General features: G+C 36.1%; 4 protein-coding genes and 1 pseudogene across 4 annotated transcripts; 1 reads left to right on the forward strand and 4 right to left on the reverse strand.

Annotated features, from left to right (window-relative positions):
- The first annotated feature begins 8,078 nt into the window (after positions 1–8,078).
- Positions 8,079–9,023, forward strand: LOC118855006 (olfactory receptor 4P4-like). Its single transcript, XM_036765151.1, has one exon. It carries the CDS (start codon positions 8,079–8,081, stop codon positions 9,021–9,023), a length of 945 nt encoding a protein of 314 aa, XP_036621046.1.
- A 12,098-nt stretch (positions 9,024–21,121) lies between these two features.
- On the reverse strand, positions 21,122–24,973 carry LOC118855007 (olfactory receptor 4P4-like). The gene is made up of 2 exons (XM_036765152.1): positions 24,948–24,973; positions 21,122–22,082 (listed from the first exon to the last, which is right to left on the reverse strand). The coding sequence occupies exons 1-2, from the start codon at positions 24,971–24,973 to the stop codon at positions 21,122–21,124; spliced, it is 987 nt and encodes a 328-aa protein (XP_036621047.1).
- A 3,711-nt stretch (positions 24,974–28,684) lies between these two features.
- On the reverse strand, positions 28,685–38,691 carry LOC118855009 (annotated as a pseudogene).
- A 947-nt stretch (positions 38,692–39,638) lies between these two features.
- Positions 39,639–40,553, reverse strand: LOC118855389 (olfactory receptor 4P4-like). Its single transcript, XM_036765481.1, has one exon. It carries the CDS (start codon positions 40,551–40,553, stop codon positions 39,639–39,641), a length of 915 nt encoding a protein of 304 aa, XP_036621376.1.
- Positions 40,554–69,408: 28,855 nt separating this feature from the next.
- On the reverse strand, positions 69,409–70,390 carry LOC118855010 (olfactory receptor 4P4-like). Its single transcript, XM_036765153.1, is given in 2 exon segments — positions 69,409–69,933; positions 69,935–70,390. Coding segments are annotated over 2 exon segments (981 nt in total).
- Positions 70,391–72,089: the final 1,699 nt, after the last annotated feature.

The following is a 72,089-nucleotide window of genomic DNA, read 5'->3' on the forward strand; positions in this document are numbered from 1 at the left end:
TGTGTGTACATATATACACATATATTTATATGTGTGTATATGTATGTATATATACACACATACATATACATGTATACATACACATATACAAATACATATACATACACACATATAAATATGTGTGTGTGTATATATATATTTATATATATGTATGTGTATATATATATATATATATATACATACATACATACATACATACATACATACATATATTCCCTTCAGCTACCCTCATACTGAGGTCTCATGAATTATACACATCATCTTTGCGTGTAGGAATGTAAACAAAACAATTCAACTTCAGGAAGTCCCTTGTGATTTCTCTTTCTTGTTTACCTTTTCATGCTTCTCTTTATTCTTGTGTTTGAAACTCAAATTTTCTGTTCAGCTCTGGTCGTTTCTCTGAGAGAGCTTGGAAATCCTCTATTTTATTGAAAATCCATACTTTGCCTCGTAGCCTTATACTCAGTTTTGCTGGGTAGGTGATTCTTGGTTTTAATCCTAGCTCCATTAACCTCAGGAATATTATAATCCAAGCCCTTCATTCCCTTAATATAGAAGCTGCTAGATCTTATGTTATCCTGATTGTGTTTCCACAACACTCAAATTGTTTCTTTCTGGCTGCTTGTAATATTTTCTCTTTGATCTGGGAGCTCTGGAATTTGGTGACAATATTCCCAGGAGATTTTTTTTGGGGGGGAATCTTTTTTTAGGAGGTAATCAGTGGATTCATTAAATTTGTATTTTACCCTCTGGCTCTAGAATATCTGGGCAGTTTTCCCTGATAATTTCTTAAAAGATGATATGTAGGCTCTTTTTTGATCATGGCTTTCAGGTAGTAAAATAATTTTTAAATTATCTCTCCTGGATCTATTTTCCAAGTCAGTGGCTTTTCCAATGAGATAATTCACATTTTCTTCCATTTTTTTGTTCCTTTTTTCTGTTTTATAATATCTTGATTTCTCATAAAGTCACTAGCTTCCACTTGCTCCAATCTAATTTTTAAGGTAGTATTTTCTTCAGTGGTCTTTTGGACCTCCTTTTTCCATTTGCCTATTTACTCCTTTCAAGGCATTCTTCTCTTCATTGGCTTTTTGGAGCTCTATTGCCATTTGAGTTAGTCTATTTTTAAGCTTTTATTTTCTTCACTATTTTTTGGGTCTCCTTTAGCCAGTTATTGACTTGTTTTTCATGATTTTCTTGCATCACTGTCTTTTCTCTTCCCAATATTTCCTCTAATTCTCTGACTTGCTTTTCCAAATTCTTTTTGAGCTCTTCCTTGGCCTAAGACCAGTTCATGTTTTTCTTGGAGACTTTTGATGTAGGCTCTTTGACTTTGTTGACTTCTTCTATCTCTATATTTTGGTCTTCCTTCTCACCAAAGAAAGATTCCAAAGTCTGAACCTAAATACGAGTCTGTTTTCGCTGCCTGTTTTGGGTCCCATCCAACTACTTGACCCTTAAGATTTTCATTGGGGTATGACTGCTTGTAGAGTAGAGAGAATTTTGTCCCAAGCTTGAGGGGCTGCGCTTTTCTTTTCAGAGTTGTTTCTATACAGAAAGCTCTCCCACCCCAATGTTCCTCCTCCCCCAAGAACCACCAACCCAGACTGTGACTGAGATCTAAGCAGTCTCTGCATTCCCACTCTGATCTGCCACTTAATTCCTCCCACCAGCGGACCTGGGGCTGGGAAACATCTGCAGCTGTAGCTCTGTAAGCAACCTCTGTAAGCACCACCTCTGCTGCCCTTGGGGTGTTGGCCAACCGTAAACTCCTTTCACTCTGTGTCTGCAGTTTAAACCCACTAACCTTCTCTGTTGCCTTCAGTGTTTGTGAGTTGAAAAGTGTCGTATCTGACGCAGCTCACTGATTCAGGGCTCTATGGCCTGTTCCACCTGCCTCCTGGGTCTGGTTGGTCCAGGCACGTCTTATGCTGGGCTCTGCTCCGCTCTGCTCTGATCCCAGCAAGGCGCGATAGACCTTACCTAGTGACCATACAGGCTATCCTGGGCTGCAGCCCTGCTTCCGTCTGCTATTTCGTGGGTTCTGCAGTTCTACAATTTGTTCAGAGCCAGTTTTGCAGGTGTTTGGAGGGTCATCAGGGAGAGCTTTAGTCAACTCCCTGCTTTCCAGCCACCATCTTGGCTCAGGCCCTCCCTCCACTCATTCTTTTCTATGAGTAGTTGTGATATATAGAATATTTGTTAGGAAGAAGAAGAAGAAGAAGAAGAAGAAGAAGAAGAAGAAGAAGAAGAAGAAGAAGAAGAAGAAGAAGAAGAAGAAGAAGAAGAAGAAGAAGAAGAAGAAGGAGAAGAAGAAGAAGAAGAAGAAGAAGAAGGAGAAGGAGAAGAAGAAGAAGAAGAAGAAGAAGAAGAAGAAGGAGGAGAAGGAGAAGGAGAAGGAGAAGAAGAAGAAGAAGAAGAAGAAGAAGAAGAAGAAGAAGAAGAAGAAGAAGAAGAAAGAAGAAAGAAGAAAGAAGAAAGAAGAAAGAAGAAAGAAGAAGAAAGAAGAAGAAGAAGCATTCCCAAACAATTGGACCTCCAGACTTTTGATATTAATTTCTCTTCTTTTCCGAAACAGGTCCTCATCTTCCTTTCTCTGTATTTCTGTCTCTATCTCTCTTTTGTGTTTCTCTCTTGATCTGTCTCTGTTTACCTGTTTGTCTCTTTCTGTCTCTGTCTTTGTGTGTTTGTTTCTGTGTCTCACTTTCAGTGTGTCTCTGTCTCTTTATCTCTCTCTTTTTCTATGTCTCTGTCTATCTCCCCTCATTCTTAAAAATTTTAGACAAAGACAGGTTTATACATTTTCAGATACACTTTCTGTTATGACTCTCCTGATGCAAAGACAAGAAGATCTGGTAGAAAATTAGAACAGGCAGGCAGGACCTGAAATTTGTGAATTTATTACCTGTGTTTCTAAAATTTCTGCTTTGCCACATAGCATCAGGATTTAACTGTCCACATGCCCTGGAGGGCATAAAGTTGGACTGGTGCTGTTTAATTGAAAAAAAAAAATTCTAAACTCTCTCTGGGAGATCATTTCTTCAGAATCACAAAGCCTTATAAATACTTCTGCTCATGTTAGAATCTGGTTAGATGTTCTATTTACTTTTTTCAAACTGATGCTTTAGAGAGTTGAATGTTACAGTCATTTTACTTTGCAATGCAGGAATGTTCCTCCTATTTTTCTGAGTTACAAATTTACAATATAAACATGTGTGTCAATCCTTAGCCACCTTTCCAGTGCTGGTGAAAGAATTACTCATTCTCACTTTCTCAGAAGCTGTGTGTACAAAGACTTGAATTATCCAATTCCTGTGGATAGCAAAGGCTTTCTCTTCTTGATGTGTACTAGTCTTGGTATGTCCATTTCTGGTTTACAAACACTTGCATTTAATCAAAGTTCTTATTAAAGTAAGGATCTGAAGGGTGTGTTTGACCATTGGTCGAAATGAGACCTGGCTACTGGTAAGGCTTCTTACTAATTAGTGTGTAGGGTAGTGAAATCTTAAGCTACAGATGTTAGGGTAGAGATATAAAAACTAGAATACAGACTAATTGTACATTAACTAATGTATTATATTTAATAGTTACTGGTCAGGAAATATGACTTGATCAATGGTCATTTATAATGTCTGGGCTAAGCAAAGTTATAATGACGTCTTCAAATCATCTTGATTAATGAAGGAGGGCTAGACAAAAGGGACTCATTTAAACATCACCCTGGAATCCTTTGGATTCATCATTCAACAGCAGTAAGTTTTCTAACACTTCACCTTACTACATTTTCTAGAAGAAACAAAATGTGTATCTGTATCTGTGTTTGTGTGTGTGTATAAATATTGTTGTTAATCTGGTGAACTGAATGAATATAAATGACAAAATTGACACTACTACTGGGTCTCATGGATGTTATAAGGATTCTATTTAATGACATAATTTATGTCTAAAAGGGAGACAGTCAGAAAATGTCTTTTGAGGATGATTCGTCCTTTATTGATTGCTATGCTAATTCTAATTTTGATTCTTTTATTATAGTTCCCAACTTTTTAATTTACTTCCTGAAATTTCCTTACACATTTTCAATCATTTCATTTCTCTCTAGCCATGAGGGGGATGCTTTTGTAAAAGGTGATATTTTGTAGTTTATAATTGCTAATTTTTCCAGCCTGGGCATAATTGGAAACTAAGTATATGTTCCAGAGATAGAACACCAATCAATGTTGTTCACTAATCAGGAGGTGTGGTTATGAAAAGGAAATCTGCTTGTGAACAATGGCAGGTGTATTTAAAATAAAGCACATTCTATTCTAATTATTTAAGTCACACTCCAAAAAAGTTAAAAGAATTGACAGAAACAAGAGATTTAGGATGATGATGATGATTGTTGTCATTGTCATTGGCATCATCATCGTCATCATCATGATCATCATCATCATTCCCATATTACAGGTGAGGATGTAGAGGCTGAGAGAAAATATGCATTTAATCCACAGTCACACAGCTAATTCTTATTCCCAACCATAACATCCCTTGCACACTGACAATTGCTTCTGTTCATAGGAATCATTTATCTCATGCATTCGTTTGTTTCGCTTTTCCATTTTATAAAAAAAAAAAAATGGAAGGTTAATGCACAAATAAATCTTCAAAATTAACTGATTCTGGACTTCTAAATTTACAGATAAGAAAATCAGAGACACAGAGGCAAGCGTTACTTGGCAAGCATCCCAAAGCCAGGAAGTGAAAGCATATAGCTTTGGCCCCAGGCATTTTTTTTAATTCCAAATTTGGAGTTGTTTCCGTTATCCCCTGCTGATTCTGGGACAATCATGATTGAAGATTTTAATTCACTTGACTAGAGTCCCACAGCTGGAAAGTCTCAGAACTAGAATTTGGAATCAAGCCAATTTCTAACTTTCATTCAAACTGTAATGCTTTTGCTCTTTTATCTATTGATATCTATTTATCTATTACCTATTAATCAGAAAGCTATTAAAAGAAAACTGCAAATCATATAATATACTACTTTATTTTCTACTTTCTTTCAGTTCTTCCTGAACTGCTTACTTACTTTGATATTTATCTATCCCCTCCTTCTCTTCGAAGCCTATGGTTTTGTATTGATGTGTGTATGTGTGTTTGTGTGTGCGTGTGTGTGCATGTGTGTGTGTGCACGCACGCTCACATGCGAGTGCTGTAAGGTGTTTTTGTGTGTATGTGTGTGTGTGTGTTCATGTGATTTTCCTACAGTGTCTGTCTTTGTGCAGTGTCTGTTTCATAGGCATTAATTATTTCCAAGAAATGTGTCACTGATTCCTACATGGAGAGGAGGGAGAAATAACAAAGTGCAAACGGATAAAGTTTGATTTTTGTTAAAATTTTTGGTAAACGATTCTGTCAATTGAAAAATTAGAACTTTGGTTTTGTAGGCATTTGTAATGTTCATTCAAAAATGCTCCTCTCCCTCTTAAAGTGAGAAGAATTGGCATGAGTCTTGGAATAACAAAAATGATTTCACATTTTTGGACCACTTTAGAGTTTATAAAGAAGTTACATGTAAACTTTCACTTAATCCTCACAAATGCTTTCTGTGGTATAAAAGATTCTGAAGACATAGTCTGAAGACTCCCAATGTAGGCACAACCTATAACTAATTTAATGTGATCATTAGCATCACCATCATCATCATCATCATCAAAATCATCATCACCATCATAATCATTGTCAACATTATTATTGTCAAAAAACCCTTGTCTTCTTTGTCATTAACATTTATGCCCCCAAACATAGGTTTACAAATAACCTTACATGCATTATCTCCTTTGATCCTCAAACTACATGAAGTGGTTTACATATTATTCTCCTTTTGAAGATGAAGGAACTGAAAATCAGAGAAATGAAGTGGTAGAACTCAAGAACAATATGAAATGAAGCTAGATCTTGGAGGATACTACAGAGACCATCTAGTCTGAGTCTCTCATTTTTGAGATGAGGAAACTGAGGTCAGAGAAGTTAAATACTAAGCCTAAAGTCACATAATAATGATAACTAATAGTTATTCAGATTTGTTGAAATTTGTCTTATCAGTGCAAAGAATTGCTGTTATGCGAAATATGTCCAATTTCAATCATACTGCAAAGCATAGCCACGCTTAAAACGTAGAAATAACTAAAGGTAGAATGGACAATTTGTGGAAGAACTGGCTTCTTGTTCTTTAGTGATCTTCAGACTAGAGCTGGAAGATTAATTATTACGGTTGTTGTGGGTCAGAGGTATCAAACACATGACCCATGGATGCCATGTGCCCTACAACTCACCTGACTGTAGCACAAACCAGATGAAAATATAATTGGGAAATATTTAACAAAATAAATAAAAAAATACAATAAAACATGACTAATAGTACATTTTAAACTAAGTCAGTATGCCACCCACATGGATGCTTATTGTGGATTAGTAGCCCTCATTTCAACTTGATTTTGACAACACTGTGGTAGGGTACATTCTGCTTTGGATATGTGTTGATATAGCCAGGTGGCACAATGGATAACATGTGGAACCTGGAGTCAAGAAGACCTGATTTCAAGTACAACTTCAGACACTTACTAGGTATGTGACATTGGGCAAGGCACTTCACCTTATTTGCCTCAATTTCCTCATCTGCAGAGTGAGCTCATGAAAGAAAGAGCAAAGCACTCCAATATGTTTGACAAGAAAATCCCAAATGAGATCATGAAAATTTAGACACAACTGAAACAACTTTACAACAACAAAAGTATACACTCTGAGCTCCTTTCCAATACTGATATTCTATATTTTTTCTCCTCTCAACTAAGGTGGCTAAGCTCTAAGCAGCACAAAAACCTAGGAGACCTGAGCTTCATTTCTGGCGGTACAGTAGGTTCATATTGCTTGTCCTTATGACATATAAACCGACTGCAGTATGATATTCAATTATAGAAGCTGGTTTCCTTTTTAAAAATATGTCTAGAGCGAGTGTAGCATTTTCTCTGTACTTTTTTTTCTTCCTCTGTAGTTCGATTTTTACACTTCAGACTTGGAGAAAATTTGCAGCATAAAGTGCAACAATGTATAAACAGATAAATTAATGTTTGGGGCATGTCTGCAATAGTAAGAATGTGTTTTTATTTCATTAGACCTTAGTTTCTTCATTAATTCATATGTCCATAAGTCTTTTTTATGTAATTATCACATGAACTAATTAGCTCAGATTGACACTTCCTGGGAAATAGAAGAGCTGGGAAATGTAAACATTTGTGCAGGAAAAAATTACGTAACTTGAAGAGATTAATATTTTCAATTACTACTAATAAATAAAAAAAGAACAACAGTAACAAATAATTTTAAATCATTGAATATTTAATAACTGTTGATTTTTTAAGACTCAGTTCCCCCAAACTAAGTTAGATCTGACATCTCTTCTAAGGTCATTCAAGCTATGCCCGAACAGGAGGCTCTTCAACACCATATACTATCTATGGATATCCAACATTCATCTGAAAGCTTATTATGATGGAGAATCAATTATCTTAATAGTTGCCCAGTTTTACTTTTGGACAGATATAATGTTGGGAAAACATAATTCATTTCATTGAGCTACAATTCTTTCTCTCTTTCAATACATGTATGTGTATGATGTCTATAGGTATACACATAAATACACATACCTGAATGTATATACAAATACACGTATGTGTACATGCATGAGTACATATATGTACTTATGTGTATATGTTATGTATGTGTGTGAATTCCATTTCGCCTGATAGCCTCCCAAATATTTGACCACAGACATCATGACATGCCAAAGTTCTCTTCTACAGGGTAAGCACCCCTTGTTAAATCCGTTCATCCTACTAGTATCATCTCAAAGTGTATTATCAATTTAGTTCTACACCTCTGGACATTCCTGATATATTACTTTTAATAAAAATAATTAAATTAATCACAACCCTAATAAATGAAAGACATTTCGCATGCATATGCCTGACTAAAATAATATTTCTTCGAATTTCAGATATAGAACTTAATCCTGAATATAAAGTACCAAAACCAAAATGAGGGCTCAGGGAAACATTACAGAATTCATTCTACTTGGACTTTCCTATGACGAAAACATACAGATATTTTGTTTTATCGTCTTCTTATTCTGTTACATCAGTCTCCTCCTAGGAAACCTCCTAATCCTCATCTCTATCTGTTGTAGTCATCTTTTCCACCAACCAATGTACTATTTCCTCAGTCACTTATCTACTATGGACATCTACTATACTTCCAGTGTTACACCAAAGCTAATTGGGGATCTTTTAAGTGAGAGAAAGACGATCTCCTATGGTTATTGCATGTTCCAAATCTTCAGTGTGCACTTCTTCGGCAGTATCGAGGTCTTCATCCTAACTGCAATGGCCTTTGACCGCTATGTTGCCATCTGTAAACCTCTCCACTACATGGTCATCATGAACAGAAAGAAATGCAACCTCCTTGTTTTGGCAGCTTGGGCTGGTGGGGCTGCTCACTCCTTCCCGCAGTTGTCCATGACTCTCAAGTTACCCTTCTGTGGCCCCAACGAAATTGATCACTATTTCTGCGACATCTTCCAGTTACTCAAAATTGCCTGCACGGATAGTTACACCACTGGGCTCCTTGTTGTGGCCAATTCAGGGATAATTATTTTGTTAATCTTCATCATCTTATTTGTTTCTTATGCCATTATATTATGGACCCTACGCACACATTCAGCTGAAGGGTGGCGGAAAGCTCTCTCCACCTGTGGGTCTCATTTCACAGCCGTTGTCTTATTTTTTGTACCTGCACTTTTTTCCTATCTTCGACCTCCCACCACATATACAGAGGATAAAGTATTTGCTCTATTTTATACCATCATTGCTCCAATGTTTAACCCCATAATCTATACTTTGAGAAATACTGAGATGAAAATTGCCATGAGAAAGGTGTGGCATCAAAAGATTTGGGGAAAAGGAAATCTAAACGACTTGCATTAATTTGTTTCTTGTGATATTTCGTGGAAGGAAATATTGAAAAGTAATTTTAGGATTCATTGCTTCTAGGAAAGATCTGACTTGGGCAAATATCAATATTGGAGTTCAAGTAGAGTGATAGGCATGATTGTAGTGATAAAAAAAAAAACAAAAGAAAAATTCATTATTGGGTGAGGGAACTTAATTGGAAATGTCAAGTTTTTAGGCTGTCCATATTGTTTTTCCTCTCTCAAGTCAAATGTTTTTAATATGTTTATTACTTCAGAATTTTCTTGTTCATAATAGAAGGTTTAGTATATGACCTTCTATAAGATACATTATTTTACTTACAAGTCAGTATGAAATTTGGAATACATATATATGTAATATGTGTGCATATAACCTATGTTTTATATGCATATATTATATTTATGCATATGTGTTTACATGTATTCTCTTAAAATGATTCTTTATGTCTCTTCCAATTGACCTCCTGACTGTCTGTGCTTCACATACCCAGAGATTCAAAACAAGTAAAAGTGAATTTTTCCCAAATATTTTAATAGGTGAGTATGTCTCTTAATAAGTTCCAAAATTTACCGTTAAATCTTTACTTCCAGCCTCTTCTTTATTGATAGCCAGTCTATATATGGATATAGATGATATATTTGTGTGTATATACATATATATGTATATATAATCTATATACATACATATACATACATACATACATACATACATACATACATACATACATACATGTATGTGTATATATATATATATATATATATATATATATACACATACACACACAGTGGTCAGTCTTATGACATGTTCTTTTGTGCCTTACTCTCCTGTAAACTCTGAATATTCTACGCTGAATGTGGAACTTCATTTTCAAATAGTGGATATCCATAAATGTCTTGATGCTCTCAGGAGATTATTGGGAAATTGTCAGTAGAGGAGAGAGTTATCTGAAAGCTGTCTTCCTGAAGTTATCTGTGCACATCACTAGAGCAGATAAGAGCAGTCAGTTGGAGCAGTAGAGCGATGCCTTGTAATAAGGAAGACCTGATATGTACTTACTAGCCATGTGACCCTGAGTAAATCCTTTTGCCCTATTTGTTTCAGTGTCCTCATCTGTAAAATGAGATGGAGAAAGAAACACCAAACCACTCCAGTACCTTTGCCAAGAAAACCCCAAGTAGGGTCACAAAAAAATCAGACAACTGAGAAATAACTAAACAAAAAAAAAACAGATGAGTTTTCTGAGAGAATAAATGGAACAGAAGCTTTGAGGGAAGTTTATTTTCACTAACATTGAAACAGAGCCAACACTAAAAAAAACCTTAGCCACGTTCCCCAACATCTACATAAGTCACTTGGTGCTGTAGAAAGGACACTGAACTTGGAGACTCATCACCTGCTTGTATTCAGGCTCTGTTCTTAGGACCACTATACCTTTAGCTTCTCTGGGCCTCATGTACTGCATGTGGTAAATTAGAGGCTTAGACTAGATAATCTGATGAGCACATTCCTCTTTTAGATCTAGTATAATATTGCAGGGTTTTTTTAACCCTTTTGTTTCCATCATAACTTTTATGAACAGTCTATAAAAGCCTACGAAGTACTCAGAATGTTTTACAAGGCATTAAGGAAAACATAGATTTTTTAAAAATATTATTGAAGATAGCGGCTGGAAACCAAGGAATTGCTAGGACTCTCCCACAGGACCCTCCAAATAAACACACATAGGAAATTTCTCTGAAAAATTCTAGAACTTCAGAACCCATGGAATAGCAGAGGGAATCAGGCCTTCAGCTCAGCACAGCCTGGATGGATGCTGGGTAAGGTCTATCGCACGTGGAGCTGGGAGCACAGCAGAGCCCAGCATGAGCTGCACCTTGATGAACCTGACCAGGAACAGGGTAGAACAGGCCCTAGCTCCCTGAATCAGTGAGCTATGGCAGTTACCAGACTTCTCCACCCACAAACACCAAAGACAACAGAGAAGGTTAGTGGGAAAAAACTGTGGAGACAGAGTGTAAGGATTTCAAGATTTGGCCACTGCCCTGGGGGCGGCAGAGGTGGTGCAGCTACAGAACTACAGTTGCAGTTGCTTCCAGCCCCAGGCCCACCTGGTGGGAGGAAATAAATGGCAGATCCCAGCTGGAGTGCAGAGCCTTCTCAGATCTGAGTCTCGGTCCAGGTTGGCAGTTCTTGGGGAAGGAAGAGCACTGGGGTGGGAGAGCTTGCTATGTAGAAATAGCTCCGAAAAAAAAACAGGACAGCCTCTCAAGCTTGGAACAAAGTACTCTATACTCTACAAGTAGTCATACTCCGACGAAAAACTCAAGGGTCAATTAATTGGCTGGGAACATGAACAGGCAGCGAAAACGGACTCATATTCAGACTCAGACTTTGTAGTCTTTCTTTGGTGACAAAGGAGACCACAATATAGAGACTGTAGAAGTCAACAAAGTCAAAGAGCCTACATCAAAAGTGTCCAAGAAAAAACTTGAATTGGTCTCAGGCCAGGGAAGAGCTCGAAAAAGATTTGGAAAAGCAAGTTAGAGAAGTAGAGGAAAAATTGGGAAGAGAAATGAGAGTGATGCAAGAAAACCAAGAAAACCAGTCAATGACCTGCTAAAGAAGACCCCTCCAAAAATGAAGAAAATGACACCTTAAAAAAGAACTGATTGCCTCCTGGAAAAGTTCCGCCCCCCCCAAAAAAAAAAACTCTTAGGAATATTGTTGCCAAATCCCAGAGATCCCAGATCGAGGAGAAAAAACTGCAAGCATCCAGAAAGAAACAATTTGAGTATTGTGGAAACATAATCATGATAAAACAAGATCTAGCAGCTTCTACATTATTGGATGGGAGGGCCTAGAATATGATATTCCGGATGGCCAATGGAGCTAGGACTAAAACCAAGAATAACCTAGCCAGCAAAACTGAGTGTCATGTTCCAAGGAAAAATATGGATTTTCAATAAAATAGAAGACTTTCATGCTTTCTCAATGAAAAGACCAGAGCTGAATAGAAATTTTGTCTTTCAAACACAAGAATCAAGAGAAACATGAAAAGTTAAACAAGAAAGACAAATCATAAGGGACATACTAATGTTGAACTTTGTTTTGTTTTTACATTCCTACATTGAAAGATGATGTGTATAATTCATGAATCCTCAGTATTAGGGTAGCTGAAAGGAATACACACACACTCACACAAACAGACACAGACACACACACATACGCACGTACACACACACACACCCACACCCACACCCACACCCACACCACAGGGCGAGTTGAATATGAAGGGATACCTAAAAAAAATAAAAGCAAATTAAGAGATGAGAGAGGAATATATTGAGAGAGGGAGAAAGGGAGAGATAGAATGGGGTAAATTATCTCACATAAAAGTGGCAAGAAAAAGCAGTTCATTGGAAGGGAAGAGGGGGCAGGTGAGGGGGAATGAGTGAATCTTGCTCTCAACAGATTTGACCTGAGGAGAGAATAGCATGCACACTCAATTTGGTATCTTACCCCACAGGAAAGAAGGGGGAAGGAGATAAACAAGGGGGAACGATAGAAGGGAGGACAGATAGGAGGTGGAGGTAATCAAAAGCAAATACTTTTGAAAAGCAATAGGGTCAAGGGGGAAACTTGAATAAAGGTGGATAGGATAGGAAGGAGCAAAATATAGTCTTTCACAACATGAGTATTGTGGAAGGGTCTTACATAATGAGACGCACGTGGCCTATGCTGAATTGCTTGCCTTCTTAGGTATGGTGGGTGGGAAGGGAAGAGGGAAAAAAAATTTGGAAGCCAAAGTTTTAAAAACAGATGTTCAAAAAAATGTTTTTGCATGCCACTTGGAAATAAGATATACAGGCAATGGGGCAATTGCCCTACAAGAAAGTAAGGGAAAAGGGGATGTGGTGGGGGCAGTGGGGTGACAGAAGGGAGGGCTAACTGGGGAACTGGGCAACTAGAATATATGACATCTTGGAGTGTGGGAGGGTAGAAATGGGGTGAAAAATTGTAATTCAAACTCTTGTGAAAATCAATTCTGAAAATAAAAAAATATTAAATAAAAAAGAAAAAAATCATATTGGTAAAATTTTCAAATATTCTAAATGGTGCCATAATATGTGTTTTTAACAAATTTGATAACGCATTTAAACACATAAATGAAAGTTAAAAGTTTATATTTTATTATTCATATTAAGTATTTATTATTAATATTAAGGAAAAGTAAAAAAAGTTTATTTTTTAAAGGCATGTCAGTGTGAAGGCTGTTGTTGAATGTCTAGGAATAGAATACAAAACTGCACCATCATCTTTCACCAGAAACGAGAATATCCTGTCAGACATCTAAGCAGATTTGTCTTAATTTTCTGACACAAATATTGAAATTGTCAATTGAGAAATATAGAAATTAATGTGCCATATATGTATGTATATGTGTGTATGTTTGTATATATACGCATAAACCCACACACAAACATATATATATATATATATATATATATATGAAGAGAGACAGACACAGACACAGACACAGACACAGAGACACAAAGAGATTCAAAGCTTTCATAACCTTGATTAAAAACGCATAGATTGTTTTCTGTCTAGGAACAACATAATCCCACAAAGCTTTTTAAATTGAACTCCAATTAAAGTGTAGTTTTTGTATGTTTATTTTGGCCCAAAGATCAATGCATTCTTTTGTTTTTATTCAAAACAGTTTATCTAATAAAATAAAATAATTGTAAATTTATGGATCAACTTTATTGCCATTAAAATTTAGATAATTTCTGCAAGAAATTTTAAGTTTCTTGTGGTTCCTCAATTTCTCTTTTTAAAGAAGTTGACAGAAGAATTTCCTTTTCCTCTCCAACTTGGTAAAATTCTTCCTTCACAATTTGAAATTTTGCAAGAATTTGGGTACTTTTTTCCTACCATAATAGCAGTTTAGCACAACTGTGTATTTTTTCATCAGCATTCTTAAGACTGAGTTCTGGCCCTTGAATTGAAAGATTTATCTAATTCATGTGGTTAAAAATAGTTACCAGTGGAGCTAAATAATGGTAAAACACTTCTTTTAAAAATGGTCCAGGTGAGTTTTTTTTTCCTTTGAGAAATTATCTCATTAGTTTGAACAACTTCAAGTTTTTATCTTAAAAGACAGTGTTCTATGTAATTGAATAAACACAAACACGGACATACATTTTTCTTGCAAAATCAGTTAAAAATTCAATGGTCTCAACATATGCATCATCAACTTTAACAGCAGCAAGTTTTTGTTTAATAAAATTTATTATTGAGGGATTTTAAATGACAAAACCATTCATGTTTTATAACTTCTCCAAAGTTTTAATATTTTCAATGGCTTTTTGGTCTCCTACAGACTCATCATACATCACAATAGATCAGGAGTCCTCTCCTCTTTAAGACTATGGCAATTGTTACTTGTGGAGTAACACAACTTTCTGTGGCTTCCTGGAAATATTTTCATTTTTACACTGTGTGCGATTTTCTCATAGATATTTTCAAATGTACGCTATTTTTCAAAGTATAATAACACAAAGATCCTCCCTGTAATATTGGATCATTAGACTGAAAGCTCATTGAAAGCAGGGACTCTATCCTGTCTCTTTTGTTATCTGAGTTCAGTACAATGCCTGCGCATAGATAATTCTTTTTTTTAAAGTTTAATCTGCATTTTTTAATTTTTTTTTTATTTTTAGTTTACAACACTCAGTTCTACATAATTTTTTTAATTTAAATTTATTTATTTAACATATTTGGTTTTCAACATTGATTTTCGCAACAGTTTCAATTACAAATTTTCTCCCAATTTCTACCCTCCCCCCCACGCCAAGATGGCTTATATTCTGGTTGCCCTGTTCCCCAGTCAACCCTCCCCTCTATCACCCCCCTCCCCTCTCATCCCCTTTTCCCTTCCTTTCTTGTAGGGCAAGATAAATTTCTACACCCCATTGCCTATGTATCTTATTTTTTAGTTGCATGCAAAAACTTTTTTTTTTGAACATCTGATTTTAAAACTTTGAGTTCCAAATTCTCTCCCCTCTTCCCTTCCTACCCACCCTCCCTAAGAAGTCGAGCACTTCAACCTAGGTCACGCATGTATCATTATGTATAACCCTTCCACAATACTCATGTTGTGAAAGGCTAACTACATTTTGCTCCTTCCCAACCCATCCCACTTTATTGAATTTTCTCCCTTGACCCTGTCCCCTTTCCAAACTGTTTGTTTTGATTACCTCCACCCGCATCTGCCCTCCCCTCCATCATCCCCCCCTTTTATTTTTTTTTATCTTCCTCCCTCTTCTTTCCTGTGGGGTAAGATACCCAACGAAGTATGTATGGTATTCCCCCTCAGGCCAAATCTGATGAGAACAAGGTTCACTCATTCCCCCCTCACCTGCCCTCTCCCCTTATCCCACAGAACTGCTTCCTCTTGCCACCTTTATGAGAGATAATCCACCCCATTCTATCTCTCCCTATCTCCCTCTCTCCCGCTCTCAGTATGTTGCTCTCTCATCCCTTAATTTCATTTTTTTTCTTTTAAATATCTTCCCTTCATCTTCAACTCACCCTGTGTCTGCTCTCTCTTTTACATATATATATACATATAAAACATATATATATATAAACACACATATATATATACACACAGACATACACATACATACATATACACATAGATATATACATACACACACATTCACTTATATATACATAAACATATATATACATAAACATATATATGTGTGTGTATGTATATATATACATGTATATATGTATATATATAATATATATATATGTGTGTGTATATATATATATATATATATATATATATACACACACACACACACATACATACACATTCCCTTCAACTACCCTAATACTGAGGTCTCATGAATCATACACATCATCTTTCCATGTAGGAATGTAAACAAAACAAAACAGTTCAACTTTAGTAAGTTCCTTGCAATTTCTGTTTCTTGATTACCTTTTCATGCTTCTCTTGATTCTTGTGTTTGAAAGTCAAATTTTCTATTCAGTTCTGGTCTTTTCACTGAGAAAGCTTGAAAGTCCTCTATTTTATTGAAAATCCATATTTGGCCTTGGAACATGATACTCAGTTTTGCTGGGTAGGTGATTCTAGGTTTTAATCCTAGCTCCATTGACCTCCGAAATATCGCATTCCAAGCCCTTCGATCTCTTAATGTAGAAGCTGCCAGATCTTGGGTTATTCTGATTGAGGTTCCACAATACTCAAATTGTTTCTTTCTGGCTGCTTGCAGTACTTTCTCCTTCATCTGGGAGCTCTGGAATTTGGTGACAATATTCCTAGGAGATTTCTTTTTGGGATCTCTTTGAGGAGGCGATCGATGGATTCTTTCAATTTCTATTTTGCCCTGTGGCTCTAGAATATCAGGGCAATTCTCCTTGATAATTTCTTGAAAGATGGTATCTTGGTTCTTTTTTTTTGATCATGCCTTTCAGGTAGTCCAATAATTTTTAAACTATCTCTCCTGGATCTATTTTCCAGGTCAGTGGTTTTTCCAAGGAGATATTTCACATTGTCTTCCATTTTTCCATTCCTTTGGTTCTGTTTTATAATATCCTGATTTCTCATAAAGTCACTACCTTCCACTTGCTCCAATCTAATTTTTAAAGTAGCATTTTCTTCAGTGGTCTTTTGGACCTCCTTTTCCATTTGGCTAATTCTGCCTTTCAAGGCATTCTTCTCCTCATTCGCTTTTTGGAGCTCTTTTGCCATTTGAGTTAGTCTGTTTTTTAAAGTGTTGTTTTCTTCAGTGCATTTTTCAGTATTTTTTGGGGGGTCTCCTTTAGCAAGTCATTGACTTGTTTTTCATGGTTTTCTCGCATCCTTCTCATTTCTCTTCCCAATTTTTCCTCTACTTCCCTAACTTGCTTTTCCAAATCCTTTTTGAGTTCTTCTATGGCCTGGGGCCAGTTCATGTTTTTCTTGGAGGCTTTTGTTGTAGGCTCTATGACTTTGTTGTCTTCTTTAGCCTGTATGTTTTGGTCTTCTTTGTCACCAAAGAAAGAATCCAATGTCTGAGACTGAATCTGGGTGCGTTTTCGCTGCCTGGCCATATTCCCAACCAACTAACTTGACCCTTGAGTTTTTCAGTGGGGTATGACTGCTTGTAGACTAATGAGTTCTATGTTCCATGTTTGGGGGGGAGGTGCCAGCTCCCGCACTACTCCCTCCCCAAGAACCCCCAACCCGAATTGGGCTTAGATCTTCAGCAGGCTGTTGCATTCCTGCTCTGATCTGCCACTTAATTCCTCCCACTAGGTGGGCCTGGAGCCGGAAGTAACAACAGCTGTAGCTGCCCCACCTCTGCTGCCCCAGGGGCTGGAAGCCGAACCGGGAACTCCTTCCACTCCGGCAGCTTTTCCCACTAACCTTCTCTGCAGTCTTTGGTGTTTGTGGGTCGAGGGGTCTGGTAACTGCCGCAGCTCACATATTCGGGGCACTAGGGGCCCCATCCGCCCGACTCCAAGTTTGGTTGTTCCACGCCACTCAGGCTGGGCTCTGCTCCACTCCATTCCCAGCTCCCAGCTCCCAGCTCCCAGCTCCATGTGGAATGGACCTCACCCAGAGACCATCCAGGCTGTCCTGGGCTGGACCCCTGCTTCCCTCTGCTGTTCTGTGGGTTCTGCCATTCTAGAATTGGTTCAGAGCCATTTTTTATAGGTTTTTGGAGGGACTCGTTATGGAGCTCACTCCAGTCCCTGCTTACCAGCCGCCATCTTGGCTCCACCCCCCGATAATTCTTAATAAATACAGATTGATATTAACTGAAACCATTTTGTGCATGCATATTTACGCTTTGCGACAGTGTACAAAAAGGAAATTTAGAAAAATAAGGAACCTCTATACCCAAAGAATTTCCAGAACTTGTGCTGCCAGTTTCACTGGACATGAAGAAATTAATTTTTAAAGAAATTTTATAAATGAACCTCTTTTTATTGGTGATATTTCTCATTTTTCATTCTTTTAGCTTTCTTTTTTGAAGTCAAATTATCCAATCGTTTATCTATCTTTTTCACAGAATTAACTACAAGTTTTATTATTAGATAAATTTCTATATAATATCAATTAGAGAGATTGCTGTAAAAAGAGATAAATCAAACATTATTAAAAAATAAGTTTCTTTGGTTTAGTAAATGCCATTTAACAAATTTGCATGGTAATTTGAAGACAATGAGAGAAAGACTGACAATTTAGTAACTAGTAATGAAATACCAGAATACACCTAATTCCCATAGGACTGACTCCCTTAGAACTTGGGATTAGAATAAATAAGGACAATTAACCAATAGCAGGAGGAAAGTAGAGTTATCCCCCCCCCCCATAATCTACACATGGGAGTAGCTGATGCCTAAACCCTGTTATATCTATAACATAGAGAAATATATATAAGAATAAAAAAAAACAACACAATGTAAGTTTATTAGTTAATCAAAATAATAACTAGCTGGTATACAGAAATTGAATCATTTTTGTCTGGGATCATTTTTATCTGGAATCACTTTTTTATCTGGGAGTTGCTTCCATTAGAATCCCATTGCCTCCCACAATGCATATTCACTTCCTGACTCCTCTTTATAGTGTTTTGGTTGTTTGCTGGTGTTCCAGATTTTTGTTTCCTTTCCTGACACACCTTCTTTTCACTCCTTCACTTCTTTTATGTCTCAGGCCCACTCCTTGTCCCCATATTTTCCTTTCATATTCACACCATGAATGAAATCATTCTATCTTATCATTTCCACCTAGACTCCACTGAGGTCTCATAAACCTATATCATTAGTACTAATTGCTTACCTAATTTTCCTTATGTTTCTATGAGTAGTTTTCTGAATTTCCTTTATTTAAAAATAACGCAAATTTGGAACACACTTTTTCCTCCCTCCTTAAACTCTTCACCTTTCTCAATTATTTTTTCATGTTACTACCATGAAGCTTATGAACAGTACTAATTTGAAACACTGGGAAACTTTTGGGGAGATTTTTCTGGTATGTGTGTGTGTGTGTAAACACTTTCATCAAATCATTTCTATTCTCTGCCACAAGTTCCTCCATCTGTAAAATAATAATGATAATGATGATTATAGTGATTATGAGGATGATGATGATGATGATGATTATGATGATTGGATCTATGATTTTATTGACATAGAGAACTCCAAAGTGAGGGTAGTCCCTGTAGCAATTCAGCTTGGCACCTCCTTTGTAACACATAATCTTCAAGAATTCTTGGAGCCGTAAGACATGAAATGACATAACCAGGATTATACAGAAAGTATGATTCAGTGATTGGACATGAACCCAGGTCTTGTAGGATTCATGGCCATTCATTTTGCCAATATTTATCTAACGACAGCTTATATTTATATAGTATATTAAAGTGCATTGAATATTCAGTTTATATTCTCTCATGTCATCTTCATGATAACTCTCTTAAGTAGCTACCATTATTTCCATTTAATTTCTCAGATTCCTTTAGATATAAATGATAAATCAAAATTGATGTGAGATTCAAAGCAGACATAGATAGCCATCATTGAAATAGGTGATATGATTTGTCTGAGACTTCGTAGTAAAAACTGCCACTTAGGTATCACTTTAAAGTTTGTGAAGCATCTTACATAATTGTATTTGAACATTAATAAAACTGTGAGATAGATTTTCCAAGCATTATTTTCCACATTTTACAGATAAGGACATTGAGCACTGAGGGATCAAGTGATTTGGCCATGGTCTCACAACTTGGAATTGTTAGAAGAAATTGACACCTCATCTTCCTGACTTCTGTTATCATCTGCTGCTTCTTAGGCTTTCCAAAATCTAGAGGGTAGATTTTCTTTAATGGTACAACTGCACTCCTTATATACATTAACATATTTCTTGTTTCCATGTATATGGATTTTATTAGCAAAGAGAAAATAACAAAATTGGTATTTAAAGAAGATAAAGTTGCAATGAAAATAATACATTTGTGCAGAGAGGTTAGATATTTCAAACCATATTAGAATCATATTTTTTTGGGTTGTCCCAATTTTTATTTTCTACTCTCTAACCTCTTTGCTTATGAATGCAATGTCCTTCTAAGGTATCATTTCCCTACTCTTCATGGCACATATATAGACTTCAATTTTCCTTCCCATAGCTATTTTGGATGGTCAAGTGTCTATGGATTAAAACACTGCAGGCTTCAAATTTCCTAGTTATTCTAATTCTCTACAATCAGTGAAATAATGTTTTTGGTATTGTGGTTTTTAAACTTCTAAATTCCCAGTAAGAGCAATTTTATTTGTTTTGTCATTTTTCTTATTCATTGCCTGAGAAAAGCTGAGGCTGTGTCATTCAAATTCTGACAAGATGAAACTTCAACATCCCCACCTTCTCCGCTAGCATTATAGTCCTGCGGAATGGGGTGAACATTCACTCCATTAAAGATGAAGCCAATCTTATTCATGTACAACAAGCAGACTCATGGGAATTGACAAAATTGTCTAAGAAACACTTTTGGGATTCAGTTTCTCTGCACCCAGCTTGTATAAATCTATAGGATTTTCAAATACACATAAATTATTGGCAATTCTCACTGCTTTGCTACCTGTGATGTCTGGTACAATCGCTGTCCTCAAGAAATAAGAATGGCACGGTACCTATGACCTATGACTTCACTAAATATCTGGAGCTTTTTGAACAAAACTGCCCTTCCTCAGCTACCATTCCCCTATTTATGTTATCACTAATATTAGTATGTAAACTTCTTGAATAAAGGGGCATACTGGGGAATTTCCATTTACATCTCCATTACAGAGCTTATATAGTGAGTACATAGAGTACTCGCTGTATGTGCTTACATATATTAAAAAATCAATAAATTGTTTTTTTCTTAATAATTATTTGTTTCATTTATTATAAACTAGAAAGACTTAGGCTTTTCCATATAACATTTAGCCCTCACAGTTTGATGAAAAGCACTCAATTCTTCACCAGGATCTAATATGTGGGTATATGGAGGGGTGCTGACTGAAATTCACATGTTTAAATTGAATAATAAAGATTTTTTTCTGGACCACACCTTCCTCATAGCATTTTTCATCTCTGAATTTCTCAGTGTGTAAATGAGAGGATTCAACATAGGTGCAATCACTGCATAAAATATGGAAAATTCCTTGTCACTATTGCCAGCTCTGGGTGGAGGGACATAAGTGGAGATACAGGGCACAAAGAAAAGGAACACAACCATGATGTGGGAGCCACAAGTAGAGAGAGCTTTTCCTCTACCTTCTGATGAACTTGTGCGAAGGTTATAAAATATGGCAATATAAGATGATACCAGAACCAAAAAGGTAACCAAGGCTACCATCCCAGTATTTGCAATGACTAAGCTACTAATGATATTTGTGTCCATGCAAACCAGTTGCAGCAGGGCTTTCACATCACATATGTAGTGATCAATCTGGTTAGGGCCACAGAAAGGTAAACTAAGAATCATGAGTAGCTGGGCAATGGAATGCCAAAAGGCCACAACCCAGGCAAGCAGAATAAATAAGTTACATCTTTTCCGGTTCACAATGATGAGGTAGTGTAATGGTTTACAGATGGCTATGTAGCGATCAAAGGCCATGGACACCAGGATGAACATCTCAACACCACCCAGTAAATGAGCACTGAAAAGCTGAGTCATGCAGCTATTGTAGGAGATATTTTTTCTTCTGGCAACCAAGTCCCTGATCAGCCTGGGTATGATGGTGGATGTATAACCCAAATCCATAAGAGACAAGTGACAGAGAAAATAGTACATTGGTTTCTGAATCAGATAACTATACGAAATGGTAATGAGGATGACAGAGTTCCCCAAAATGATTGCAAAATAACATAGCAAGAAGAATATAAAACTTAAAATCTTCATTTCCTTGTTCATGAATAGACCCAAGAAAACAAATTCAGTAACATTGGTCTGCATTTTGATGCCTTTGTAGTAGGTGATGAATCTGCAGGGGAAAAAATATCATCTGAAATCATATAGAACTTCACAATTACCTTCATATTTCATTGGAAGCAAGGTTATTGTGAGAAAGAAACAAAACAAAAACTAGTCATAGTATTTTTAGATCAAGAACAATAGCTAGTTTAAATTTAGCCATCACAGGGATGTTTTCTACAAATAATTTATATTCTATTATCTTTTTTTTCATGATTTAAATCCATTTTTGTCTATTCCTTCACAACTTTAAGATAGCATTCAATGGCACGGCTGCTTTAATTGACTGCTAAATAGGGTAGCAATTCAGCAAAAATGAATCTTTTCCCAAGTGCCACTCATTATGGAAGGTGAATCAAAACATAATTGAACTTAATATAGCTATTGGGTAAGGAAAGCACAAGAAATTTATAATATAGGTATTTCATTTTACAAAGTGAATTAGAATATATTATCAAATATTAGTTATTGAAACTGTAGGTTACAAAAATAATAATATGACTAAAATTACAAAATCCCAAAAGAAAATTCAGTAACAACCAATTAACAGAGTCAAAGAGGTTATTAAAGTCTTTAAAAATTGGAATGTAAATTTTCAATTAAGAACACCAAGGAAGACCACAAAGCACAGCAAAACAAGAACAGACTAGAAATTAAATGGGCAAAAGAAAAATTTCAGAAATATTATAAAAGGACCTCTAAGAATTATATATATATTATTGCCATTTCTGAGAGGAAATAATGGACTGAGGAATCAATTGGATGATTTGATGACTTTTATGGGGCCAGGGTGTAAATAACTTTGGCAAGCTTCTGGGCAACTGGTATTTAAGAGATGTGTAATCAAACTGACATTGTGAGAGAGAATTAAAAAGAGTAGCATCCTTTTTCCATCCCTCAGTCTGTTTATAACTTTTGACTCTGTTTATGGTTTCCCCCTTGTTTTTGCAGGATTTGTTATCCATTTTCTGATTCTCCTCACCTCTGATCTCCAAAACTTTCATTATCCCCTCTCTGTCTCTGTGTCAGTGGCTTTCTCTGTCTTTGTGCCTCTCTCTCTCTCTCCCTCTCTTTCTCTCTCTGTCTCTCTGTCTCTCTTTTATTTCACTCTTACCCTTGCTCCCTTCTTTCCTTCTCACCACAGGACAACATCTAGTGTGACTTTGGAAAGAAAACAGAATACCACTAAATTTCAATTTTCTCATTTACCAAAGTGTTGATAATGGCTTCCTGGTCCATCTCCCCTTTTATGAGGGTCACATAAAATAGTCTAAGAGAAAGGGCTTTAGTAAATATAATAGAATTCGCTATTGTAATTTTTATCTCTCTACAGAAACAGTATCAAACTAATAGCCAAGCATACACAAATGATGTCGAAAAGAATAAACTGGTGCATAAAGGGAATAAAATAGGTCACATTTTCTTAATATTTCTAGGTTTACAATGCACTATCCTAACTTCCTGATGAGGTAATCAGTGCAACCTTACTCATTCCTCAGGTAAAGACCTTTATCCTCCATCCTAGGAATGAAATTTGGTAAGTTTCTGGAGAAACCTGGTACAGCTATCAAGACAAGTGAATATCAAAAGGAGAAAGATGTTATTAATAATGTAAATTGAAGCCAGTTTACAGAAGGGTGGTTGATTACTAAGTGGTGTGTGTGCGTACATGTGTGTGTATGTTTGTGTGTAAATGTATGTGTGTGTGTGCGTATTTCCTTAGTTTATGTAGCTCCTTACCATGTTAGGAATAAAAATAAGAATAAAAAATGGGAGTCAAGGGTTGATAGCAGCAGCTTAACACACCACATAAATGGTTAAGGAGTCAGACAAATATGGAGATATAGTTTATATGTGAATGTAAAATCTTAAAATTGTCTCATATCAAAGTCAGATACATACCTGAGTGATGTTTGCTCATAAAAAAACAAGCCTGGTATTTGGAATCATGAATTGTTGCTAGGGCAAGCAATGCTGGCATATATGGATTAAGGAAACATCTCAAATGTATTCTTATGCATGTATATTTCATCCCAAATTTCTTTCTTCAGTTAGAAAGAGGTAGGTGGCCTTTTACATCATGAATCTCATTCTGTACACATTCTTTTCCTCCCTGGTCTGGAATCCAAAGAACAAGCCATCATCAAAGCCATCACATTGGCTATATATACATATATGCCTTAAGCATTTCAACTAAATTATCCTCCAGGGAAACCTTACTGAACACTCTCTGAATTTAATGGTTTGTGAGCAACTAGTGGATGAACTCCCAGAGACATTTCAAAGATGTCAAAGGAAAACACTATTACAGTTAGAAACTACAGCCTGTTGCCTAGGGAGATCACTTTTTTTAAACTTTCCAGACATAGCCAAGTTTCTTTCATTAACACATGTCGTTAGCCCTACTTTTGTCACTGAGTTACCCATTTTGATCCTACCCATGCCCAATGGTTTATGAGAATTTTAAAAATTCTACTGTATATTCCACTTATGCTCAGGAGGATTTCTTTTAGGTGATGGGCACTAGGGGAAGAGGGATTATAGAATATGCACAACACAGATTGTTCCTAATATTTCAGTTCTCCTCAATAATATATTTAACTCATATAGAGACACAATTGAGTATTTTAAAGGTATTCATAACTTTACCCCTCACAAATCTCACTTGGATTCTTGCTAGCCTAGAAAGATTGCTCACTGCTTAGATTGTCCATGAGGTTTTATCATAAAATTCGATTTCCTTTCTTTGTCTTCATCCTCCTAAATCTAACACAGTTGAACCCTGCTCTTCTCTAGCATTTTGCCTGCTTTGTTTCTATGACAGCACCCTATTCTCTTTCTCCTTTTCTTTCTCACACTATCCTCCTTTTTTTACCTTTGTGGACTCAGCTTATCTTCCATGTCCTCACACCTTAAAATCAATGTTTCTCAAAGCTCCCATCTTATATCACCATGCTTTATGCTATCTTCCTTCTCAATGTCGTTTTCCTCTTTGAATACAAATGTCATTTCTTTGCAGATGAACTCTACCCTACCATTTACTGCTAACTATCTATTAAACATCAAGCATGAATTTTTAGTTGCGTATAAAACATTTCCAGTTGTTTATATAGCTGGCAAATCTAAGTCAAATTGCCCAAAATGCAGCTTATCTTTCCTCCCAAATTAATACCTGATTAAAAAAAATCAATCAATGACGCCATTTTCATTCCAGGGATCCATGATTGAAAAAAAATGGCTAACTGCAATTTCTTCATCTTTTTTATTCATTCTACTTCTGAAATGTCTCTCACATTCATTCCCTCTTATTCCCACATTGGCTACAACTTTACAGCATGTACAGATGTTTGGAACAACCTCTTGAAAAGCCATCTTGTCTCCAATATAATCCTATTTTACCCCTGCAAGCAATCTCACATATAAGTTACAAAGGTATTTTCATAGGAGAAAAATCTTATCATGTCACCCCATTTGTATTTCAATGGATACTGACCTGATGGGCCATACCTTTAAAAATTTGTTTCACCTTTCCAGAAAAGGAGTCTACATTTCAAGCAAACCAGACTACTTACAATCCAGACATTTCCCTCCTCCCATTATTTCTTATTCCTGTAATGTCCTTTTCCATCATCTTTTCCTATGAAATTTTTGTACCTTCAAGGCCTATTGCAAATATGCACTTTATGATGGTTACTTTGATGATGCCATCAGAAATTGTGTTTCTTTCTTCACTTCTTATGTTACACACTGAAACTTTTTTATAATGTTATTCCCTAGTCTTCTCAAATGTAGCTATCGTAAATTTAATGACTATTTCTTTTTTTTCTATTCTTCTTTGGTGAGGGAAGGGTATAACCAGGGAACTCTGAAGAATAGAAGTTATTTCTTACCAGTACAATTGGAGGAAAGTAAAAGACATATTGAGAGGTCAAATTCCTAAAACTAGTGCAAACTCTTTTTTTTTCTTTTAAAGCTTTGTTATAAGAATGTCTCTACATAAAACTTAAGGAATTAGATGGCAGCTATCTAGCAAGGAATAACCTCTGTCCTGGTGGTCTTTTCAAAATGGGAGTCAATAGCCTTTAAAAATGCAGAACATGTCTACAAATGTATAATCTATAATATATAGTCTGTCTTCTCAGTGAGTGAGTAAAGAGGGGAGGAGAGAATTTGAAACTCAAATTTTTTGAAAAAACTTTAAAAATGTCTTTACAAGTAATTGGAAAAAATAAATATACTCAAACAAAAAAAATGCAGGCGGCCATAAATAATTGGAGAAATATGCTCCTAGCTACATCATGCTATAATTGTAATCTCAGTCTGATTCATACTGGCTTACATAAACTGCTCTTGGACATTACAACCCAAATTAGTTTACTTATCCAATGACATACAGATCAAACTACCATATGTTAGTTTATAATCTAAACAAAACAATAACAAAATTATTTGGTTAAGGTCAAAGTCAAGAGTCTCAAAGAAAAAAACAAAATGGAGAAATGAGGTGGTTTCAAATGAGCAGATCTCAAATGATATTAAAAATAAATAATCACCAAATCTATTTGCTATTGGTTAAGAAAAAAAAAACTAGAAAAGTTGAACAGGGAAACAAATTAGGTGCAAATATAGAGAAACACATGAACTCAGTATTATAATATTTGATGAAATTAAAGTCTTTAATTGCTGTAGTAACTATTCAAAAAAATTCTAGAAAAGTGAAAATAGGTCGAGTAGAAGTTTGGTTTAATAGCTGATAATAATAGCTACTATTTTACATAGTGGTTACTTTTGAGAGAAATTATTATGCTATTATATTAATATCTTATTACTAATTTGTAATCTAGAATTTTCTCCTATTTCTTCATTAAAGCCTAGCTCTGGTCAAAGGACATGACTAATTGATGAGACTTCTCCTAGCCCTCAAGGAATATGCTCTTCAGTCTTGGGCAGGACCCCACTCAACTAAGAGTATAAACAGAAACCAGTCCAAAAGTCCTTAGTCTGGGGAAAGCAGGCCCTGTGCTTGTACCCTTCCATTAAAGTTCAGAGTGACCCAGATTATGAAGGAGAAAACCAACAACAGGAGTCTGGTTGGAGATGGAGATGGATTGCACTGTCCAGTTTGCTGGAAGCTACTGACTCTCATGATCAAGCCACGTTCTCAACAGGACTTGAAGTCTTGTAGCCCACTTCATTCAAGGTCTACCAATGAGGGCTGATTTTCATTTATCAGGGGCATTCTCTTTACAATGTTATTTAAGGACCTTAAGGTCTCCATTGGGGGTGGGGGTGGAGGGATCTCTTGTTTATTGACCATCAATTTCTTGATTACTGGCTAACCTAACCATTAAATTGATTATTAAGTACCCAGGAACTCTGTCTCTTCTTTTTCTTTATTATTATTATTCATCTTATTATGTGCCAAGCATTGTCCTAAAAACTTTATGAATATTATTTCATTTGATCCTTACAAGAAGCTTACAAGGTAGGTGCTACTATTATCGCCATTTTACGAACCAAGAAACAGGCAAACACAGATTAAGTGATTTGCCCGGAGTTAGTGTCTAAATTTACATTTGAATATATGTATATGCATGTATGTATATATGTGTATATGTGTGTATTTGTGTGTTCATGTATATATGTGTATGTGTATATATGTATCTATCTATCTAGATATAGATAAAGATATGTAACATGCTTAGATAGCATAAGATGGAAAAAAAAAAACCTGCTTCTGTCCATCTTATTTCACATGGGTGGGAGTTTCTTCCTTTGGATTGGCTGTAAAACTAGAACAGGTTTCATCTTTAAAACTGGGGGGCTCTAACAGTCATGCCCCTTTTCCTGTCTCAGAAATTTAGAGAGGGTGAAGGATAACCCCCAGCATGGACACCATGAACTGAATGACTCATTTATTCGAGAATGGAGTCTTCCTTCTGCTGCTCTCAGTTTTACCCTGTAGCCCTGAGAAATGCATGTAGGGTACTTTTTAAAATTCTGCTTTATTTGCCTTTCTCATTTTCTAGATTCAGAGAATAATCTCCACTGGGTCTAGGAGTTTTAGCCATGCTGATTATATAAACCAGGACTTTAGGCAGGATGTTACTTAGAGCCAACCAAGGAGGGAAGATTTGAGAAACCAGGGTGCCTGGTACTTGAGCCTAATAGGGAAAATGGATTTGAAACTAGAGTTGTGCTATATAACAGCTCATCTAATCTATGAATCTAATACCATTCCCCTAACCAGAGAATGAAGTGGTAAAGAGATATGTTTATACATTCATTGTTATACCTCTTTATAAAAGCAATCCAAATGCTAATGTTTAAGCAGAACTGGGGTACATGTGACCAGACTGACACTTCAGTGAAAACAGTCAATGGGCACTGGAGCCAATGGCTCCAGAAAGCTTAGATAGATAAAATCTCATTAAAGATTCTGGAAAACCCTGGGAGAACCAATAAATGCACCATTTCTGTAGGCATTTTGGATCGTGCATAGTCAGTGTTATTTAATGTACTGTTTATTCCTGAAAGTTCTGTTATGCAAATACTTATTTCTTAATTGGGTGGATGTAAAAGAAAAAAATAATACATTGAAACTTATCCATTTTATTTGAATAACAAAGCCAGTTTTCTGAACCACACCATTCTCATGGCATTCTTCATTTCTACATTTCTCAGTGTGTAAATGAGAAGGTTCAACATAAGTGCAATCACAGTGCAAAACAGTCGGAACTCTTTGTCATTATTTAGGAAATTGGGAGGTGGGATGTAAGTGGAAATAGAAGGTACAAAGAATAGAACAACAACCTGGCCTGAGACCAGTTCATTTCTCTGCTAAGTCTTGTCCTGTCTGTCTGCATTTCTTTATTATTCCAGCATTCTTTGGCTTCTCATCCTGGAAGATAACCTACTGCCTTATATAATCCCTTCTGCTTATTGGTCAGTTATTATTTCAACATACCTTTCAATTAAGTATCCAGGCTAGCCATTTTCACTCCATCACTCTTCACTAGGCTCTGCTCTTTGCTGTTTGGAATTCCTTGCCTGCCATGCCCCTCTAGATAGATATAGTTCTCCTATATCCTCTCTCTTCCCAAATTATCAGAACTCTTTTATATGTTGTTTTTAATCATTAGGATATAAGTTCCTTGAGGGCAAGGACTATCTTTCTTTGTACTTGTATTTGTATCCCAAGTGGTTTGCACAATGCCTGTCACAGAGTGTGGGCTTGATAAAGATTTGTGGATTTGGCTGACACACTTGATTATCAAAGAAAAAGCTTTGATTATTTCACAGTTGAGGCAGAGCCTGGCTCTATGTCACAGCTCATTTCTTTGTCATTCTTAGAAGATGAACATATTCTGGATTTGGAATGATGAGTCACATAAGAGAAAACAATGACAGATTATTCTTTATGTTCATCCTTTCCACGACATACTATTTGTGAACTGCTTAAATAGTACATAGCCTGGTGCCATACATCAACCATTGTACAAAGTTTTGATAAGGATATATCCCTGGTTTTTATTTTGGACTTGATGATATTTTATGAATAGTCATTAACGTACCTTTGGTGACACAATATGCATTTCTTCACCAAGGGTATAAGGGGGGAAAACAATAAAATCAAAACCTATCTTTTTATTTAAATATCAATGACACTTAGTTAGACCACACCTTCTGCATTGAGTTCTTCATCTCCTAGTTTCTCATTGTATAGGTGTGAGGATTCAGAATGGGTCCAACGACAGTGAAAAACATGGAAAACTCCTTATCATTTTTGCTGGCACTGGGAGGTGGAATATAGGTGCAAATGCAGGGCACAAAGAACAGAACAACCACCATGATGTGGGAACCACAAGTGGAGAGGGCTTTGTGCCAACCCTCTGATGAGTGCTTTCTAAGACTGCATAATCTGAAAATGTAAGATTCCACCAAGACAAGAGAAGTTGTTAATACAACAATCCCAGAATTAGCTTTGACTAAGATATTAGCAATATGTGTGTCTGCACAGACAAATTTTAAGAAGGGATTGACATCACAGATATAGTGATCTATTTCATTAGGACCACAAAATGGCAACCTAGAGGCCATAAGCATCTGGGCAATGGTATGCCAAAAGGTCACCTACCCAGGCCATCATGATCATTGTGTTACATCTCTGTGGATTTCCTGTGATCATGTAGTATAAGGATTTATAAATGGCAACATAGCAAAAAAAGGCCATGGGCATCAAGATGAACATCTCAATAGTAGCCAGGAAGTGAGCAGTAAAGAGCTGAGTCATACAACTAATAAAGGAAATTATTTTTCTTTGGAATTAAGTCTCTGATGAGCTGAGGGACTATGGTGGATGTATATGCCACATCCATTAAGGACAAATGACATAGAAAATAGTACATGGGGGGGGGAGCGGAGCCAAGATGGCAGCTGGTAAGCAGGGACTAGAGTGAGCTCCGTACCCGAGTCCCTCCAAAAACCTATAAAGAATGGCTCTGAACCAATTCTAGAACGGCAGAACCCACAGAACAGCAGAGGGAAGCAGGGCTCCAGCCCAGGAGAGCCTGGATGGTCTCTGGGTGAGGTCTATTCCACACGGAGCTGGGAGGTAGGAGCTGGGAGCTGGGAACGGAGTGGAGCAGAGCCCAGCCTGAGCGGTGTGGACCATCCAGACCAGAAGCCAGGCAGAGGGGGCCCTAGGGCCCTGAATATGTGAGCTGCGGCACTAACCAGACCCCTCGACCCAAAAACACCAAAGACTGCGGAGAAGGTTAGTGGGAAAAGCTGCGGGAGTGGAAGGAGTTCGGGGTTCGGCTTCCAGCCCCAGGGGCAGTGGAGGTGGGGCAGCTACAGCTGTTGTTACTTCCGGCTCCAGGCCCACCTGGTGGGAGGAATTAAGTGGCTGATAAGAGCAGGAATGCAACAGCCTGCTGAAGATCTAAGCCCAGTCTGGACTGGGGGTTCTTGGGGAAGGAGGAGTGTGGGTCTGACAGAGCTGGCACCTCCCCCCCAAACGTGGAACATAGAACTCGTTAGTCTACAAGCAGTCATACCCCACTGAAAAACTCAAGGGTCAAGTTGGGAATATGGCCAGGAATATGGGTTGGGAATATGGCCAGGCAGCGAAAACGCGCCCAGATTCAGTCTGAGACTTTGGATTCTTTCTTTGGTGACAAAGAAGACCAAAACATACAGGCTAAAGAAGACAACAAAGTCATAGAGCCTACAACAAAAGCCTCCAAGAAAAACATGAACTGGCCCCAGGCCATAGAAGAGCTCAAAAAGGATTTGGAAAAGCAAGTTAGAGAAGTAGAGGAAAAATTGGGAAGAGAAATGAGAAGGATGCGAGAAAACCATGAAAAACAAGTCAATGACTTGCTAAAGGAGACCCAAAAAATACTGAAAAATACACTAAAGAAAACAACACCTTAAAAAACAGACTAACTCAAATGGCAAAAGATCTCCAAAAAGCCAATGAGGAGAAGAATGCCTTGAAAGGCAGAATTAGCCAAATGGAAAAGGAGGTCCAAAAGACCAATGAAGAAAATACTACTTTAAAAATTAGATTGGAGCAAGTGGAAGCTAGTGACTTTATGAGAAATCAGGATATTATAAAACAGAACCAAAGGAATGGAAAAATGGAAGACAATGTGAAATATCTTCTTGGAAAAACAACTGACCTGGAAAATAGATCCAGGAGAGATAATTTAAAAATTATTGGACTACCTGAAAGCCATGATCAAAAAAAGAGCCTAGATGCCATTTTTCAAGAAATTATCAAGGAGAACTTCCCTGATAATCTAGAGCCACAGGGCAAAATAGAAATTGAAAGAATCCATCGATCGCCTTCTCAAATAGATCCCAAAAAGAAATCTCCTAGGAATATTGTCGCCAAATTCCAGAGCTCCCAGATCAAGGAGAAAATATTGCAAGCAGCCAGAAAGAAACAATTTGAAAATTGTGGAAACGCAATCAGAATAACCCAAGATCTGGCAGCTTCTACATTAAGAGATCGAAGGGCTTGGAATGCGATATTCCGGAGGTCAATGGAGCTAGGATTAAAACCTAGAATCACCTACCCAGCAAAACTGAGTGTCATGTTCCAAGGCAAAATATGGATTTTCAATAAAATAGAGGACTTTCAAGCTTTCTCAGTGAAAAGACCAGAACTGAATAGAAAATTTGACTTTCAAACACAAGAATCAAGAGAAGCATGAAAAGCTAATCAAGAAACGGAAATTGCAAGTGACTTACTAAAGTTGAGCTGTTTTGTTTACATTCCTACATGGAAAGATGATGTGTAAGATTCATGAGATCTCAGTATTAGGGTAGTTGAAGGGAATATGCATATATATATATATATATATATATATGTTTATGTATATATAAGAGTGAATGTGTACGTATGTATATATCTATGTGTATATGTATGTATGTGTATGTATGTATATATATGTGTGTTTTTATATATGCATATATATATATATATATATACGTAAAAGAGAGAGAGCAGACACAGGGTGAGTTGAAGATGAAGGGAAGATATCTAAAAGAAATAAAATGAAATTAAGGGATGAGGGAGCAACATACTGAGAGAGGGAGATAGGGAGAGATAGAATGGGGTAGATTATCTCGCATAAAGGTGGCAAGAGGGAGCAGTTCTATGGGAGGAGGGGAGAGGGCAGGTGAGGGGGGAATGAGTGAACCTTGCCCTCATGAGATTTGGCCTGAGGAGGGAATACCATACATACTCAGTTGGGTATCTTACACCACAGGAAAGAAGAGGGAGGATGATAAAAAAAATAAAAGGGGGGGATAATGGAGGGGAGGGCAGATGGGGGTGGAGGTAATCAAAACAAACACTTTGGAAAGGGGAAAGTGTCATGGGAGAAAATTCAATAAAGTGGGATGGGTTGAAAAGGAGCAAAATGTAGTTAGCCTTTCACAACATGAGTATTGTGGAAGGGTTATACATAATGATACATGTGTGGCCCAAGTTGAATTGCTCGACTTCTTAGGGAGGGTGGGTGGGAAGGGAAGAGGGGATAGAATTTGGAACTCAAAATTTTAAAATCAGATGTTCAAAAAAAAAGTTATTGCATGCAACTAAAAAATAAGATACACAGGCAATGGGGTGTAGAAATTTATCTTGCCCTACAAGAAAGGAAGGGAAAAGGGGATGAGAGGGGAGGGGGGTGATAGAGGGGAGGGCTGACTGGGGAACACAGCAACCAGAATATACGCCATCTTGGAGTGGGGGGGAGGGTAGAAATGGGGAGAAAATTTGTAATTCAAACTGTTGTGAAAATCAATGCTGAAAACCAAATATGTTAAATAAATAAATTTAAATTTAAATCAAAAAAAAAAGTATTAGTGTGTTGGGCACAGAGAGTTTGCTTAACTTGCCCAGGGTCACACAGTGAGCATGTGCCAAAGGTGGTACCTGAACCCAGGACTTTCTACCTCTGAGAAAACATCTTATTACTTTTCTAATGGACATAAAGATAGAAATATTTTTCTTGTTGGTTTACTACATTTCTATCTGAATTCTCTTTCTTCAATTACCTTTGCGCAATCATATATAACATAGCTTGATTTTGAGTAATTATAGAAAGTGGATCTCGTATAATCTTTATGTTTGTTGTGTATATATATGGAGTGTATACTCAATGACATTAGACTAGCATACAAAAGATAATATGTGCATAAACATAAAGGGTGTCTATATCTAAATAAATGCCAGAGTAGAAAAAGATTATTTTCTTTCTTGTGTGTATGATAGAGGGTAAGGTAGGGGAACAGGTTCTGGGAGGAGGGGAAAAAGGAGGGATAGGGGAATGTCAAACCTCATATTTTTTTGGAATATAATATTATGCATATATTTTGTATACTTCTAAATAGAATATAAACTCCATAAGGCCAGGGACTTTCATTTTTATTTCTGGATCTCCAGTGCATAGCACAGTGTTTTGTGCAAAATAGTTGCTAAATAAAAGTAATCAAATTTAATTAAATCAAATAAAGAATATATGTATATCTATCTATCTAAAAAAAACAAAAAAAAAGAAAATAGTACATAGGCTCTTGGATCAGATGGCTGCAAGTGATGGTGAAAAGATCATAAAGTTTCCAAGAAATATAGCAAAATAACAGCACAAGAAGATTCCCAAACATATTATTTTGATATCCTGGTTCATGAAGTGTCCCAAAAGAACAAACTGTTACATTGTTCTGATTTTTGATGTATTTCAAATATTTTATTAAAGTCCAGGAGAATTCCAATTCATCTGAAATGACATAGAACAGGATAAAATATCACAAGCACAAAGTTTATCCCCAGATTATTTAAACATATAGTGCATTATTTGAGTGGATCATTCTATACCTTTAAATTTGGGAAGATCAAGGAATATATATATTTTTTTTTTCAGCAAGGTACGAGAAACTCTGCAAATTAGGTAGCTCAACAGTATTCTTGCCCATGCTACTAAAATACTAAAATCCCTTTGTTCATGTGGTTACAAATATATATATATATATATATACACATATATACATATATACACATATATATTACATATATAGTATATATATTATATATATATACATATGCATATACACATATCTATGTATATGTGTATCTTTAAATGTTGTGACATTTTAAAAATCGCTAAAATTTTCATATTTCTTCATTAGGATGGTAATTTAATAGCAAAACTGATTAACTATGTAGATTTAATTGTGACAAATCTAAAGCTAATATGCAGAATCATTGAAGAAAAAAAGAAATATCTATTTATTGTAATTTATCAAATAGACATATGACAATATACATTAATGTTTAGGAGAAGTTTGAATATTAAATTATTAAAAGTCAATATGATGTTAGATTTCCAAAAACGATTTGAAAATGCATTTTGAATATAAAATATAAATAAATAGGACATATTTTTAAAGTATGAAAATAAATAATTTTCAGCTTTCCCCTGGGCCTGCCTGCCTTCCATGATCAATTAAAAGTCCATGAATCACTAGAGGTACTTAAAGCATTAAACAATTATTACAAGAAGACAAAAATAAAACAAAGTATTGGCCAACAAATGTAACTGTCATGTCGATTTGAGCTCAGAATTGGGAAAGCTTAATAATATTTTGAAGGGAATTTTACAAATATCTGAGAAAACTATGTGGAGGCTTTTCTTCTAAAAAGCATATGCTTGGAGTGGGGTATTGATATGTTTAAGCTTTGGGACAGTTGAAGCTGAAGTATTGGTAAGGTAGCCTGGTCAGACTGGATTTGTGGAGCACAATGGAATGAAATGTCGTCTCTTCCCTCTCCATCAATCGTACTTTGTCAATCTTTATCAACCTCTTTTCATGTGTACTAGATGTATCTTTGTTTCTCTGATACTTCCACAGGTAACAGTCTCACCTCCCTCTCTTCCCTTTTGTTCTCTTCTATTTTTGTCTCTCTCTTCTATTGTTACTTTTATAGTCCCTTCACTAAATAACATATTGAATTCTTGATACTCTGATACTTCAGGCTTGCTAGGATCTGTAATAATTTGACTTCCATTTGCATTATCTTCTATTATCCTACTTTGGTTAACATAATTTTAGATTTCTTGCTCAATTTGTTTTGATGGTGGAGATATGCAAAGATCTTTTTTACAAGCAATTTGACTAAAAAAATTGGAGCTACAACACAGATACCAACATTTCAGGCTTACTGGTCTGAGAGCCTTGTTTCTATTTCTAGGTACTGCTGACTGCATAAGATTACAGAGATCTGGGGCTGATTCTGATGGGTGAGTTTACTGTGGATATAGTTATTTTTATCCAGATAACTTGAGATATTGAGTATAGCTCACTGTTGTGCTTTTTTCATATTAATTCCTAACACTTACCTTTGTGAGTTCAGCTGAAGCACCCTTGAAAAAAGTGGTCAGTAAATGAAGAATTGTAACTAATTAATAGGAAAGAGATGGAGAAATCTAGGTCAGAAGGACTCTTAGAGAAAATCTTATGAAACTTTCCTCATTTTATAGATAAGAAATTTGAGTCTCTAAATGGTGAAATATTGTCTAAATCCTCACAGTTCAAAAGTAGAAAAGCAGAAGTTTGATGCAGTTCCTTTAAGTCCAAGGCTACCATGCTTACCTTTTTGTATTAAAAAGACAGGAAGGGACAGGTAGAGAAAGAGAGATAGAGAACCAAAGGAAGGGAAGACAGAGATGGAGAAAAAGAAATGGAGAAAGATAGAGAGACAGAGAAAGAGAGAGAGAGAGAGATGGGGGGGGTGGGGCAGAGAGAGAACAGAGTCAGAAACAAACACAGTGAGAGAGACAAAGCAAAATAAAGACAACAATCAAACACATATACATCTATGAATGCTAGAGCTCCTCAAAGGACCTTCCAATTCTGGTAATCAATGAATGTTTAAACGTTTTTTTTTTTCTTTTCTGGGTAGTGGAAAGCACTTAAGGGATATCAATAAATGTGGTATTTCTCACATAAAAAAGAAAGTTAGGGTCCAATTTCTTCTTGGAAAAGGTAGCAAAGAAGTTGCGTAAAGGTCACTTGGCAAAGATAATTTAATTCAATGTTATTGAAAATAATTTTTCTGTATTTTTGAGACACATTGATACTTCCTGACACAATTTGCATCTACTTGTATTCCAACCCAACCTACTTAAAGGGCATATGCTTTGGGGGTAGGAGTAACCTTGTCACTCAGTCATGCCCTTCAGAGACAAACTGACCTTTTCAAGAGTAGGATTTTAACAGACGTAGGAAGAAAATCATATACCATATATTAATGATTAGTTTTTAATATGGTATAACATTAATTTCCCTCAATACTATGTGATATAGTTACTTTTGTTTTAATTGTTGGAGCTTTGGTGTTGCTGTGTTTTTCTGATTTTGTGTAGGGAACTTCCATTGAAAAAAGTCCTTTTGCTAAGGCATATTGGCAACTGTTCTGAAATTTATCTTCTTAAAGTTGTCTAAGGTACCTAGACTCTGACTTGTTTTTCATGGTTTTCCCACATCACTCTTATTTCTCTTCCCAATTTTTCCTCTACTTCTCTAACTTGCTTTTCCAAATCCTTTTTGAGCTCTTCCATGGCCTGAGACCAGTTTGTTTTTCTTGGAGGTTTTTGTTGTAGGCTCTTTGACTTTGTTGACTTCTGGCAGTATGTTTTGGTCGTCTTTGTCCACAAAGAAAGATTCCAAAGTCTGAGTCTGAATTTGAGTCCATTTTTTCTGCCTGTCCATGTTCCCAGCCAACTACTTGACCCTTGTGTTTTTCATTGGGGTATGACAACTCGTAGAGTAGAGAGTACTTTGTCTTAAGCTTGAGGGGCTGAGCTGTTGTTTTCAGAGATTTTTCTACACAGCAAGCTCTGCCACACCAGCACTCATTGTCCCCCAAGAACCACCAACCTGGAATGCAACTCAGATCTAGCCATTTTTATTGGTGTTTGCAGTGTCCTGGGGGAGAGCTTTAGGCTGTCCCTGCTTTCCAGCCACCATCTTGGCTTGGCCCCCCTATAGCTTTAATTTCTTCTGTTCTTTGACAGTTTATCAATTGAAGAATGACTCATATTCTTGCTAATGTGACTCTGTTCTCTATCTGTTTAAGAAATGAAGCCTTTACCAGAGACACTGGCTACTAAAATTGTTTCCCAGCTTTGAGAAAGCATTTCTTACTGAAATCTTACTCTTTAGTCAAAGTGTGTAGAATTAGGAAAATGAGCAGAAGTTTCAAAGATAGAAATTTAGGTTTTCATGAAAGGAATAAATCTGTATTGAATATATTTAACCAGACTGTAATGGATTACTTCTGGATGTACTGATTTCCTTCTATCCCCAAGGAGGTCCTTAAACAAAAGATAAATAATCCTTTGTCTTAGATAGATATTATGGAGACCATGATGATTCAGGTATGGACTGAGCTAGAGTGTCCTTTGTCATCTATTGTTTATCTGTAACTTTGTGATTGTATTTATTTATATAATACAATTATAGTCTTTGTCCATAATCCAATTAAAATCATGTTTGAGCTCTTACTAACTTCTTGCTCTGAGCAATAGTTTCCAATCTACTTCTTCTATCCTAATTCCTCACTCCATCCCTTCCATAGAACTCTAGATATAACATCAATTATCTTCCATAAAGATTCACATTGAGTGACAGCAAGACAGTCATCTTGGTGTGGGAAAATAAACTCTAATTATCCATCACTACTTGGAACTCTGACTTTTTTAACCCTAGAACCTGCTTCATTACTGGCCATAGGACACATATTAACTCTCCTCTTGTCATGTTATCATTTTAATTTGGTATCTTTATGTGTTAAAATTTCATCTTGTTCTTGTCTTCCTGAATATCTCCCCCTTCTTGTCAGTGTAATAAGTACATATAAGTCAGTATAATAAGTTTACATATAAGTAGGTATAGTAAGTTTATAAGTAGCCAGTTGGGTGTATGGAGTGTTCAAGGAAAACTTTGATGTTAGGGCTTGACAAGCCCTTTTCAGGGCTGCTCATTCACCTTTGGTGTCTCTCTGGCACTTAACAATTACCTGTGGCTCCAAGAAGCTGTAGCATGATTAGTAGCCACACCCCAATAAAACTATCTTGGCAGACAAGCTAAACCAAGTTGAGGGTATCTGAAGGGCCACAAGCTTGCAGGTGAGTTGGGGGTGAGGGCTGTCTATGCCAAGCATGAGAAGACTTCCCCTCAGAATGGTCTGATGAGAAAAATTTATTCCAAAAGCCATGAGGGCAGCTGAAGTAGGTGCTGTGTAGCCCTTTAGATCTTGGTCAGACATCAGTGATCCACTGTATCCTGGGCTGTCGCCATACCTCTTGACTTTTGTTTTGCTACTGGACTTTAATTACTCTGGAAGAGAGAGTGAGACTGATGACTTTATGAAACTCTGCCATCCCATCTTCCTATCCATTCTGCCTCTGGTATGCCATTCATTATTTGTCTCTACTTTTGTGCTATTTGTCCCCACTTTTCTACGGTTATTAAAATATGACCATAGCCCCATTTCCCACTGACATCATGGCCATTCCCAGAGAGCACTCAAAGCATCAGTTGTGCTTGCCCCCATTTAATAATTAATTTGTTTCATAAAGTATCAATTCACTTTAAAGCTTAAAAGGGTTTGACAGGAAAACATGTAATCAGATGTCATTTTCTTTTATCCTTGAATTTCTGAGATATTATTTAATTAATTCAATAAACATTAGTATAAATTGTGTGTATATATGTGTATATATGTATGTGTACACATACACACATATGCACATAAATATACACATATACAGATACAAATATACATAAACAAACACACTTGTTCTTGATACTGGGTTATGTAGAGATCAATAACTTACACAACATAAATCCATAGCTTTTAAAGGTATTTATTGGGATTACACTTAGGTACTATTCATGTCAGAATATTGGGGAATATGGAAACTGATTTTGACTCTATAGGCTCAAGGAAATAGATCAAGTTGAATGCTACATATTTATTTTGATCCTATTATATTTTGTGGTACCACAGCTTCCTCATGGCATTCTTCATTTCTCTATTTCTCAGTGTGTAGATAAGTGGATTCAGCATGGGTGCAATGACAGTGTACATCACAGAAAACTCTTTCTCACTATTATTGTCACTGGGAGGTGGCACGTAGGTATAGACACAGGGCAGAAAGAATAGGACTACAACCATGATGTGGGAGCCACAGGTGGAGAGGGCTTTGTGCCTACCCTCTGCTGAGTGCATTCGAAGATTGTACAATATGACTATATAAGATGCAAGAAGGACAAGAAAAGTAACCAAGCAAACCATCCCATTATTAGCAATGACCAAGACACTAACAATATGAGTGTCAGTGCAGACCAGTTTTAGGAGGGGTTTCACATCACATACATAGTGGTCAATCTGGTTAGGGCCACAGAAAGGTAACCAAAGGACCATGAGCAGCTGGGCAATGGAATGCCAAAAGGCCACTGCCCAAGCAGTCAATATCAGCATGTTACATCTGTGCTGGTTCACAATGACTCTGTAGTACAAAGGTTTACAGATGGCAATATAGCGATCGAAGGCCATAGACACCAGAATGAACATTTCGACACCTCCCAGCAAGTGAGCAGCAAAGAGCTGAGTCATGCAGAAATTAAAGGAAATGGTTTTGCTCTCCGCAGCTAAGTCTCTGATCAGTGTAGGGAAGACGGTGGAAGTATAGGCCAGATCTGTTAGGGCCAGGTGACACAGAAAATAGTACATGGGTTGCTGAATGAGATGGCTACATGTGATAGTCATGAAGATGATGAAGTTACCCAGGAAGATTGCAAAGTAACAGAGCAAAAAGAAGGCAAAGCATATTGTCTTCATCTTCTTGTTCATAAAAAGTCCCAAGAGAACAAATTCTGTGACGTTGTTCTGATTTTCCATGTAGTTAGAGTAGGTGGTAAATACAAAGTAGAATATTAACTAATCTGAAATTATTTGGAATAGGACAAATCATCATTGGTATTCTTATAGTACATAAAACTAGTTCTGAGATAATTTTAAAAACAAATGATTGTTTTAATTGGCATACTGATTGTAAACCTTTAAATAGAAGTGTCCAACTTTAAGCCATAGAATGAAAAAATATTACAAAACATCTGTCTCTCTTAATACTTTTTCAAAGTAAGTAGATCCACTTATATCTACAGTTTTTAAATTAGAAAGTTATTTCAAATACTATGAACATAGCATAAACTACTACATATGTGTGTAAAAATATGTTATTGTACTTATATTTATATCTGTGCATGTGTATATGTGTGTATGCATGTGTACATGTATATTTCATCCCCTCAGGGATAACTATAATAGAAATCATTTTCAAGTTTCTGGTTTTAGTTTAAAAGGTTTAATAAAGAATAGCATACTAATTGTCATAATCCAATACATGTATTACAAGGGAAAGTAACCTTACATATTATTTTTTTTCCTGTTGGGTGGGTGCTGCAAATGAGATACAAAGTCATGTCAAAATAAGAAACCCATAAACATCATGACATTTGGCAAGGGAAGTGGGGGGGAGAAGGAGGAGAATGAGGAAGAGGAGGAGGAGGAGGAAAATGAGGAGGAGAAGTAACAGCAAGACGAGGAGGAGGAGGAGGAGGAGGAGGGAAATATGAAAAACAGGGCAAAAGCTTTTTACCAAAGAATAATGATGAGGTCCCCTAGTTCTTCACGTACCTTTGCAAGCTTTTCGGTCAGCAATAATTCTTCACTTAAGAAAACCAAAAAAAGTCTGTTTCTTTGGCTGAAAAGGATCTATCACTTCAACATCAAAACTCCTTATCCCGAACCTTTTTTTCTTTTGGAGTGGGAAAGGCAAGGCAGTTGGGGTTAAGTGAATTGCCCAAGGTCACACAGCTCGAAAGTGTTAAGACTCTGAGGCCAGATTTGAACTGACTTCAGAGCCAGTGCTGTATTCACTGCACCACCTAGCTGCCCCCAATCCTGAATCTTTTCAAACATAGTAAGGCTGGTCCTTGTGTAGATTTAATCTTGTTGGCCAGAGCTTTCTAGCTTCCTGAAAACTGATGGAATTGGAATTCTCTAAACATTGCCATGGCAAATTTAAATCAAATTAATTTCTCCATGTTTTTCTTCCTTATGACTAAATATTTTATATTCTACAATTTGAAATAGTAGATCAAATAGGTTGAATATTATGTCTGCCTTTCTTGGGTAGCTAGTTTTTTCATTTTTTTTAATATCCTCAAAGTTTTCCTTCTTTTTAAATTCATTGACATATTTTGATATTTAATCACAGATATTTTTCAATTAATTCCTTTCCATCCCTCCTATTGTGGAAACAAATTTCCCCCATTCCACCCCTGACCAGATCTCCATTGTAAGTTAAGAAAACATTTCCATGGATATTAATAATTTGTTTTAATTCCCATCCTAAGATGAAGCCTATTGAATCTGCAAAAACAAAACACTTCATCAACATTTAAATATCATTACTGAAAAAAAGAAATATGAGCTGAACGTGATTGATTCAATGAAGGGATTAATTAGATTAAGGACATATATAAGACCAGTGTTCTCTTCCTAAAAGAATGAAGGTATCTCTGATTATTTTCATGTCTTATGACTTCAAGGAGGACATGGGAAAAACCGCAGAAGCACTACATGTAGAAAAACAATCAAGCTGAACCAACTCTATTCAATATTTGAAGTGTGATACTTTTCTGCAGAAAAGAAGGGAGGCATCTGTTTTATCATCTATTCTTTGGAGCTAATATTGATCCCAGCCCTTTGTTTGTTTGTTTGTTTTATTTATTTGCTCATTATTCTAGCTCTCTATCTTTTTTTTGTTCTTTCCTTGACAGCAATGTTCTCCTACTCTTGATTTTAACTCAAACAAGTGAATTGTAACATTCAACCACAAAAAGGAACAGGGAATGACCCAAGAGGAAGACACAATAATTTTATTTCATTCATCCATTAATTATCCCAGAGCTTCGTGTATGGAAAGCCATGCCTATAACTACCTAGTACCATAGAACAAGAAAAAAATGTCCTGTTCTTCTTTGAGTGCATATATGAACTCTAAAGGTAAAGAATCTTAACCCAAGGTACCTACTCAAGAGTAGAGATTCATGTGTGAGGAAAAGGAAATCTGAATGGATGTTTTAAGATGTACAGCCATAAGGTATCTAAGGGCAGGGAGATGGCACAGTGGATAGAATATCAGTCTTGGAGTCAGGAAGACCCACTACATGAATTCAGATTCAGCCTCAGATACTTACTAGCTATATGACTGGGCTAGTCACTTAACATTGTTCGGTGTGGGGCAGGGTGGGACCTTCAGCCTTGGGGCCACACTTGGATTTTTAGGTCCTTGGGTACAGTCTTTTGACTGAGTCCAAGTTTTATAGAAGAAAACCTTTTATTAAGGGGATTTTTTCTTTGAAGTTAGGATTCAGAGGGCCACATGTAAGGACTTACAGGGCTACATGTGGCCTCAGGGTGGCAGATTCCCCACCCTGACCTTGTTTATCTTAGTTTCCTCATAAATAAATTGAGCTGAAGAAGGAAATGGCAAACCACTCCAGTATCTTTGGCAAGAAAGCCCCAAATGGGGCTATAAAGAGTCAGACACAATTGAAACAACTGGACAACAGCAACAAAGGGGCTTTAGAGGCAGGATGACTTACCAGGGAGATCATACAGAATTTAGAATTATCAGATCTGAGTTCAAATCCACTCTGCCACTTATTGTGTGGCCACCAACTTCCCTGTGTTTTTTTTTCTTCATCTGCAAAATGAAAGGATTTAGCTACATGACTTTCAAAGAATTTTTCAACCCTAAATCTATGAAATTTATATCTTCTAAGTCTCTTTTTAAAGCTTAATAATCAGAGGGATAAAGTGACGTTTCCAAAGACACTGACTCAGACAATCAGTAGTTTAGTGGGAATTCAAATCCAGATCTGAAACTCAGTGAACTTTAATGATTTATCCATGCCATATTGTTATTAAGGGTTAATAGTTAGAGTCAAGCTCTAAACCTCTCAGGTTTTAACAGTTTTATTTATTTGTTTTCTATTATATTCCTTGGTTGTGCTCTATCTGATTCAGCAATGCTGTTCATGATAAATGACACCAAAGGGGTGGGGGGAGATTTCTGCAGCATCAATTGGAGCCTAGAAATGCCTTAACTAAAGTTCGTCATAACAAGATCCCCTTCCTTCAAACCTTGAGTTAAGGAGTAAGGTTCCATGTCCTTAAGACTGAAGACCTTTAGGTTCAGGCCTAGTCTTGGGGAGTATTTAATGAAATTAAGGCTTTTTTGGGGAAGGCTGAGCATATATAACTAGATGTATCACAGAAAAGGAAATAGGAATTTAGGTGATCCAGGATCATAAGAGTATATGAGTTTTGTAGGGAAAAAAATCTTTTAAAAACTGCTTTTTTGGAGTATCTGTCCTATACATAAATACTGAATAAACATGCTTAAAAATGCAGTGGGGGATTTTACTTGGGCCAATCAAATCATGCAATCAGTAAGTGCAAAGACATCCAAGAAAACTTACATTATACAATAAAATAAGAAAAGAAGTTCATTTGTAGAAGATGTGCTCCCATCAAAAACATACTTGCTACCAAGAAGTGAAGACTGATGTCTGGTCAAGCATTCCTGGCAAATATGGGCTCTTGTTATCTCGCAAGATAATGGTCCATTTTTATCAACAGCAGGGGTGGGAGAAGGTAAATTTCACCAGGTGACTCTAATTCCCTGTAAGGGGCAAGCAGACTGGGAAATCTGGAAGTGTTCCCTCTTTTTCCTGTCTTGGAGACCAGAAAGCAAACAGATTTTCACTTATTGACTCCACCCAGAACATTTAGCCTATTAACTGCTTTCTGTGGAGCCATAGAGAAAAGTGAATTTAAAGGCTTGGGAGGCTCCCCTGGGTCTCAGTCTCCCAGAAGCATTTCCAAACAACTTAGAAATGTAAGACGTTAAAATACAAAGACAAATTTTAGGTTTAGTTAATCAGTCAGTTGGTCAATCAAGCATTTATTAAACACCTGCTGTCTACTACACAAGTCTGAACAAGGAAGGAAATATGGTTCAATGCAACGACTACCTCAGGGTCGGTGAGATCTCAGTTCAAGTTCAGCCTCTGGCAGAGATTGCTTTTGTCACCATAGGAAAATTGATTAACCTTTTGGTGCCCATGGAACACCTTCCTAGTACAAAGCAGATGCTCTTCCACATTAGGAGGTAAGATGCCTTTATCAGATGGTATCAAGGCGGTACTTTGGAGAGCGCATCAGACCTGGAGTCAGGAGGACCTGAGTTCAAAAGTGACCTCAGACACGTACTAGCTATGTGACCCTGGACTCCATCACCTCCCCCACCCCCACCAAAAAAAGCCTTCCTCAGAAATTCTATAAACCAATGTAATATTAGACCTACTTCAAAATAAGAAAATGCAATCTAAAATTCTAAGATTCCATTCAAAATGCTGAGGATACAGCCAAAAATTGAATAAACTCTGCCTTTGAGCAGTTTATAGTCTATTGGATAAAACAACATGTATACATTTAAGGATATTTCATTAACATATCAGACCCCTTCATCAGTTAATTGAACTTATTCATATAACAGAAACATAGAAGGTACCTGGGGATTGCATATGTCCATAGATAGATTCTATTTTTTGATAGAGATGGCAGTTTAAAAAAAAGAATAGATCTGGATTTCTCCTCAGTACCTGAGTGTACATTTGGCACAAGTCCATCGTATCTTATATAAGGCCACTTGTACTAAAGTTTTTGAAATCTGGCTTCCAAGATTTTCTATGGTCTCCCAATTTCCAAATTATTTTCCTTACCCCTCATGATCTTTAATCTTCCCATTACTTTTGGCATTATCATCCCTTTTTCTGTGAAATGTCTCCTCCCATATTCAGAAAAGCATACAAAATTTTGCAAGAATTGACACCAAGTAAAATAAAGAGATCCAGAAGAACAATATAAACAGTGAAGAAAATAAAAAATAAAAAAGGAAACTGTAAAACTGTTGATCTCTGATTAACTGAGAAACTTATAAGAACTGTCCGTGAAGAAGTAGAAAGAGAAGGAAATAAGCATTTATATAGTGCCTAATATGTGCTGGACCAATGCTAAGTGCTTTTAATAAATATTATGTCATTTAAGATTCACAACAACATTATGGCATATACTATGCCCATTTAGTAGTTGAGGAAACTAAGGCAAACAGAGGTTGTGATTTGCCCAAAGTCACACACTAATGAGTGGTTGAGGTGTTACCAAGTCCAGGCCCATTACTCTATCGACTTTGCCACTTGAGTAACTATGAATGCCTATAAAGGCAGAATGTTGCTTTCATGGTAACAGCATCTGTGCTGCATACCCAATAGAATGGTGAACTTGGCTCAGGATAAACTGAATCTGGGGTAGGGATATGAGCCCCAAATGTAGTGATAGCACCCCATGCACACATGGGCTCAAAGGGAAGAAGGATAGACATCTTTAGCCTCTTCTCTCCCCTTCCCTCCACTTTTCTCCAAGAGAGACTTTTTATTCTTGTCCGGAAGGGAAACAGGGAGATAGTTACAGGAGGTCACCACTCTGCTCTCCTCAGAGAGAGGAGGTACCAGGCTACAACTATATTGATCTGCTCACTTTAAGTATTGTTCCTCTAAAGGATATGATTAGGTTCCACCTAATTTTTGCCCCAAGATCTATATCCAAGACTTGACCCCTTTCCCACATATCAGTTTTAAAATGAATAAACATAAAGAATACAAAAAGAAACCCGTTTATTCAAATCATGGCAAAATAAAAATTAGGGAATACATAAACAGTAGAAATTGTGGCAGCCAATCCAGAGCCAAGGAGCTCTCCCATTATTTCAACCAAGAGAGGGGATCCTAGATCTCACCCAAGAGGAATGTTTCCTCAAGTGTCTAAATGAACAAGTTGTGACGAGGGACGTGATGGAGACTGTCCTCTCATAGCTTTCCATAGTCTTTTCCTTGAGGAACCTGAAGTGGTGTTGGTGTCTGGCACCTTCTCTCTCAGAGCTGGAAGCTAGGACAATGTAATGAGTATCCAGAAGGAAACTAACTGAAGTTCTATGTCTCTTGATAACTCAACACTGCCCCTTATGGAAGGTACTTGCTATAGTACCTGGAACATAATAGGTGCTATACAAATGGTGTTATTTTTATAAGCATCATTAATCTCTAATAGCCTAATAGATACAGCCACTTGAATATCCACCCAGCACCACAAATTCATCATATACCTAAATTAACAATGTTCCCTTCTAAATACCTCTTTATGATTTCACTATTTTTTCTGAGTAAACCATGATTAAATACTGTCATTTAACTGAATTCCTGCTTCTCTCTCTCTTTCACTTCTAGTGATCGCTTTCACTTCTAGTCAGCCACCAAGTCATATATATTAACTTCAGAAAAAAAAGCTCTCAAATTCATGCCCCCCTATGAATTGCAATACCAAAAGAATACAGTGTTTCTCACAATTTAGATTACGACAAATTGCTTTCAATAAAGTGTCTTTCCTGCTCTTTGTCAGTCTTTCATATCAATGTAAACTCCCTTAATTAACAATTTGATCAAGCCAATCTTTTTTTCTCAGAATCCATTGATGGTTAACTCTTACCTACAGACTCATTCTTCAATTCCTGAGAATTCAGAGATTTCTACATTGGTATTCTACTTTCACTTTCTAGCTGTATCTCAGAATACTAGTACTCTATCACTACCCATGTGGGCTTGGACAAGTAATTTTACTTCCGTGGTCCTCAATTTCATATTTATGTTGTTGTTAGTCGTTCAGTAGTTGTGAATCTTTGTGATCTCATAGACCATACCACATCAGACAAAGCCTTCTACGCTCTACGATCACCCAAAGTCTGTCCAATTTCATGTTTGTTGCTTCCATGATACTATCTATCCATCTTAATCTTTGCCCTCCCCTTCTCCTTTTGTCTTCAATCTTTCCCAATATCAGGGTCTTCTTCATTTAGTCCAGTCTTCTCATTGTGTGGCCAAAATATTTAAGCTTCAGCTTGAGTGTTTGACTTTCCAATGAATACTATGAATTATTATTTTTAAGTATTGATTGATTTAATATCCTTTCTATCCTAGGGACTCTCAAAAATCTTCTCTATCATCACAGCTTAAAAGCATTGATTCTCCAGGGAGCAACTTTTTATGTAGTACAACTCTGACAATCATGCATTGCTACGAAAAAAACAACCACAAAAAACCATATCTTTGACTATATGAAAATTCGTTGTCAGGGTGAATTCCCTGTTTTTTTTAATAGTATACTGTTTAGATTTTGCATAGCTATCTTTCCAAGGAGCATGTGTCTTTTTATAACATGGGTGTAGTCACCATCTGCAGTGATCTTTGAGCAGGAGAATATAAAATCAGACACTGTGTCCGATTTTATTCAAACCATTTGCAAAGAAGTGTTGGGACTGGTTACCATGATCTTAGGTCTTTTTGTTATTTTATGTTTCAAGGCAGCTCTTATCCTCTGTTCTTTCACCCTTATCAAGTGGCTTTTAAATTCTTCCCCACTTTCTGCCATCTTAGTGGTATTATCTGCATATCTGGCATTGTTGATATTTCTCCCAGCAACCTTAATTTTAGCTTTTGATTCATCCAGCCTGGCATTTCACATGACAAACTCTGCCTATAAGATTTAAATAAACGTGGTGACAATATATAACCTTGCGATACTTGTTTTCCAACCTTAAACCAATCAGGTGTCCCATATTTAGTTCTGTTGCTTCTTACCCACATACAGGTTTCTCAATAGAGAAGTGAAGAGATCTGATGCTCCTATATCTCTTTCACAACCTACCAGATTTTGCTGTGATCCACAGAAATACTTTTATGTGGTCAGTGAAGCAGGAGTAGTTATTTTCTCTTAAACTCCCTTGTTTTCTGTATAATCCAGCTCATGTTGACAATTTGACCTCCAGTGCCTCTGCCTGTGCCAAAACAAGCCTGTTCTGGTAATTCTCAGTTCATATATTATAGAATCCAAGCTTGCAAAATCTTAAACGTAACATTGCAGAAGTGAAATGGGCACAATTGTTCAGTAATTTGAACATTCTTTGGCACTGCCCTTCTGTGAAATTGGGATGTAAACTGATCTAATACAATACCCTGGCTATTTGCTCTTTATAAAATGAAGAATTTGTATAATATGTCTTCTAAAGTTCCTTCCAGCTCAATTACCTTAATTCCTTGACCTCAAAAACATTCCATGTTTCAGGCAAATTATACTACTCACATAAATATCAGTTTCCTGCTACCATGACTTTGGTTTTCCTATTTCTTATTCTCAGTATGAAATCCTTCAGTGTTCATCTTAATCACAACTTTCTCCTTGAAGCCCTCCCTCATCTTACGGTCAAAAATTATTTTTCCTTTCTTTCTTTCGCAGTCTCACTATCTTTCTTTCCATAGCTATCTCCAACTCTCTCTCTCTCTCTCTCTCTCTCTCTCTCTCTCTCTCTCTCTCTCTCTCTCTCTTTCTCTCTCTCTCTCTCTCTCTCTTTCTCTCTCTCTCTCTCTCTCTCTCTCTCTCTCTCTCTCTATTTCTTTCTCTCTCTCTCTCTCTCTCTCTCTCTCTCTCTCTCTCTCTCTCTATTTCTTTCTCTCTCTCTCTCTCTCTCTCTCTCTCTCTCTATTTCTCTCTCTCTCTCTCTCTCTCTCTCTCTCTCTCTCTCTCTCTCAAATCTCTCAAATATACACATATATACCCCGTTGTTTTTGTTGCTGTTCAATCTTTTTGCAGTTAAGGAAACCGTGGCCACCAGGGTCAAGTGACTTGCCCAGAGTCACACAGCTAAGAAGTATCTGAGGCTAAATTTCAACACCGGAAAATGGGTCTTCCTGACTTCAGGCCTACATTGCATCTACTGCACGATCTAGCTTCCTCAACAGGAATATCATTTCATCATCATAGTGAACTCCTATTGGAGGACTTCCTCCATCAGGTTGAATGAGAACCTTTTCTAAAACTTTATCTGTTAGAGAGATACCTAGGTAGCTTAGGAACTAAGTTATTTTTTCCTCAGGTTGACACTTCCAATAGTGGTCAGAGCTTTGCTTGAACACTGATTTTGCTGACTTGGAGATCATATCTCTATCCATGTTACTATGTTGTTTCATATTTCTCTCATATTCCTATTACATAAACTCTGTAATTTAACTTTACAGTTATGGCTTACTAAAATATCTATTAGACTGAAAGTTTCATGAGGGCAAATACATTTTTGGTTATCTTTGTACATATAGCCACACTCAAATCTATTTTAATGCAAAATAGCTATTTAATGAATATTGGGATATCCTTATTGATAACTGGAAAAGACATATACATACTAAAAGCATGCTTGCAAATAATTTGGCAAGAATTGATAGTCATAGATGAATTGGATGACATGGAAGGAATTTTCAATGACTAAAGTTTTATAACAGTGAAATATTATAACTGGTTCTAAAATGTGTATTGCAATTATAGGAATACCAGTGAAACATACATACATAGAATGGTCTTCTTTGATAGTTAGGGACAGAAATACTCCCATTTATTCTGGGACAATTTGTTTCTACTTGTACTAAACACAAAGTAAAAGGTAGAAGAATTCAGTCTCTAAGGTCTTCTCCCTTAAATTCTAAAATGTTAATGATCATATTACATTACTCATTTCACTGAAGGCTGAGGGATCTTGTGGATGCAGTTCAATAACTTTTAATATTTTATATCCACTTTTTTTTCTGTCTGTGTTACCTAGCTCCCTAAGTAAGGATAGTGAAAATTCAAAGAACAGAGCAACATGAGTTATTCACATTACTTCATACATTTTTTCCCAGAAAGCAATGGAAACAATTTAGTAAATGAAAAAGAACCCCGTTGAAATCAGAAACTAAAGAGCGAAGTGTGATACTATTTGTTATAATTATAAAAAGTTAAAAAACTTTATCCTCAAATTTGAAGTCACAATTTTGTTATCATATCTATATAACATGATCAAAATTGAATTCAGGCAAATATACAGTCTGAAACAAAGTTTATGTGAAATCTCTATTTTTTATTAAAATGTCGGTCTTCCATAAGGCCTTTGAAATTTTAAGGGTATTGTCCAAATCAACATAAAAGGGTCAAGTCAATTTTTTTTTCTGAAAGTGACAAATGCACGTGTGCCAATAATTGGGTACATTACTCATAATGACTATTTATTTCTATAGATGTTAAGTTATTGAATTAGAAATCTTTACCAAAAATATACAACTTTGTGTTATCTTTTGTGTGATTGTATGATAACTGTTATATGGAAGAAATTATAATGACAGGTTTGTTTAGTTCATTGTTGTCCTTCATACTTGAGGAGGACGAAAATGGAATCACTACTTTTGGGTCAAGATGCAGTGTGACTGATGATGGCTGATCAGACAAGCTCAGAAGTCTCTAGCACAGGTTGGGCACAAATAGTCCATATGAACACTTGGAGTGGAGATGTCTCTAAATTTGCACATTCCATACTTCTTTTGAGTTACTGTAAGTCTGCTTTGTTTAAAGAGCACAGCACCTACTTTAATGCAGGCTTGTCATTCTAGGCGGTCCTGTGCCAGTGTCTACCATTTCTCACAATTACTGGCTGCAGATATAGCATAAATGCTTTATCACTGGTGATGGCATATGTCTCACAATTGATACCAAATTTCTTCAGAGTGACTTTAAGTGTGTCTTTGTATCACTTCTAAACTCTGTAATATATACAGGTACAATATATTGAGAATTACAAATCATCTGAAAAAAAAAACAAAATGAATCAAAAGGAAAATTATTGATGGTAGATTATCCAGAAAGAAAATTATTATCTATCCAAAATTTCATTTAGAATATATTCTATCATCCTATTATTGTTAAAAAATGGTCAAGAGATGCAGATATGAGACAGTTTTCACTCATTATATGGTTGGTCATGCCATCACTTGTTCTTTAAGATGCCCTAATAGCCAGTATTTCCCAGAGAGGCTCATTATATTGTTTTTGGGAAAGTGCAAATATATATTCAAACAAAATCATGCCAAAATGTTTTATTCTCTTTCTTTCTAAAGAGAAATCCACTACTATGGAATAACCACCAACCAGTGATAAAGCATTATTTTTTATATCTGCAGGCAGCTTTTGTCACACTACCATTTTTTGGTTTAAACGTATCATTGTCCTCCAAAGCTTCCTCCTCCTCCTCTGGTTCTTCCTCCTCCTCTCCCTCTTCTTCTTCCTCCTCTTCCTCCTCCCCACAACAACAAAACAACAGCAGCAACAAAAGCAACAGCAGGGAAATATACACAATGACTGTAATAATCTAAATGGAAAGAACCCCAAAATATGAGAGTTGAAACTGAACGCTGTGAAATTAGAAACAACAAGCTTAGACCCAAAGACAAGGTATTAGAAGACATTTTCTCCTTCTTCCTTTATGATATTTAACACCCACGGGTGCTAAATGTTGCATATGATGTCAGATTTCATTCTTCCTCTTCTCTTTCTTTTTCTTCTAAATGTTTCTTTTTTTTAAAATAAGGGGTGTCTCTGAAATAGAAAGTAAAAGAAAGGATGAGGGTGGAATTTAGATAAAGCTACATCTATATATGTATCTATCTAAAAGACAAAACATTTAAAATCCTGACAGCTCATAAAGCCACAATCCTACCTTTCTCCTCCCTTTTATACACTGTCCATGGTGAAGTTGGGTGTTGGTCCTGGTGGAGGCAGTGGCTCTTTTCATTCTTTCATTTTTTCATTTGTCAATTCTCAATACTTTGTGATGTAATGGGTGTAAATACAACCCCATGTCTTAACTCACTGTGTCCTCTCCAAGGTTACCACTGATATATTTACTGCTAAAAAATCAATGCTATTTTTCAGGCCTCATTCTTATCCTTCTGTCTCCCTACTTCAACCCACCCTGGGAAACCCCACAATGGAAATTTGCACTCAATTTTTAGGAAACAAGAATGTTATGGGTAACAGCCTTTTCCTTATTTGTATGAAAGGATCCCTCACATCCATTTCTAGTCATCACTATACCAGGAACCCTCTCCATTACATGTTCCCATTCCCCAATAGAATTTTAAGCTCCAGGGGAAGGGGCCAAGATGGTGGCTAGAAAGCAGGGACTTGGCTAGGGCTGTCCCCCAGGACTCTTCATACACTGATAAAAAATATCTCTGAACAAATTCTAGAACTTCAGAACCCATGGAATAGCAGAGGGAAACAGGGTTCCAGCCCAGGACAGCCTGGATGGTTGCTGGGTAGGGTCTATTGCATGAAGCTGATAGCAGAGTGGAGCAGAGCCCCATGTGGGCCACTCCCAGACCAACCAGATCCAGGAGACAGGTGAAACAGTCTCTAGTGCCCTGAATCAGTGAGCTATGGCAGTTACCAGACTTCTCAAACCACAAACACCAAAGACAACAGAGAAGGTTAGTGGGAAAAACAGAGGGGACAGAGTGAAAAGAGTTCTCAGTTTGGCCATTGCCCAGGGGGCAGCAGAGGTGGTGCACCTATAGAATTGCAGCTCCAGTTGCTTATGCCCCAGGCCCACTTGGTGGGAGGAATTAAGTGGCAGATTAGAACAGGAGTGCTGAGCCTGCTTAGATCTGAGTAGTGGCCCAGGTTGGCAGTCATGGGGGTGGCAGAGCTTTCTGTGTAGAAATAGCTCTGAAAACATCCATGCAGCCCCTCAAGCTTGGGACAAAGTACTGTATACTCTAAAAGCAGTCGTACTCCCATGAAAAACTCAAGGGTCAAGTAGTTGTCTGAGAACACGGCCAGGCAGTGAAAACAGACTCAGATTTAGACTCAGACTTTGGAATCTTTCTTTGGTGACAAAGAAGACCAAAACATACAGAGAGAAGAAGTCAATAAAGTCATAGAGCTTAAATCAAAAGCCTCCAAGAAAAACATGAACTACTCTTAGGACATGGAAAAGTTCAAAAAGGATTTGGAAAAGCAAGTTAGAGAAGTAGAGGAAAAATTGGGAAGAGAAATGAGAATGATGTGAGAAAACCATGAAAAAAAAACTCAATGACTTGCTAAAGGAGACCCAAGAAAATAATGAAGAAAATAATACCTTAAAATATGGAATAAGTCAAATGGCAAAAGAGCTCCAAAAAGCGATTGAGGAGAAGAATGCCTTGAAAGGCAGAATTGGCCAAATGGAAAAGGAGGTCCAAAAGACCACTGAAGAAAATATTACCTTAAAAATTAGTTTGGAGCAAGTGGAAGCTAGTGACATTATGAGAAATCAAGATATTATAAAATAGAAATAAAGGAATGAAAAAATGGAAGACAATTTGAAATGTCTCATTGGAAAAACCACTGACCTGGAAAATGGATCTAGGAGAGATAATTTAAAAATTATTGGACTACCTGAAAGCCTAGATATCATCTTTCAAGGAATTATCAGGGAGAACTGCCCTGGTATTCTAGAGCCAGTGGGTAAAATAAAAATTATAAGAATCCACTTATCTCCTCCTGAGAAAGATCCCAAAAAGAAAACTCTTAGGAATTTTTGCCAAATTCTACAGTTAGCAGGTCAAGGAGAAAATACTGTAAGCAGCCAGAAAGAAACAATTTGAGTACTGTGGAAATATAATCAGAATAATCCAAGATCTAGCAGCTTATACATCAAAGGATCGAAGGGCTTAGAATATGATATTCGGGAGGTCAGTGGAGCTAGGATTAAAGTCAAGAACCACCTACCCAGCAAAACTGAGTGTCATGCTCCAAGGCAAAATATGGATTTTCAATAAAATAGAGGACTTTCAAGCTTTCTCAGTGAAAAGACCAGAGCTGAAGAGAAAATTTGAGTTTCAAACACAAGAATCAAGAGAAGCATGAAAAGGTAAGCAAGAAAGAGGAAACCATAAGGGACCTAATAAATTTGAACTGTTTTGTTTACATACCTATACGGAAAGATGATGTGTATAATTCATGAGAGGTCACTATTAAGGTAGCTGAAGGGAGTATAGACAGAGGGCACAGGGTGAGTTGAATATGAATGTATGATATCTAAAAAAATAAAGTCAAATTAGACGTTGAGAAAGGAATATATTGAGAGAGGGAGAAAGGGAGAGATAGAACAGAGTAAATTATCTCGCATAAAAGTGGCAAGAAAAAGTAGTTCTGTAGGAAGGGAAGAGGGGGTATTTAAGGGGGAATGAGTGAATCTTGCTCTCATCTGATTTGACCTGAGGAGGGAATAACATACACACTTAGTTGGGTATCTTACCCACAGGAAAGAAGGAGGAAGAAGATAAAAAAGGGGGGACGATAGAAGGGAGGGCAGATAGGGGGAGGAAGTTATCAAAAGCAAACACTCTCGAAAAGGGAAAGGGTCAAGGGAGAAAACTGAATGAAGGTGGATAGGACAGGAAGGAGCAAAACAGTCTTTCACAACATGAGTATTGTGGAAGGGTTTTGCATAATGATAGAGATATGGCTTATGTGGAGCTGCTTACATTTTTAGGGAGGGTAGGTGGAAAGGGAAGAGGGGAGACAATTTGGAACTCAAAGTTTTAAAAGCAGATGCTCAAAAATAGTTTTTGCATGCAACTTGGAAATAAGATATATAAGCAATGGGGCATAGAAATCTATCTTGCCCTACAAGAAAGTAAGGGAAAAGGGGATGGTGGCGAGTGGTAAGAGAGAAGGGAAGGCTGCCTGGGGAACTGGGCAATCAGAATATATACCATCTTGAAGTGAGGGGGAGGGTAGAAATGGGGAGAAAATTTGTAATTCAAACTGTTGTGAAAATCAATGCTGAAAACTAAAAATATTAAAAATATATATATAAATAATTTTAAAAAAATAAACGAAGCCCTTAGACTGAAGTCAATAGCAATAATATTTAAATATTTAAATTTTATTTATTTAAATGCTTAAATTATCAAATAATTATTCAAAATATACATATATATGGCTATTTCCAAAAAAAAGGAATATAAGCTCTTTCAGGCATGAGGCTATTTTGTTTGCTTGAATGTGAATCCTTAGCACTTAGCACTGTGCCTCGCACATTGTCAACAAATCAAACAACAAGTATTTTATTACACACCTACTTTGTGATAAGTACTATGTTAAGTACTAAACGTACAGATAAATAAAAAAAAGCAGATCGTGCTTTCAAGGTACCACAGCCTAAAAGGGTTGGGGACAAGATACAGGCAGGAATATACATAGTGGATATATAAACAGCAAATGGAAGATAATGTCATGGTGAAGGAACTAAAATAACGGAGGAATAAGAAGGCTTCCAAACAGAAGGTGAGACTTTAGCTGAGACTTGAGAAGGAGGCAATAAGGAAGAATTGTAGTACACAGCCGTGAAACATGCCAATATTCTAGAAATAAAGTGTCATGTTCAAGCAACAGTAAGGAAGCCAGAATCGTTAAACAGAAGAGCATGTGCAAGAAAGTAAGGAAGTGTGAAAAGTGGAAAGGGGACAGATAACTTTAAAAGCCAAACTGAATTTTTATACAGGTTCATATTCTCTGTCTTTGTTTCTTTATCTATCTCTGTCTTTGTGTCTCTGTCTCTCTTTGTCTCTGTCTCTCTGTCTCTGTCTTTCTATGTCTTTCTCTCTCTCTGCAACATTATTTGTTTTTCTTCACTGGCTCCTTCTGAATAGGGTTTCTAACTTTTGCTTTCATGATATTTCTCTGTCTTTGTTCTCCTACCTGCCTGACTTACTCTTCAGTCTCTTAAGTAGTATATGCTCATTATGTGCTGGCGTATCACAGGGTCCTGTCCTGGGACTACTTTTATATGTATCCTGTCTCTTGATTAATATCTTCATATTCAGATCTTCAGATTAAAATCTTCAGACTTACACATTTAGCCTTCTTCTTTCTCATGAGCTCAAATCCCACACCACAAACCACATCCTGGAAATCTCCACAAGTCACTATCATTTGAAAAGCAAATTCAATATCTCTAAAATGAAATTCATTAGGTCCCCACTTTCCTTGTCTTGTTAACTCTATGAGCACACCATCTCTTGTATTCATCACCTATTCTAGTCACATGACAATCACAATACTTGAATTCAACATCTGTCTCTTAACTGTACCTCTTGTAGTCCCTAATCACTGTCAAGCTTCAGCTCATGTAATTTCCTGTAAACATTCTCTTATGATTGCTGCAGTTGTGTTTTTTATAATTAAGATTTTTTTTTGATTTTTAATTTACAACAGTCAGTTCCACATTCTTTTGAGTCCCAGATTTTCCTCCCCCACCACAAGACAGCATGGAATCTGATATATCTTCTACATATACCTTTGCATTGAACTTATTTACACAATACTCAAGTAGTAAAGAAGAATTGCGACCAATGGAATGAATCAGGAGAAAGAAGAAACAAAACCAAAAAAAAAAAGAGAGAAAAAAACAAAGGGACGAAAAGGAAAGGAAACAGCATGTCTCAATCTCCATTCATACTTCATAGTTCTTTCTTTGGAAGCAGATAGCTCTCTTCATCATGAGTCCTTTGCAGTTGTCTTTTCACCTTGTTTTGCTGAGAAGAGCAAAGCCTATCAGGGTTAGTCAACACAGAATCCATATATCTGTGGTTGTGTATAATGTTCTCCCAGTGCTTCTCTGCTCACTCAGCATTATATAGCGCAGGTTTTCCATATTATTATGAAGTCTATAACATCTTTATTTCTTATTGCACAATAGTATTCCATTACCTTCATATCGCACAACCTGTTCAGCCATTCCCCAACTGATGGGTGTCCCCTTGATTTCCAGTTCTCTACTACTACAAAAAGAGCCACAATAAATATTTTTGTACATATGGGTCCATTTCCCACTTGTGTGTTCTCTTTGGGATACAACCCTGGTATTGCTGGGACAAAGGGTATGAACATTTTTATAGCACTCTGGACATAGTTCCAAAAGGCACTCCAGAATGGCTGGATCACTTCACAACTCCGCCAGCAATGTAATGGCGTTTCAATTTTCCCGCATCGTTTCCAGCATTTATTATTTTCCTGTTTTCTCATTTTAGCCAATCTGACAGGAGAGATGTGGTACCTAAGAGTTGTTTTGATATGCATTTCTCTAATCAGTAGTGATTTAGAGCATTTTTTCATATACCTATAGATATCTTTAATTTCTTACTCTGAAAACTGTCAGCTCATATATCCTTTGACCATCTCTCAATTGGGATATGACTTATATTCCTATAAATTTGGCTCAGTTCCCTGTACATTTTAGAGACGAGGTCTTTGTCAGAGACACTAGTTGCAAGACTTTCTCCCAATTTTCTGCTTCCCTCCTAGTTTTGTTGCATTGGCTTTTTTATACAAAAACATTTCAATTTAATATAATCAAAATTATGCATTTTGCATTTTGTAATGCCGTCCATCTCTTGTTGTATCATGAATTTTTGCTTTTCCATAAATCTGATAGGTAAACTATTCCTTGCTTTCCCCAATTCCTTATAGTATCAGCCTTTATTCCTAAATCATGAACCCATTTTGACTTTCTTTTTGTATGTGGTGTAAGACATTAGTCTATGCCCAGTTTTTGCCCTACCATTTTCCAATTTTCCCAGCAGATTTTGTGAAATACTGAATTCTTAGCCCAGAAGTTGGATTCTTTAAGTTTATCAAAGAGTATATTACAATAGTCGATGACTACTGCATCTTGTGTGCCTATCCTGTATCAGTGATCCAAGGCTTTGTTTCTTAAGCCAGTACCAGGTAGTTTTGATGACTGATGCTCTGTAGTACAGTTTAATATCTGGTGTGGCAAGGTCACCTTCCCTAGCAGGTCTTTTCATTAATACCCTAGATATTGTAGATCCAGCTCTGGGAAATAATTTTTTGGTAGTTTGATTGGTATGGCACTGAATAAACAAACATACAAACAAACCAATAAATAAATGAACAAATAAGTTAATCAATTAAACTAAATAAATAAATAAATAGACAGAAGATAAAAAATGAAAATTGAATGAATGAATGAATAAACAATTTAAATTGACATTTTTTATGTTAGCTCAGCCTAAACATAAGCAACTGATATTTTTCCATTTATTTAGATCTGATTTTATTAATGTGAAAGTGCTTCATAATAATGTTCATATAAGCCTTGTGTTTGTCTTGGCAGATAAACTCCCAAATATTTTACATTGTCTACAGTAACTTTAATAGGAATTTCTCTTTCTATGTCTTGGTGTTGGGCTTTGTCAATAATGTATAGGAATGATGAGGATTTATGTGGGTTTAGTTTACATCCTGCTACTTTGCTAAAGCTGTTTATTATTGCAAGTAGTTTTTTAATTGATTCTCTAGGATTCTCTAAGTGAATCATCATATCATCTGTAAAAAGTGACAATTTAGTTTCTTCTTTGCCTATTCTAATTCCTTCAATTTATTTTTCTTCTCTTATTGCTACAAGTAAAGTTTGTAGTACCAAATTAAATAGTAGGGGTGATAATGGACATCTTTGTTTCACCCCTGATTATATTGGGAATGCATCTAGCTTACCCCATTACAAATAATGCTTGTTGATGGTTTTAGGGAGATGCTATTTATAATTTCAAGGAAGGCTCCATTTATTCTTATGTTTTCTAGTGTTTTTAATAGGAATGGGTGCTGTATTTTGTCAAAGGCTTTTTTCTGCATCTATTGAGATGATCATGTGTTTTCTGCTAGTTTAGTTGTTGATATGATCAATTATGCTGATGGTTTTCCTAATACTGAACCAGCCTTGCATTCCTGGAATAAATCCTATCTGGTGGCAGCGTATAATTCTTGTGATAACTTGCTGCAATCTTTTTGCTAATAGTTTATTTAAAATTTTTTTCATCAATATTTATTAAGGAAATTTGTCTATAATTTTTTTCTCTGTTTTGATTCTTATTGGTTTGCGCATTAGTACTATATTTGTGGCATAAAAATAATTTGGTAGGACACCTGCTTCATCTATTTTCCCAAATAGTCTATAAAGTATAGGAATTAATTATTCTTTAAATGTTTGATAAAATTCACATGTAAAACCATCTGGCCCTGGAGATTTTTTCCTAGGAAGTTCATTGACAGCTTGCTCCATTTATTTTTCTGAGATTGGGTTATTTAGGAATTTTACTTTCTCTTCTGTTAACTTGGGAAATTTACATTTTTTTCTAGATATTCATCCATATCTCTTAGGTTGTCAAATTTATGGGCATACAATTGGCCAAAATCATTCCTAATTATTCTTTTAATTTCCACTTCACTGGAGGTGAATTCACCCTTTTCTTTTTTGATGCTGGTAATTTGATTTCCTTCTTTCTTTGTTTAATCAATTTGACCAAAGGTTTATCAATTTTATTGTTTTGTTCATAAAACCAGCACTTGGTTTTATTTATTAATTTAATAGTTTTCTTGATATCAATTTTATTAATCTCTCCTTTGATTTACAGTATTTCTAATTTGGTATTTAATTGGGGATTTTCAATATGTTCTTTTTTTAGCTTTTTCAGATGCATATCCAATTCATTGATCTAATTATTCTCTGTTTTATTCATGTACACACAAAACTTCCCCTAAGAACTGCTTTTGCTGCATTCCATAAGTTTTGGTATGTTGTCTCATTTTTGTCATTCTATTGAATGAAGATGTTAATTGTTTCTATGATTTGTTCTTTGGCCCAAATGTTCTTTAGAATTAGATTATTTAGTTTCCAATTAATTTTTAACTTATTTTTCCATGGTTCTTTGTTACAAATAATTCTTATTGCATCATGATCTGAAAAGGATTCCTTTTCTTTTAGTATTTAAATTTTTAATATAAAGGAATAGAAACACCACATTGTAATGTATACAGAAAGTCATGAGCGGATTCAAAATAAACGGTATTAAATATCCATTTCAAGAGAGCCTATATTATAAATAATATAGATTGTGTTCGAAGCTGTCCATCTTTTCTTTGCTTCCTTGTAAGTTTTCTTTTGTTTAAAGGCTTCATTTTTCAAATATATAGGGAACTGAATCAAATTTATAAGAACAAAAGTCAGCAGTAAGCTCACTAAATACTCATCAAAAAATAAAACAATGACAAAAATGATAAAAAAAAAACTTCCTAGAATGAGAAGAAAAAGAGGTATTAAAATTAGAGAAAACTGAAGCAGACATAGATTAAGTGACTTCTCAAGGATTATAAAACTAGTAAAAGCATGTGAAACTGCATGTGAACTCAGGCCTAGTTAGAGATACATAAAAGAAGAAATCATATGGCAGTATTTTCTGGTAAATTTAATGAGAAAGGTGGTAGTTAAGGAGGTTGCTAGATGAGGCAGTGGTTAGACCACTGAATTTGCAGTCAGTAAGACCTGAGTTCACATCCAGTAATAAAAATTAGTCTAATGGTCACCTTCTTAGTGAAATAGCCAGATGAAGACTCATAGGAATATTAAGGCTTAATTTCAGCTTTTAGTTGAGAAGGAAAAAAAATACTGCAGCCATTCAGAAAGAAATTCAAGAACAAAAACAAAAACAAAAGTTAGGATCACACAATTTTTTTTAGCCATGACCCTAATGGAATAGGACTCTTGGGATATTATATTCTAAAATGCAAAGGATATAGGCTTAACACTAAGAACAACTTCCCCAGACAATAATGAATACAAGAGTACAGCAGGAAAATGGAACTCTAATGAAATAGAGGACTTGCAAGCATTCTTATTTAAAATAATGGAGTTCATGGAATGTTGAAGTCAAACACAGGAAGTAAAAAAAAATAGAAGTTAAATATGAACAAAAGTGGTAAAGGACTAAACAAACTTAAAATACTTACATTCAAAAATGTGGAAAAGTTATATTTGTCCCCTATGGACCCAATCATCCTCAGGTGTCTTAGAGAGTCAAATTTAACAGAAAGCCTGTGATTGGTTTTGAATGTCTTGATTCCAAGAGAGGAATGAAAAGAGAGTGGAAAAATTGATAAACGGTCAAAGGATATGACCAGGCATTATTCCGAGGAAGAAGTTAAAGATGCCTATAGTCATATGAAAGGATGCTTTAAATCACTATCGATTAGAGAAATGAAAAGCAAAACAACTCTTAGGTGGCACATGTCACCTGTCAGATTGGCTAACATGACAGAACAGGAAAAATATAAATTCTGGAAAAGATGTAGGAAACTTGGTACACTAATGCATTATTGGTAGAGTTTGTAGAGATCCAACCATTCTGGAGAGCAATTTGGAACTTTGCCCAAAGGGCTATAAAAATGTGCATACCCTTTGACCCAGCAATAAAACTTCTGGGGCTGTATCCCAAATATATCATGCAAATGGGAAAAGGATCAACAAGTATGAAAATATTTATGGCCGGTCTTTATGTGGTGGCAAAGAACTGGAAATCAAGGGGATGCTCATCAACTGGGGAATGGCTGAAAAAGTTGTGGTATATGAATATAATTAAATATTATTGTGCTATAAGAAACAATGAGCAGACAGACTTCCAAATAACCTGGAAAGACATATGAACCGAGGCTGAGTGAGGGGAGTAGAACCAGGAGAACATTGTACACAATTAGCCGTGTTGTGGGATGACTAACTTTGATAGACTTGGCACTTGTAAGCAATGCAAGGTTCTAAGAAAATTCCAAAAGATTCATGATGTAAAATGGGCTCCATATCCATAGAAAGAATCCCGAAATCTGAATGTAGATTCAAGCAAAGTATTTGCTCTCTCTCCCTATCTTTTTCATTTGTTTGTTTTATTCTTCTTTCTTATGGTTTGTTCCATTGGTCATAATTCTTCTTTACAACACAACTAATGTGAAAATATGATTAACTTGAAGGTATATGTAGAACCAATTTCGGATCGCAGGCTGTCTTGGAGGGGAGTGGGGAAGAGAAGGGAGGGGGAGAAAACTGGTACCTCAAAAGCTTGTGGAACTGAATGTTGTAAATTAAATATAAATAAACCTCCTAATCCTCACCTCTATCTGTCGTAGTCATCTTTTCCACCAATTTGATTTTATTTTTCAGATATCATCCCTTCATATTCAATTCACCCTGTGACCCTCCTTCTCTCTCTCTCTCTCTCTCTCTCTCTCTCTCTCTCTCTCTCTCTCTCTCTCTTTCTCTGTATATATAGATAGATAGATAGATAGATAGATGTATATAGATATAGAGATACACACACAAACAGATATATATATATACACATATATGCACACACAAATATATACATATATGCACACACACACACGTGTGTGTGTGTATGTCTGTGTGTGTATTCCCTTCAACTACCTTAATACTGAAGTCTCATGAATTATGCACATCATCATTCCATGTAGGAATGTAAACAAAAAAGTTCAACTTTAGTACGTCTCTTATGATTTCCCTTTTTTGTTTAGCTTTTCATGCTTCTCTTGATTCTTGTGTCTGACAGTCAAATTTTCCACTCAGCTCTGGTCTTTTCACTTAGAAAGCTTGAAAGTCCTTTATTTTCTGAAAATCCAGTTCTTGTCTTGGTTTTGGTACATGGTATTTTTTCCTACCTTCGACCTCCCACCGCCCATACAGAGGGCAAAGCGTTTGCTCTATTTTATACCACCATTGCTCCAATGTTTATCCCCATAATCTGTACTTTGAGAAATACTGAGATGAAAACATGCCATGAAAAAAGTGTTGTGTCAAAAGATTTGGGGGAAAGGAAATCTAAATGAGTTGCACTAATTTATCTCTTGTGATATTTCATGGAATGAAATATTCAAATGTAATTTTAGGATTGATTGCTTCTAGGAAAGGCCTGACTTAGGCAAGTGTCAATATCAGAGTTCAGACAGAGTGATAGGCATGACTATAGTGATAAAAAAAACAAATACATTATCTAGTGAAGGAAGTTAATTGTAAATGTAAAGTTTTTAGTCTGTCCATATCTTTTCCTCTCTCAAGTCTTACGTTTTTAAAATGTTTATTACATCAGAATTTTCTTGCTCATAATATAAGGTTTAGTAGATCACCTTCTATAAGATACATAATTTTACTTACATTAAAAGTAAATATGCCCAAAGAGCCAAAGGAATGTTCATACCCTTTGACCCAGCAATACCACTTCTAGGGTTGTATCCCAAAGAAATCACACAAGAGGGAAAGGGACCCATGCGTACAAGGATATTTATAGCAGTTCTCTTTGTGGTACCCAAGAATTGGAAGTCAAAGGGATGCCCATCAATTAGGGAATGGCTGAACAAGCTGTGGTATATGAAGGTAATGGAATACTATTATGCCATAAGAAATGGGGATGATACGGACTTCGTAACAACCTGGAAAAACCTACATGACATAATGCTGAGTGAGCGGAGCAGAGCCAGGAGAACATTGTACATAACCACAGATATATGGATTCCATGAGGACCAACCCTGACAGACTTCACTCTTCTCAGCAACGCAGGGTACAAGGACAACTCCAGGGGACTCACGATGGAGAATGCTATCTTCATCCAGAGAAAGAACTGTGAAGTTTGAATGCAGATTGAGGCACACTACATGCTTGCCTTTTTTCTTCCCTTTTGTTTTTGTTCTTGGGTTTTTTTTTTTTTTTGGTTCTGTCTCTTCTTTCTCATGACTCATTCCATTGGTCATTATTATTCTCCACAACTTGACTAGTGTATAAATTAATTCAATGCAAAGTTATACATGGTAGTTATATGAGCTTCCATGCCGTCTTAGGGAGGGAGGGGGGAGGGAGGGGAGAAAATCTGGAACTCAAAATTATGTAGAACCATGTGTGGTAAACTAAAAATAAAAAAAATTTTAAAAAAAAGTAAATATGAAATTAGGAATACACATATATGTAATATATTTGCACACATTTAAATATTTGTATACATATATTATCATTTATGCATATGTGTTTATGTGTGGTCTCCTAATTGATTCTTTATATCTTTTCCAATTGACTTCCTGTCTGTGTTTCACATACCCAGAGACTCAAAGAAAGTAAAAGTTAATTTTTCCCAATTTGTTCGGGTAGGTGAGTATGTAGCTTAATAGGTTTCAAAATTTACCACGTACTCTTTACTCCAGCCTCTTCTTTATTGGGAGTCATTCTATATATTTATAGCTATCTATATCTATATCCATAGACAGATAAAGTTATAGATATATATCAGTGGTCAAATAGTCTGATGACGCTTTCCTTTGTACCTTTCTTAGACTGGTCTGTAAACTCTTAATATTCTAGATTGAATCTGGAATTTGATTTTAAAATAGTGGCCAGGTAGAAATGTCTTGTTGCTCTCTGGAGATTAATGGGAAATTGTCAGTGGAAGAAAGCTGTCTTTCTGAATTTATCTGTGCACATATTTAGAGCAGATGAGGGCAGTGAGGTGAAACAGTAGAATAATGGCCTGTAGTAAGGAAGACCTGACATGTACTTATTAGCCATGTGACCCTGAGTAAATTATTTTGCCCTATTTGTCTCAGTTTCAGAAGGAAATGCCAAACCATTCCAGTATCTTTGCTAAGAAAAACCTAAGTGGGGTCACAAAAAAAATGACATGACTGAGAAATGACTAAAGAATAAAGAACAGAAAAGCTTTCAGAGAGCATAAGTAGCACAAAAGCTTTGAGGGAAGTTTATTTTGACTGACATCGAAACAGCACCAACATTAAAAAAAAAAAAAACCTTAGCCACCTTCCCCAATATCTACATGTATGTCACTTGGTGCTGTAGAAAGAACACTGAACTTGGAGCCATGTAACCTGTTTGAATTCAGGCCCTGGTTCTTGGCACCACAATGGTTTTAGCTTCTCTGGGCCTCATGTACTGCATGTGGTCAATTAGAGGCTTGGACTAGATAATCTGATGAGTAAATTCCTCTTTTAGATCAAGGATTATATTGCAGGGGTTTTTAAACTCTTTTATTTCCATCACCAATTTTTACCAACAGTCTATAAATCCTATGAACTACTCAGAATGTTTTACAAGGCATTAAATAAAATATAGAAGATTTTTTAAAAATCATATTGGAATAAGTATGAAAATATTTTAAATGGCGTCGTAATGTGTTTTTGACAAATTTTGTAATGCATTTATACACAGATAATTAAAAGTTAAGTTTATTTTATTACTCATTTTAAGCATTTATTATTTATATTAAGTAAAAGTAAAAAGTTTATTTTTTAAAGGCATGTCAGTATGAAGGCTGTTGTTGACTATCTAGGAATAGAATGCAAAACTGTGGCATCATCTTTGACCAGGAAACATGAATATCCTTTCAGACATCTAAGCAGATTTGTTTTAATTTTCTTGATAGTCAATTCAGAAATATATGAATTAAAGTGCCATCCAAGTATGTATATGTGTATATGTTTATATATATATATATATATATATATATATATATATATATAGAGAGAGAGAGAGAGAGAGAGAGAGAGAGACAGAGAGAGAGAGACAGAGACACAGAGAGAGACAGGGACAGAGAGAAAAAGAGAAACAGACAGACAGAAAGACAGAGAGACAGAGACAGAGTCAAAGCTTTCATAACTTTGATTTAAAAGGTGTATATTGTTTTCTCTCTAAGGAACAACATAATTTCACAAAGCTTCGTAAATCAAACTCCAATTAATGTGTGTTTTTTGCATATTCATTTTGCCCCAAAGATCAATGCATTCTTTTATTTTTTATTCAAAATAGTTTATGCAAAAAAAGAAAACAGTCGTAAATTTATGAGCCAACTGTAGTGCCATCAAAATTGAGATAATTTTTGCAAGAAATCTGAAGTTTCTTGTAGTTCCTAGAATTCTCTTTTTAAAGAAGTAGACAGAAGAGTTTCCTTTTCCTCTCCAACTTTGTAAAATTCTCCCTTTAGAATTTGAAATTTTTCAAGGATTTGGGCACTTGTTTTTCAACCATAATAGCAGGTTAGGACAATTGTTTATTTTTTCATCAGCATTCTTAAGACTGAATTCTGGCCCTTGCATTGAAAGAGGTATCTAATTCATGTAGTTAAAAATAGTTACCAGTCAAGCAAAATGATGATAAAACACTTCTTTTAAAAATGGTCCAGGTGAGTTTTTTTTTTCTTTCAGAAATTTTCCCATTAATTTGAACAACTTCAAGTTGTTATCTTAAAAGACCGTGAAGTTCTATGCAACTAAATACACACACACATGCATACATACACTTTTCTTGCAAATCAGTTAAAAATTCAATGATCCCATCATAAGCAGCATCAACTTTAACAGCAGGAAGTTTTTGTGTTAACAAATTATATTATGGAGAGATTTTAAATGGCAAATAAAAGTAGTCGTGTTTTACAAGTTCTCCAAAGTTTTAATAGTTTAAATGGCTTTTTGTTCTCCTACTGACTCATTGTACATCACAGTAGATCAGGAGTCTTCTCCTCTTTAAGACTATGGCAATTGTTACTTGTGTAGTAACACAACTTTCTGTAGCTTCCTGGAGATATTTTCATTTTTACATTGTTTGTAGTTTTGTCATAAGTATTTTTAATGTACCTTATTTTTCAAAGAATAATAATACAAAGATACTCCCTGTAATATTGAATCATTAGACTGTAAGCTCATCAACAGCAGAAGCTGCCTTTTGTCTCTTTTGCTGTCCCCAGAGTATAGTACAATGTCTGCACATACACAATTCTTAATAAATATTGATTGATTAATTGATATTAACTCACATCATTTTGTGCATGCATGCTTTTGCTTTATAACAGTGTACAAATATGAAATCTAAAAAAAATAAGGGACCTCTTTACTCAAAGTATTTCCAGAACTTGTGGTGCCAGTTTCACTGGTCTGCCTATTAATATGAAGAAGTTATTTTTTAAATAAAATTTTGTAAATGAAACACTTTTTATTGTTGATACTTCGCATTTTTGATACTTTTGGTTTTCATTTTCAAAATCAAATTATCCAACGTTTTATCTGTCTTTTTCATAAAAAAGCTATGTTTTATTCTCAGTTAAATTTTTATATAATTTAAATTAGAGAGATTGCTGTAAAAAGAGATAAATCACACATTATGAAAAAAGTTTCTTTGGTTTAATAAATGGCATTTAATAAATTTGCATGGTAATTGGAAGCTAATTGTATATTCAATGATAGATCCATAATTTAGTAACTAATCATGAAATACCAGAATATGCCTAATTCCCAAAGAACTGACTCCCTTAGAACATGAGAACAAATAAGGCAAATTAACCAATAGGTGGAAAGTAGAGTTATATGGCAGTAGTTGATGCCTAAACCCTGTTATATCTATAACATAAAGAAATACATATAGGAATAGAAAAACCACAATGTAATAGTTTATTAATTGATCAAAGTAATAGCTAGCTGGGATACAGAAATTGAATCCTTTTTGTCTGGAATCATTTTTATCTGGAAACACTTTTTCATCTGAGTGCTGGTTCCATTAGAATCCCATGGCCCCCAGAATTCATATTCACTTTCTGACTTCTCTTATAGTGTTTTGGTTATTTACTGGTGTTCCAGATTTTTATTTCCTTTCCTGACATACATTCTTTTCACTCCTTTACTACTTATATCTCTCAGGCCCACTCCTGGTCCCCATATTTTCCTTTTGTATTCACACAATCATGGAAATAATTCTATCTTATCATTTCCACTTAGACTCCACTGATGTCTCATAAACCTACATCATTTTTCCCAGTCTCTCATCTAAGTTTTTCCTTATGTTTCCATGAGTGGTTTTCTGAATTTCCTTTATTAAAAATAACCCACATTTGGAACACACTTTTTCCTCTCTCCTTAAACTCTTCACCCTTCTCTATTATTTTTCCCGTTACCACCATGAAGCTCATGAAGACTACTAATTTGAAACATTGGGAAACTTTGGGAGGGGGGGGATTTGTTACACTGCTAAATTCCCAGTAAGAGGGATTTTCTTTGCTTTGTCATTTATTCTCGTTCATTGCCTGAGAAGAGCTGAGCCTGTCTCATCCAAATTATGATAAGGGGAAATTTCAACATCCTCACCTTCTCCACAACCCTTATTTTTATAAGTAATGAATGAGGAGCAACAGTCCCGATGAATGGGGTGAATATTTACTCCTTTAAAGATTAAGCCAATCTTATTAATCTACCACAGGCAGATTCATGGGAATTGACAAAGCTGTCTAAGAAACACTTTTGGGATTCAGTTTCTCTGCACCCAGCTCGTATAAATCTATAGGATTTTGAAATACATAGAAATTGTTGGCTATTCTCACTGCCTTTCATGATGTCTGATATAATCATTGCCCTCGAGACATGAGAATTGCACTCTACCTTATGACCTGTCACCTCACTAAGTTTCTGGAACTTTTGGAACCAAAGTGCCCTCCCTTGGCTACCATTTCCCTATTTATGTTAACACCAATATTAGTATGTAAACTTCTTGAATAAAGGGGCAGACTGGGGATTTTTCATTTACATCTCCATTACAGAGCATATATAGTGAGTACATAGAGTACTCAATATATGTGCTTATATATAGTAAAAAATCAATAAATTGTTTTTCCTTTAGTAATTATTGGTTTCATTTATTATCAACTAAAAAGGCTTAGGCTTTTCCATATAACATTTAGCCCTCACAGTTTGATGAAAAGCACTCAATTCTTCACCAGGATCTAATATGTGGGTATATGGAGGGGTGCTGCCTGAAATTCACATGTTTAAGTTGAATAATAAAGATTTTTTTCTGGACCACACCTTCTGCATAGCATTTTTCATCTCTGAATTTCTCAGTGTGTAAATAAGAGGATTCAACATAGGCGCCATCACTGTATAAAATATGGAAAATTCCTTGTCACTATTGCCAGCTCTGGGTGGAGGGACATAAGTGGAGATACAGGGCACAAAGAAAAGGAACACAACCATGATGTGGGAGCCACAAGTAGAGAGAGCCTTTCCTCTACCTTCTGATGAACATGTGCGAAGGTTATAAAATATGGCAATATAAGATGATACCAGAACCAAAAAGGTAACCAAGGCTACCATCCCAGTATTTGCAATGACTAAGCTACTAACAATTTTTGTGTCCGTGCAAACCAGTTGCAGGAGAGCTTTCACATCACATATGTAGTGATCAATCTGGTTAGGGCCACAGAAAGGTAAACTAAGAATCGTGAGTAGCTGGGCAATGGAATGCCAAAAGGCCACAACCCAGGCAAGCAGAATAAATAAGTTACATCTTTTTCCGGTTCATGATTATGAGGTAGTGTAATGGTTTACAGATGGCTATGTAGCGATCAAAGGCCATGGACACCAGGATGAAAATCTCAACACCACCTAGTAAATGAATACTGAAGAGTTGAGTCATGCAGCTATTGTAGGAGATATTTTTTCTTTTGGCAACCAAGTCCCTGATCAGCCTGGGTATGATGGTGGATGTATAACCCAAATCCATAAGAGACAAGTGACAGAGAAAATAGTACATAGGTTGTTGAATCAGATAACTATAGGAAATGGTAATGAGGACAATAGAGTTCCCCAAAAGGATTGCAAAATAACATAGCAAGAAGAATATAAAACTTAAAATCTTCATTTCCCTGTTCATGAATAGACCCACAAAAACAAATTCAGTGACATTGGTCTGCATTTTGATGCCTTTGGAGTAGCTGATGAATCTGCGGGGGGAAAAGATCATATGGAATCACACAGAACATCACAATTACCTTTGTATTTAATTGGAAACAAGGTTATTATGAGAAAAAAAACTAATCATAGTATTTTTAGACCAAGAACAACAGCTTTTTTAAATGTAGCCAGCACAGGGATGATTTCTACAAATAATTTATATTCCATTATCTTTTTTCATGATGTAAATCCATTTTATTCTATTCCTTCAAAACTTTAAGATAGCATTCAATGGCATGGATAGTTCAACAGACTGCTAAATAGGGTAGCAATTGAGCAAAAATGAATATTTTCCCCAGTGCCACTCATTACAAAAGGTTAATCAAAACATAATTGAACTTAATATAGCTATTGGTTAAGGAAAGCACAAGAAATTTATAATGTATGTATTCCATCTTACAAAGTGAATTAGAATGAAATATCAAATCTTGGTTATTGAAAATGTAGGTTACAAAAATAATAATATGACTGAAATTACAAAATCCCAAAAGAAAATTCACTAACAATTAAAAGAGTCAAAGAGGTTATTAAAGTCTTTAAAAGTCAGAGTGAAATTTCCCAATTAAGAACAGCAAAAAAGGAAACGAAGCACATCAAAACAATAACAGACTAGAAATTAAATGGGCAAAAGAAAAAATTCAGAAATACTATAAAAGGATCTCTAAGAATTTTTAAAAGTAAGATTGCCATTTCTGAAAGGAAATCATGGACTGAGGAATCAATGGGACCATTTGATGACTATTATGGGGCCAGGGTCTGAATAACCTTGGCAAGCTTCTGGGCAACTGGTATTTAGGAGATTGTGTTCAAAATTAAGTTGTGAGAAAGAATTAAAGAGACCAGCATCCTTTTCCCATCCCTCAGTCTATTTATAACTTTTGACTCTGTTTATGCTTTTCCCCTTGTATTTAAAAATTTTTTTCTCCATTTTCTGATTCTCCTCACCTCTGATCTCCAAAACTTTCATCATTCCCTCTCTGCCTCTGTTCCTCTGTCTCAGTCTCTCTCTCTCTCTCTCTCTCTCTCTCTCTCTCTCTCTCTCTCTCTCTCTCTCATTTCACTCTTACCCTTGCTCCCTTCTTTCCTTCTCACCACAGGACAACATCTAGTGTGACTTTGGAAAGAGAACAGAATACCTCTAAATTTCAGGTTTTTTTTTTCAAATACCAAAGTGTTAATAATGGCTTCCTGGTCCATCTCCCCTTTTATGAGGGTCACATAAAATAGTCTAAGAGAAAAGGCTTTAGTAAATATAATATAATTCACTATTGTAATTTTTATCTCTCTACAGAAACATTATCAACCAATAGCCAAGCATCCACAGAGGTCGTAAAGAATAAACTGGTGCATAAAGGGAATAAATTTGGTCACATTGTCTTAATATTTCTAGGTTTACAAAGCACTATCCTAGCTTCCTGATGAGGTAATCAGTGTGACTCTAATCATTCCTCAGGTAAAGACCTTTATCCTCCATCCTAGGAATGAAATTTGATAAGTTTCTGGAGAAAGCTGGTACAGCCATCAAGACAAGTGAATTTTAAAAGGAGAATGATATTACTAATAATGCAAATCGAAGCTGGTTTATAGAAGGGTGGTTGAATACTAAGTGGCTTGTGTGTGTGTGTGTGTGTGCTCGTGAGTGTGTGTATATGTTTGTGTGTATACATATGTGTGTATTTCCTTAGTCTATTTAACTCCTTATCATGTTA

Source organism: Trichosurus vulpecula, chromosome 6, assembly GCF_011100635.1.
Source record: "Trichosurus vulpecula isolate mTriVul1 chromosome 6, mTriVul1.pri, whole genome shotgun sequence".
Lineage (NCBI taxonomy): Eukaryota > Metazoa > Chordata > Mammalia > Diprotodontia > Phalangeridae > Trichosurus > Trichosurus vulpecula.

Excerpts from the sequence above, each read along its gene's own strand:
- LOC118855006 (XM_036765151.1), top strand. The coding sequence starts at position 8,079 with ATGAGGGCTCAGGGAAACATTACAGAATTCATTCTACTTGGACTTTCC.
- LOC118855007 (XM_036765152.1), bottom strand. The coding sequence starts at position 24,973 with ATGGAAGATAAGCTGAGTCCACAAAG. Across the intron at positions 22,083-24,947 it reads GATAAGCTGAGTCCACAAAG|ATTCATCACCTACTACAAAG; the intron begins GTAAAAAAAGGA and ends TTTCCCCTGCAG.
- LOC118855389 (XM_036765481.1), bottom strand. The coding sequence starts at position 40,553 with ATGGAAAATCAGAACAACGTCACAGAATTTGTTCTCTTGGGACTTTTT.